The sequence below is a fragment of the Kryptolebias marmoratus genome, linkage group LG16 (genome assembly GCF_001649575.2).
Source record: "Kryptolebias marmoratus isolate JLee-2015 linkage group LG16, ASM164957v2, whole genome shotgun sequence".
Taxonomy (NCBI): Eukaryota; Metazoa; Chordata; class Actinopteri; order Cyprinodontiformes; family Rivulidae; genus Kryptolebias; species Kryptolebias marmoratus.
The window spans coordinates 11706844-11777861 of NC_051445.1; the positions used below are offsets into that span (position 1 = coordinate 11706844).

Consider the following 71018-nt stretch of genomic DNA (forward strand, 5'->3'; position numbering starts at 1 on the left):
TGCAATGAGTGCTTCAAACTCTACCACCCCTGGGGGACGCCTCGAGCTCAGCACGAACACATTCTCCCCACCAACAGCTTCAGGCCGAAGGTTTGTCCTGTCGTTCGCGGAGCTCGCAGCGAGCCACTCTCACGTTGTGCCTGAATCTTGTTTTGTGCTCTCAGGTCCTTACGTGCACGGAGCACGAGCAGGAGAGGCTGCAGTGGTACTGCCGCAACTGCCAACGGCTGCTGTGTCCGCTTTGTAAACTCCGCCGGGTGCACCACGGGCACAAGGTGTTACCCATAGCACAGGCCTACCAGGCCCTGAAGGTCAGCGTGCGCCACGCGTTTTCAGCGGTGGTGACAATCCTGCAGCGGTGCGGCACAGCGCAGCGTTCACGTCTGCTTTTCTTACAGGACAAGATCAACAAGGAGGTCGGCTTCATTCTGGCCAATCAGGAGACGATCCAGGGTCAGATCACTCAGCTGGAAGCTGCGATTAAACAGATGGAGGTGTGGAAACTTTCTCACCTTTTTCCTGCAAACTGCCATGAACCTTAATGTCACGAGGACAGCGATGCAGCCTGAAGTGTTCTAACTGATGACAACTAAACATTAATCTGCTTCTTTGCTTTAATAACAACTACAATTGAAAAGGCCAATTATTAATAGTGCATCCACTGATTGTTTTGTTTTTTGTTTGTTTTTTATGGCATGCAAAGGGTACCCCCACATATAAACGTTCTGTTAGTGTGGACATTTAAAAGAGCTTCAGGTGAACTAGAAAATTAGCGTTTTCTGCTGAGTGCTGAATGACTTTAATGAAGAACTTGAAATTGAGCCGTTAAGGCTAAAAGAAGCAGAACACTAGCTAAAAGTAGGAAAAGGTTAGAACAAAGCTAAAAGCACCAAAAGCTAAAAGTAACAAATGTGTAGTTAAAAGTAGCAAAAGCTAGCTAAAAGCTACAGTTGCAGGGAGGTAGCTAAAAGCTAATTGTGCCAAAAGGCTAGCTAAAAGTAGGAAAAGGCTAGCTTGATGCTAACAGTTGCACATAGCTAGCTAAAAGTAATAAAAGGTTAGCTAAAAGTAGCAGAATAGTCGTTAAATAAGCTTAAGAAGACAAAATTGGAGCAAGTTTTCTAAAGTCGATTTTGAAGAGAGCTATATTTTTGAAGGAAATTAACAGATGTTGATGTATTTCTATAGAGAAAATATTTGTAAATTAAATTAAATATTTCTAAAAGTATAAACCCTAAACAACATTATATCCAACGGCTAAAATAAGACAAAGTTTACAGAAGCAGTCAGACTGGACAGTGTGTGGTGTTGATGCTGAATCAGTATTCACATTATTCATGATCAGAACAAACATGGCTAAAGATGAGTTTCTTTTAAGTGTTTTATGAAACATTAACCCCTCATAACCCAGTATAATGAATAATTAAAAAAAACTTGAATTAGTTCCTCTTTTCATTTCTGTCTAAGTTTGTCGCCGAGCTTTAAAGAGCGATAAGGTTTGTTCGGTCCTTACGTCAGGAGGCTAAAGACGTCGTATCTGAACTTTTCTGGTGCCTCCCCTGCAGGCCAACAGTGCGGTGGCCCTGCAGCAGCTCACTCAGTGCGTCAGAGAGCTGGGAGCGGCCGTCGCCGAGCGCCAGGGGACTCTGGCCCTGGCCCTGGAGGGCTCCAGAAGCAAGAGAGAGGAGGCCCTGTCCACCCAGGTCTGTGAGAAGCAGGCTCTGCTGGAGCAGGCGGGCCTGATGGCGTACACGCAAGAGCTGCTCAAAGAGGCCGACGCCCCCTGCTTCGTTCAGGCTGCCAGGGCGACACACAGCAGGTGAGCGACACACTTAATAAGATTAACTGCACCTCTCGTTTCACCCGTCGCCATGAAAGCTCGTTTCATCGCCTGTGTCTGCGTGTCAGATCTGAATGAAACCTTCAGAACGTAGTGATTGGATACACAGCTGCAGCTGATTAACGTTTGGAGACAACCTGTTTCAAGATGGCCGTCACAAGTAATTGACCTTAGCAAACAAAACAACGCCTACAAATCAGTTACTGATGCAGATATTGATCTAAGTTTTGTAGTGGTAGTAGCTGAGAGTCCTCCCCAACACATACTCCAAGAGCTAACAGATTGCATGAGAGCTTTGTTTAAAACGTTAAAACGAGTCAACCCTGTCTGTCTGTTAGCAAAATATCTCCGGAACCACTGGGTGGATTTTAATAAAACCTTCGTAACGTCATGATTGGATACACAGCTACAGCTGATTAACTTTTAAAGTCAACTTGATTCAAGATGGCCGCCACAGCCAACTGGTCTTAGCAAACACAACAACGACTACAAATCAGTAACTGCTGCAGATATTGATCTAAGTTTTGTAGTGGTAGTAGCGGAGAGTCCTCCCCAACACATACTCCAAGAGCTAACGGATTGCATGGGAGCTTTGTTTAAAACGTTGGTATTAACCAATTGAGTCAAACCCTGTCTGTCTGTTAGCAAAATATCTCCAGAGCCACTGGGTGGATTTTAATGAATCCTTCAGAAAGTATTGATTGGATACACAGCTACAGCTGATTAACGTTTAGAGTCAACGTGATTCAAGATGGCCGCCACAGCCAACTGGTCTTAGCAAACATAAAGATGGTTTTAACTCGGTCAGCTTCACAGATATTGAGCTAAGATTTGGATGTTAGTAGCTGAGAGTCAGCCGTTGTTTAAAACTGTAGCATTCAAAATCTGCAAGCTCTTTTAAATTATTTAAACTGTCTTATGTTTCTCTTCCTTTCGATGCTGCCTCTCTGTCTGCAGGCTGGTCAAAGCCATAGATAACCTGCAGTGCTTCTCCGTTGCTGCTGATACCTCCTTCAGGCACTTTCACCTCGACGCATCCAAAGAAATCAAACTCATCAACAGCCTGCAGTTCATACAAGGTGAGCTCGTCCTCCTTCATGCAGCGTTTGGGAGACTTCTAGGAATCGGCGTGACCCGTGCTCGTTTTTTTTATTTCCTCCTTCCTCCTCGGCAGCTCCCCTGGCTCCGGTCATCGACACGCAGAAAACCCTAGCTTACGACCAGCTGTTCCTGTGCTGGCGCCTCCCTCAGGACTCGGCTCCGGCGTGGCACTTCTCCGTGGAGTACCAGCGCCGCGCCGGAGGAACCGGGGCGGCGTGGGGCGGCGCCGGCTCGCCCAGCTCCTCCACGCCGTGGCAGCGCCTGAACGAGGTGAAAGGGACCAGCTCGGTGATCGACCGGCTGCAGATGGACAGCGTGTACGTCCTCAGGGTGAGGGGCTGCAACAAGGCCGGCTTCGGGGAGTACAGCGAGGAGATTTACCTCCACACGCCGCCCGCACCAGGTAAGCGGCGCACACGCCATCAGTTATTTCGCACAAATCGGCATGAAATTCTGTCTTTCATGCCGCAGGTCTGTCTTTCTGCACTTCCACAAATCTGTGTTTGAGAATGATTTTAGGTTTTAAATAACCCGTTGTAGTGAAACAGTTGTTCTTGTTTTCTTCAGGTAAAATCATTTCTTTCAGCATTTCCATTTGATCCGCTGTCATCATTTGTTGCTTTGTTTTATTTATTTTTTTATTGTTGTGCGAACGCTGATTCAACATTCGCACTGTTTTCCTGTTTTTTTATTTTTCCGTACCCTTTCCGGAGTCGATCTACTCCTGCAGAGTTTGTGCTGTTTTATTCATTTATATATCAAAACGTTCGGCTGCTGAAGAGAATGAATAGATTTGTGGACATTTTGGGTAAAACTAATTCACTCTAATGAATTATTAAAGGGTATATTTAAGCTATCGCATTCAACATTTACATGAATATTGAAATCCACTGATATTATGACTTTATCAGTATTCAATAATAGGTAGCCTTTTGCTCCTTTTAGCTTTTAGCTCGTGTTCTGTTTCTTTAAGCTTCAACAACTCAGCTTCAGCTTCTTCAGTTTTCACTTCATTTTCATAGAAAATGCTTTTTTCTGTCTTTTCTCGTCTCCTCCTGTCCAAGCTTTTTGCGTCTAACTTCTCGTTCTTTCTGGATAATTTAGTTTACTTCTCTCCTCCTCTTTCTTCTCCCCCCCCCCCGGTTTGCCTCTTTTCCATCCTCCCAGTTTTGAGTTTCTCCCTGGACTCTCGCTGGGGTCTGCACGCCGACCGTCTGGCGTTGGGCAGAGGTCAGACCTACGCCCGCAGCGTGCCCGGTCTCTCCCTCCTCCAGGCTGCGGACCGCGCTCTCACCTCCTGCCACTTGACCTCTGACCTCCTGGTGGCGGACCTGGCCATCACTCAAGGCCGACACTACTGGGCGTGCTCCGTGGAGCCCGGGTCCTATTTGGTGAAGGTAAAGAGGACGTTTCTGGGTTGGTTTAACAGCAGGTGGAATGTTAGATGACCAAAGTTTTTCTGATTTATGTTTTTTCTTGGTTTGTCTCTTTGGTCGTCTCATTCGCAGGTGGGGGTTGGGCAGGAGGCCAAATTACAAGAGTGGTTCCATCTTCCTCAGGACGTGACGAGCCCTCGGTAACAAAAACTTACGCTGAAAACGAATGAACAAATACAAACGAGAATAGCACCTGTCAAATTTATAACTGATAATTTTGTTTACATGAGAATATTCAGGATCATACTTCCTGTTTGGAGGATCGTATGTCATTTAAGAGTTGCCATTTCTTACCAAAAAATCCAAAAAACCCATAAAAAAACCCAGATTCTTGTTTTGTTAATATACATTTTTGGCCACTAGAGGGCAGCATGACACAAAGCACAAAAACTAGAGTTGCTATTGTCTTCTGATGATTATTTGGTTGAATTAAATCCTCAGTTTTATTTATATAAAACCAATTTTTAATCAAATTAATAGCCTAGTACGCATCACCCACCTTCTTTCATGGCAGAGCTTTAGATTAAGATCATTTTATTTTGAGAAATGATGGAACTTGAACCTTGAAAATAACCTTATGTGCGTCCTCATAGATTTCACGAGGTGTTACCCTGAAAGTATGAGTTGTGAATGATCCCCAGCTACTACCACATTAAAGTTTAGTCAATAAAATGACTGAGTTGTAGTCATTTTTGTTGGTTGATGTTGATTAGCTGTGGCTGACATCTTGAACTGGATTTTTTCCAAAGGTTAGTCAGTTGGAGAATTTATTCCATGATGACATTCTGTACGTTTCATTCATATTGGTATTGAGCATACTGATGCTACAGTATCACTACATTATAAATATCTTGTAGGGTTTATTTTATGTTTTGGAAAATTCCCTAGTTTAGCCTGTCCTCTCGTCTCCCCCCTCCCAGCTGCGACCCGGACAGCGGCCATGACAGCGGGGCAGAAGACAGCCAGGACTCCCCTCCGTTTTGCTTCCTCACCGTGGGCACGGGGAAGATCCTCCTCCCGAAAGGCCACGGCCTGACGCCGAGCCAGTGCGACAGCCACAGCCAGCGAGGCCTGCACTCCCACGGCAGCCTGCCTCACCCACACACCGCCCCCCTCCCGCCCCGGCTAGGCGTGTGTCTGGACTGCGACAGGGGGCGGGTCACCTTCTACGACGCCCACTCCCTGCGCGTGCTGTGGGAGGGGCACGTGGACTGCTCCGCTCCCGTGTGTCCGGCGTTTTGTTTCATCGGCGGCGGGGCGCTGCAGCTGCAGGACCTCGTGGCCAATCGGATCATCGAGGAGCCGCCGCCGCGGAGGGTGACCATCAAGACGCGGGCGACCAGTGCGAGAAAATAAACACGGGAGGAAACACGAGATCTCTCTTTTGGTTCCGCTTATTTAGACGTCTCCTTAACTTTGTGGCTGAAGTGATATTAGACTATGCAGACTTCTGTTGACAGGGTGAGTCAAACCTTTTACAGCAGGCTAAGAATCTCTTTAAGAAAAGGACCGCAATATTAGACAAGCCCGCTGTCCTTTCACACAGATTGTATTTCATCTCAGAATCGCAGGCCAAGACAAGCTGCATGTGTGTGTAACAAATAGTTCACATGTTTGCTGAATTTAGTCTGTCACCTGCAGAAAACACCCGACGCACTGTTGTTCTAATTTTTAATCTCCTTTTTATTTTTAAACACAGCTTAAGAAATGTTCAGTGGGAAGTTCAGCTCTCTTGAAGTGGGGTTCTGTGGAGAGGATATGAACAGTTAATATCTTACCTGTTGTAGAAAGCGTCAGGTTGGAGAAAAAGAGCTGAATTCTGACCAGATTGACGGGCCAACAATTTCACATTTTCAACAATTTCGCTCTTATTTACATAGAATTTCATGGTTGGTTGCACGCTCAGTCAGGGCTGCAGCTAGCTGTAGCACTTCCTGTGCAGCCCAAGGCACATTGACAGCGTGATGAGAACTCCAGCAGCAGTATAAAATAGCGTTTGTATGAACTGCTGTGTGTTTTTTGAGATTGGAGTCGTTTTAAGGAGCAGTAATCCACGGTTGTGACTGTTGGCAACAAAAATCCAAACAGCATTCATGAGGGACTTTCCAGAATGTCTCAAAACCTTTGTGGGGTTGTCACTGTGTTTTGGATGTGTTTAAAAGCTTTGCGAGACTACGTTTCCTCTTAAAATAACCAAAGAGTCATCGCAGGAGTTTGGAGAACCATCACACCCAGGTTTCAGTTTAGTTTTTGTCATTTTAAACCAGGGGTCTCCAATCCTGGTCCTGGATCCACCATCCTGCATGTTTTCCTTGTTTCCCTGCTCCAACACACCTGATTCAGTGGTTAAATCACCTCTTCATGTCTTGCAGAAAACCTGTTTATCACCCATTGATTCAAATCAGGTGTGTTGGAGCAGAGGAACAAGGAAAACATGCAGGATGGTGGCCCTCCAGGACCAGGATTGGACACCCCGGATTAGACTTCTGGAGCTGGATTTTTTTTTTAGTCAGTATGTACGGAAACTCCAGGTGAATTTTGGCCCAGATTTTGTGAAAACGTGTCATGTTCGGAGTGATTGCAAGTGAAATTACGCATATTTTTCTCACAATTTTGTGTCTCCAGCTAACAGTCGCCGCCCAGTGAGACACTCCCCATAGAATAGGACCTACGCCGACTAGCCGTTAACTCATCAGTCTGGTCAGAATCAAACCCTTTTTTCTGTTATTTTTCCCCCCCAAACAAAAATCATTCAAAGCACCGTCTACAACAGGTAAGATATTAACTGTTCATAACCTTTCCACAAAGCCTCCCTTCAAAAGAGCCGAACTATCTCTGTTAAAACACGTTAATGTGAAAATAACTGAATTCGAGAATGTGAATATTGTCAGGAGAAACGTTGTTGTTTTTTGCCTCCGCTGGAACCACGTGGAACCAAGCAGCCGCGCGGCTTTCCAGTCGCTGTTTCGCGTTTTTAAAAAGAACTTGTGACGCCGCGTCGTTCTGCACACAGTTGCCTTTGTGTTTTCAGGTGGCAACGGAAACCCGATTGATGTTTTAAACTTTTCTATCGTGTTTGAGATTGCGCAGCGGAGTCATTTGCACACAAACGTTAACGATTGGCGACGCAAACCGAAGTACAAGACTCGTTTGTCGCGTTTTTGTCAACTTCTAGCAACCGACAGTAGAATTTATTTTTTTTAGTTGCTAATGAAGTGTTATTTGTTGTTACGTTTGGGGAATAAAAGAACCTTTCGGATGGGTTTGGCGTGTGTGTGTGAGCAGTGGCTGTAACCTCCATGTTTTCTGTGCCAACACACCCCGAACACTCGTCCCACTGAAGATTACAGAGCCCCCGATTTAAAAAGCAACATATCCTGCACCGTGCAGTTACAATTATGTATATGAGCGTTTGTATCATGAGGACTTCACACGTCCTGTTCTGAATAATGTGATTCTGATTTTGATGGTTTTGCATCTGTTGGGGTTTGTGTTTCGTACATTTTGCCTTTCTGTTCATTCCGTGTCTGTCTTTATGGTCATTTTCTTTACTTTATGAATGTTTATGTGTCATTTTTTGGTTGGTTTTGCACATCTTTTCCCCATTTATTTTGGTCCTTTTTGGTCATTTTACGCCCTTTTCTACCCATTTCTGTCCCTTTGAAGCCACATTCTGAAGAGTTCGTGTTTCATCGATTTGTAACTCGGTCTTTTTTATTTATTTTCTTATTTTGTTTGTTGTGCATCTGTCTCATGTTGCCAGTTAATGTGTGTGTGTATTTCTCATTTTGGCTGTTTTGTGTCTCTTCCTCGGACACGTTAATTTGGTAAAAGACCGAAGCCCCCACCAGACTCCCTTTATACCCTGAGCAAGTTCATTAATCTGTCTGTGTGTTTGGTGGTTTTGAACAACTCTCCTCTACTTTTGTGCCAGCACAACACTTGAATGGCTTCAGACTGTAGCATCTCTGAACTCAGAAGCTCCCTGTTTTAGAACTTGCCTTGCTGGAAGAATGCTTCCATCGTGTACTGAGGAAAAAATATATAATAAATTAAAAAAAAAAAAAACACTGAAAACTGTGACGTGGGATCACTTTTTGCAGCTGCATTATTCAAGTGGTGATGTTAACATCAATAAATTGTTCATTTTCTCTTCTCCTGAGGATCAAAATGGTTAGAAGACAAATAACAGCACATCAATAGTATTTTGAGACCTTAAAAACTTAATTTAGTGGGGTTCTGTGGAAAGGTTATGTGTAGTTAATATCTTACCTGTTGTAGATAGCTTTTTGCATGACCCCAGTTTGGAGAAAAAGAGTTAAATTCTGATCAGACTGACAATCTGATACCTAGATACAAGACCAAAGTGGACTGTTTTCACCTAAAAACAACCTCAATCTCCAAAAGTTCGTAATGATTCAAGCTAAAGCTGCTCTGTAAGCTTTTGCATCACCGTCAGGTTCACATCACGTCGGTATTTACAAAGACTTCTAAGGTTATTTGCTAGAGTACTGGTGTGGAGTGCAAGCCTGCGGCACTTCTAGCAGAAATATCATGATATTTAAGCCACAGTAATCATAAGGAACAGAAAACTGATGGCATGTAACTGTTTAAATATAAAGTTTGCAAGAAGCACTATAAAAGGTTTTGAGATGGGAGCTGTGAGAAGAGCAACAACCTTTACAGGAAATCCAACGAACATGTTAAAAACGTGCAAAACACTCAATTCACGTGTCAGTTTAACACCTTTTCACATGTAATTCACACAGATGGTTTTTCTGTCAGGGAGTCATGAGTTGGTGAGACTTAAACCTTTCGACAGAACCGCACCTCGTAAAGATCTGAACAATTCCCTCTTTGAATCTGATCACTTCTAGACTTTTTTAATTTTGTTTTGTGGTTCTGGAGGTTGTATGAACCAAGAAACAAACCTTTGGGGTGAGGGGTAAAACATCCACAGCAGGGGTCTCCAACCCTGGTCCTGGAGGGCCTCCATCCTGCATGTTTTCCTTGTTTCTCTGCTCCAACACACCTGATTCAGTGGTGAAATCACCTCTTCATGTTCTGCAGAAGCCTGTCAATCACCCATTGATTCAAATCAGGTGTGTTGGAGCAGAGGAACAAGTAAAACATGCAGGATAGTGGCCCTCCAGGACCAGGGTTGCCCACCCCTGATCTAGAGTAATGAAAAACATAGTCAAGTTTTAATTCATAATAAAAGAACTATGAGAATCTAGACACACGTTTTCATCACTAAATTGCCATAAAATAGGAGAGTTTGTATCTCAAAAATAACTGAAGGTTGCCGTTGTCCTATGAAAACTAAATCTAAAGAAATTGGTCAACTTGTTACCTGCGGCTTACAGTAAATTGCCTGCCTCTCGTGATTAACTGTAAATGACACAAACAGTACTCTTACGGGGAAATAAAAAAAAACAAAACAAAAAAACACCTCTTTCTTTATATGGTAATGGAAAGAAGTGACGTTGAGTGCGCTGCCTGCAAAGACAAGTCTTCATTTAATCATTCGCCTGAAGCTGTTTGAGCAGAAAGTGCCAGCGGGCTCAAAGTTAATCCACCTACTCCGCACAGAAGCAGGAAACACATTTGGTTCCCTGAAACCGGCAGAGAAAACAGGGGAGGTTGTTTAAGACCAAGTCAGCAGCTGTGTTTAACAGCTTTTAAGTGCTGGATCAGCAGAGGAGAGCTTGTCGAACAGGTAGTGAGGACGGTTGTTATTACCCAGACAGGGTGATGTACAGATCTGTTCTGCAAGCAGAGATAAATGGACATTTGTGCAACAACAAAACCATCCACGAACGTGACGGTTTAAAAACATAAAGGGTGATAAAGTTAGGCCAGGGGGGTCAAACTCCAGGCCTTGAGGCTCCGCTGTCCTGGGAGTTTTAGGTTTTTCTGCTCCAACACACCTGATTCAAATGGTTTAATCACCTCCTCACCAAATCATCAAGTTCTCCAGGAGCACGGCAACAAGTCGTCGCTTTAAACCAGGCGTTTTACAGCAGGAAAATGTTTAAGACACGCAGGAGAGCGGCCCCCGAGGAATGGAGTTTGACCCCCCCTGAGTTGGGCCAAAGCTTGGCAGCTCCTCTCCAGCACAAGCCTCCAGTAGAGGGCAGAATCGCTTTTGCCATGTGGGTAAAACTGGATTTCTGCTTCATGGAAAAACAAATTAAAAGCAGCAGGTGTGTCGTGTGCCACCTGGTCTGGGTACAAATCTGCGTTGACAGGTAAGACACTGCAAATAATAAAGGGACAGCCTACAGAAAACAATAGCATTTAATCATACGTGTACTTTAATCAGCCAAGAGTTTTATTCTTATTTGTTTGACTCGTCCTATTCACAAGAGCTTCACCTGTTAGAAAAGGCTGCATAATGCAGCAGAAAAACTAGAAAAATCAACGTTACCACCACGTTCCATACTTAAAGAGAGAGCTCAGATCTTTATAAGTGCGATTCTGTTGAAAGGTTGTGAATAATTCATATCTTTCCTGTTGCAGAAAGCTCTTCGAATGACCTCAGTTTGGAGAAACAGAGTTTAACTTTGACTGGACTGAAGAGCTAATGGCTAGTCCAAGTAGGAGAAAAAGACCTAAAGTGGATCGCTGCATCTTAAAGGACAAAATGATGTCTTTATTATTTCTAAGGAACCGGACTGGACGATGCCACAGCGCGTTTACTCACACCCCACTTGGACGTCCGGGTTCCCATAGCAGCTCTTCTTCTATGCTTTTGTTGACAGTACTTCTTTTCTCGTGTAGCTGCGGCATAAAAACGGATGAGGAAAGATTAAGTTTTGAGATATATGACCTCAAAACCTCATCATTATGAAGACAATGGCAGGAAAGACATTCCCTGGTGACCTGCTGGTCGAGACGTTGGTTATTTTTTATTATATTTTATTTTATTTTTTTTTAGTAGTTTAGCTACTATTATGAAGCTGATCTTTGTTGTCACAGCTCACTTCAGCTCGATGCATCCTATGTTTTAGTGCTGTTAACCAACGATGCACCGCTCCGTGGTGTTTCCAACATGTTTTTGGCTTCAAGCGACTCCAATTTTGATTCATGTAAACAATGTTTAAAAACGCTTTACAGTGCTGCCACTTTTACATCACATGGTCCCTTTTGGGAGAAATGTTATTGTATTACAGGTAGTGCTACAGCTAGCTGCCGCTGTCGCTAAATGCGCTTGCAAATATGAACTTGATTTAAAAAAAGATAAAAATAAAAAAATAGAGGTAATTTGAAAATGTTGATATGAGCTTATGAAACATCTTTAGGATTTAAGGATTTATGCTGACACTTTGTTAAATACAGCATGCATCCATGGCTTTATCCATCATAAAATTAGTTATTTTTGTGTCCAAAACACACACACACACACAAAACAAACAACTGACTCAGAGCACATCAATGCAGAAAATTAATATTTGTGAGCGTTTCGGGATTTTTAGTCTAATTTTGCAACAATTCCTTTGAACGAACTTCTAGTTTTAAATTGTTTGTCAATCAACACGCTGAAATAAAACACAGCAGCAACACGGAAAAACCTACAAGTTGCATGTAACGTTTGCCTGACGGGAAATGCTATTTATCAAAACACCATCAAGGTTCCGGGGTGCTGATTAGCATTTGAGGACAATAAAAAGCACAGCAGTCACTGAATTATTTCAGAATTTAACCAGAAACCATGAATTCACCGTTAGCATGATAACTCTCGAGAAGAAACTAAACTAACAGCAAAATGACAATGAATAAAGATTATTTTGCCTAAAAAAAAACTACGTGTATATTGGCAACATAGAAAAGCCATTAACACATTCCTCATATTTATCATATATGCTAATATTTTTTTTAAAAAATGCAATAAACCTTTATTTTCCTATATCCAGACATAGCGTGTATGTGGTAAATACATGGCAATATACTGTATATGATGTAGTGAATTTCCATAAGGGTGACCCATTGTTGTTCAAAGAGCTATCTACAACAGGTAAGATATTAATTGTTCATATTTTTTACAGACTCCCTCCTCAGCAGATGTAGCTCTTTAAGCACAGGACTGATTTTCTTTCCCTACATGGGCTGTTATACGTCATGTCTGATCGGCTTCGCTTACACAATCCTGTTCAGAGGAACTCTGTGAGTGTTTACATGCAGACATTTGATTTTTTACTGCCGGCGTAAGTCATCCTGAAGTCATAGATAGGTGAATCACGCTGCTGATGGTGTTATCGATCAGGAGATGAGTAACAAACCAAAGAGAGAGAGAGCCAGACAGGTGACTCAGCTCAGATTTCTTTTTAAACATTTCACATAAACATGATTCGAAAGTGATTCTTCATAATCACGAGCAGCGTGAAATACCTGCTCGAGCCAGGAAAGCTGTGTTTCCGATTTTAGAGCTGATTCCAGGAGCCGGTAACGAAGCCGACTAGGAGGCAGAATAATTTCCACACAAGATAAAATATGGTGACTTTTGAGTGTTTACTAATGCTGTCCCTCCTGTCTGCTAACACACACACACACACTTAACTAACACATTAGGAACTACAAGTTCCAACGGGTCTGAATTACCAAAACAAGGCGAGTTTGTGGAACCGTTGAACTCAACGCATCTCTGCCACTGCACTCAGAAACATTTATTTGTCTCTGGCATCGCACTAAGTCCCACATGCACTCCAGTTTCCCCCCCCGGCAAGGTTTCCTCTCAAACACACATCCAAAACCACACGACTACTGCTACACACATGCGCAAGTTCAGCCCAAGTGTTTGTTTCGGCCGGATGCCAAATGAGAAGGCGAGCTCAGACAGGACCGCCGCTCCTCAGGTTATGTGAGTATTTATGTCTGAGTGACATTTTTAGACTGGGGAAAACTTTAACCCGTCAGAGTAATTACTCTACCCGGTTTCTTTACGGTCTGAGCTGACTGGTTGCTCTTTTTGCTGCAGTTGAAGTTATTTTTGAAGTAAAAAAAATATATATATATTTTCAAAGTACTGATAGAGTTGAAAGACTCGCATCCTCTGAGGGAATGCATACCGCTCATCGTTTCATGTTGAGAAGAGGAGTTTAAGCCATTTTGGTTAAACCTTCAAAGTAACATAATGCACAATCCCATCCAATATTATAATACGTGCTGTGAATGACTCTCAGCTACTACCACACCAAACTTTAGTTCAGGATCTGTAAAATTCACTGAGCTACAGTCATGTTTGTGTTGGCTAAGGTGATTAGCTCTGGCAGCCATCTTGAATTGGGTTGACTCCAAAACTTTATTAGTTGTAGACGTACAGCCAATGATTACTTTCTGAGAGTTTCATTGAAATGCTCGATGAGATATTTTACTAACAAATAAACAAGGTTGCCTTCTACAGTTAATGCTAAGGTTTTAAGCAAAGATAATGCACAGTGTGTTGCGTTTAAAGTATGTTTTAGGGACATTACTCAGTTACTACCGTGCCAAATTTGAACTTCACTGGGTTATAGCCATATTTGTGTTTTCTAAGGTCAGTTGGCTGTGGCAGCCATCTTGAATTGAGTTGACTTCAGAATTTATTCATTTGTCGAAGAACACCAGATGATTGCCGTCTGAAGGTTTCATTAAAATCCATCCAGTGTTTTATGAGATATTTTGCTGACAAGCAGACAATGTTGAATCCAGTAATTGATGGTTTTAAAGGCAAATTTTGCACAATCAGATGGCGCCAAAACTATTTGCTGGGGATGACTCTCAGTCACTACCGCACCAAATTTGAGCTCAATATCTGGAAAACTGGCTCACTTACAGCCATTTTTGTGTTTGGTGAGGTTGCTTCGCTGTGGCGGCCATTTTGAATCAGATTAACTCAAAAAGTCGACGAGTCGCAGATGTACATCCAGTGATTACTTTCTGGGAGTTTCATTCAAGTCTATCCACTGGTTCGTGAGACATTTTGCAAACGGTAAAGCCAAACGCACACGGACAGGCAAAGACATTATTGCTCCTCCTTCTGTTTCGGCGGCGGGCGACAACAGTGGTGTGTTTGATTTCTGTGATTCCTCTGGGATCCAACGCTGTCAAACCCCAGCGAGTGGATCTCAGACATGTAGTGCTGGTAAAAACAGAGGGATACCTGACAGTTGATTTATATCTGAAGTGAAATGTGTACATTCGTCCCTGCCAGCAGAGTTTTGGTCCACAGGCTCTCCTCTGACAGCTTAATGACTAGCTGTCCACGTATCACTCCGCCCGCTGCCTCAGTTGTGAAGAGGCAAGAAAAGGGGAGGAAGGAGAAGGAAGCAAAACAATCTGGGAAGACTGACAGCGAACCAAAAGTCAAAGCCTTAAGACACTCTGGAGGTTCTGCCTGTTAATCTTTTTGTTTCCTTAGCAGCAGTGGGCTGTGGAGCAAAGGTCTTCAGGCAGGAGCTGGTGAAAGTGAAGGAGCTGAAGAGTCACAGTTTGGTTTGGGTTGTGTTGGAAAACCAACCTGGGACGCGTGCATCAAACTGTTCTGCAGCGCAACTTTAAGGCCCAGGAGAGAAAACGCTGCCATCAACCACAACTGCATGCACGCACATGTAGACCAATAAAAACCTGTGAAAAGAAGCCTCGGCATTAATGCTGATTGTGGCGCTTTAATGTTTTGCGTTCTGCCAATCAGTGCGATCTGAGCCGTGCAAAAGAGCCTGAAGTGTTTTATAAAATCTATATAAAACTTTTAGGGACTGACAGTTTTATGAGTCGGATCTGATTTTCACTGCTGGTTATCTGGATGTATAAAACATGACAGCTGTTTGACATTTTAATGCCCGTAAGAGCAAGACTGCACAGCCACAACATGAGTTTAGAGGATTAGATATCGAAGGAAAGAAGAATAGGAATATACGGATGTGTGTCTACCTGCTTGTTCTTGTTCGGGGGTCACAGGGAGCCTGGTGCTTAAGGCTGGGAACATAGGGCCACAGAGAGACATTCACTCACACCTATAGGGATGATTTGGAGTCTCAAATGAACCAAAACTGCATGTTTTTAGGCCGTGGGAGGAAACCGGAGGACCCACGCCTGCATCAAAAATCATGTAAACTCCACACAAAAAGGGCCCCAGCCAGGAGTCAAACCCGTGACCTTCTTGGTCAACAGTTCTGACCACCGGCTCCACTGTTCAGCCGCGTAAAGCTCGACATTAGATGAACACTAAGACGAGCACATCAGATTTCTGCAAACTGGTGAGTTTTTAAGGAAGTCGACAAAGACGAATAGAACATATTTCTGAGAATCTCAAGATTCGGCAAAACACAACAAAAGACAAAACACAAAAAAACCATTTAACAAATCAGAAAACAAACAGACGTGGATAAATTTGCTGGCACCTTTAGAGCTTATTCAAACAATCTCTCATTTCTTGTCAAAAGTGACCCAGTTAAAACCAACTGGAATGTATATCTGCGTGATTTTAGTGTGTGAGTAAACAAAAACTGTGAAAAGAAATTATTTGTTGTTTTTTAACAAAGATATGCTGAAACTGTATAGACAGATTTGTCCGTACCCTTAAAGAAATCTTTGCCTTATAGTCGTGTTTCAAACTAAGTTTTACCTAAACCTTAGTTTAATACCTTAGTACCTTCAAGCTTTTCATGAGACTAACACCCTGTTGAAAGGAAACACAAAGAAAAAGCAGTAAAAACAAAGGCGAGAAAGATTATAGGTATCTGTGTTAAAGCTAAAGGCTAAAGGACCATCATGTTCATGTTCCTCTGACCACAGCTGCCCATGGTATTAAAGAGCATAAGGTTCATGGGACTGTAGCCAACCGTCCAGGATGTGGGTGCAGGAGTAAATGCAACCCCGGATTAATCAGACAGGTAGTGCGTCTGGTAGAAAAAGAGCCAAGAAGACTGTCTGAAACCATTCGACCCGAACTCCAAGGCCAAGGTTTGTCATCTGATTGCACCTTCCGTCAAACTTTAATTCATAATGGGCCAGAGGGATTCACTATTGGCAGGAAAACTCCAAAACTCCAAGCAGAAATTCACCAAAACTCCTGCTGATAAACCCTAAAGTTTCTGGGACTGATGAGACAAAATGGATTTGTTGTTGCATTTTGTACCTCATAGCCACAGATAAGAGATAAGATCTGGGGTAAAAGACAAAACAACAGTCAAGGAAATAAAAGGAGAAAAAAAAAAAAAGAGAAATGATGGAGGAAGCGGAGGAAGAATACCCGACCATGGGAACAGAACGACAAATATGTCGAGGGTCGCAGAGGAAGCTGACAGGAAAACTGAGAGAAGCACATTCCATTTTATCCCCTGTTTTCTCCCAAACAGCAGCTGGGACAGGTGTGCCATTACTGATGTGCACAGGCTGCCAACTGCCTCCCAGTGTGCGCTCAGCGAGTCTGTGTTTATATGCTGAGTCTGCACGCTGTCTGCCATGTAAGCCTAGGCTTTGCTGTGTGTAATTTCTGCCCATAAGGACAGAAATAGACATCTAAATGCACATGTGGTGTTTGTGGGGGAAGCCTGTGGGAGTTTCTGGGAGAAACCGTACTGCACATATATAAAGAGGAAGGACGAGAGGGGGTGGCGTTTAAAGGGATCTGAGCAGAAGAGAAAGAGTCAGCTCGTGTGTGTTGTTTAAAGTCTCAGCATCAGGAAACAGAGGGATCCTGTTTGTGAGCTACTCATTGTTCAGCTGCTCTCCCACACACACACACACACACACACACACACACACACACACTAAACACAAAACACCAATCTCGTGTTACAAACTGGCCGCTGACCAAAGACGTGCACTGATCAGAGTAAAGACTGGACCCGACACTTAAAATATTGTCTCTTCACAACAAAGCTGCAGCCTCTAATGATGGGTGTGACTGAGCAGCCCATCTGACTCCACGCATTGTTCCTCCAACCTCACTGATGTCTATCTCTTTTCACCAGAATAACGAAGAACAATCGGCGCTCTTATCTTCCTCTCCGGGGCTCATCATTTCACCCCCTTTCCTTTTCCTGCTAAATGACTAACTTCTGTTCGGAGGATCCACATTCATTGCTTGACTCGGACTCACCCGTCTGCACCAACATGTCCTACTTTTTTTGTTGTTGTCCCCCGCTCTCAGCTTTAGTTGCGTCCAAACCCGTTTTACCAAACAAGTCCACATAACAGAGCATTATTATCTGGCTACCATGATACCACAGTGTTTTTACGGGTGGGGGCAATTTATCGTCTCTGGTATATAATCTCCTAAAACTACCAGATGAATTGTTGTCAATGAATGGTTCTCAGGAGATTAGGTTAGAAAAAGTTTCACTGGCCACATTTTTAGTGAATGTAGCACTTAGGAACCCCCTTTCTTTATGCCCTCTGACATAAAGTCCTCTTTCAAGTGACCGTTCTGTCTAAAAAGTTATTCTGCCCTGACTGATTCTTGGTATTGAGCTATACAGTCCGTATAAGCAAAAGTAATCTGTTCAGTATATTAGCATTAAAGGGATTTTGTCCAGCTTTTTTTTTTACAAAATCAATTCATTGAGGTCTGCAGGCAAATATTTATGCCACAAAATTTTAGTCAGGATGAGGAAATGTTTGCCTCAGCAGCTACAAGGTGCTCAGTCCAAAACAGGCCCAAATCATGACTCCTCTTCTGTCGTTCTTGACAGTTCACATGAGATATTGGTGCCGATATGTTGCGTTTGGTTTTCACCAAAGCCGATACGGACTAATGTCTCTGCTGCGGTCTACTCTTTCTAAAGTCGAGGTCTCCAGCCCTTGTCCAGCATGTTTGAAATGTTTCCCTGCTTCAACACACCTGATTAACAAGTTTCTGCAGAGCTTGGTGGCGTGAGGAGGAGGTAATTAAGTTGTTAGGCTCAAGTATGTTGAAACGAGGAAACATCTAAAACATGCGGGACGGTGGGCCCTGAGGACCAGAGTCGGGGACCTTTGCTCACAAACAAAGTCTTGTGGCTCGTTTAGATGTGAGCCTGCGTTATACTTTTTTTTTCTTTTCAAAGAGAAGACTTGACAATCTAACAAGATGTACTTGTTGAGTTGGTTTGTTCAGATTAATTGTACTGCCATGAATTTCAATTTTGAAGATGCTGTAGCATAAGTGTCCCCTTCATACTGGGTGACCACCCTGCACAAAAATCCCCCAGAATGTGGATGATCTTTGGTCCTCTGGTGTTTATTACGAACATAGTGGGCTCCCCATTATGTGTAACAGAGCATGATGGGTTTGTGATGGTTTTAAGCATGCACAAAACTTCTGTAGCAAGGTTGTGGGAGCGTATCAGGGTCCTGGGTAGATCGTGGGGGACGCTGACCTCATGCCTAAGCTATGACTCTGATTATGAGAGAGTCGTAGAAACAACCCATCATAGGCCTGATTCATGGCGTCATATATGTGTGGCAGAATATTCCAGCATGTAGCTGCACCATGATGAGGTCTGACAGAATCAGGGACGGGGGGATGCATGAAATTTCAGGAAAAGACTGATATTTGGCGATAGGAGTGCTGCTGTGTCACGATTAACTTCACACTGAAGGAGGTATCCCAAATTTGCTGCAATCCAGCCACGTTTTAACAGGTCGTGCAGATCACGGAGAACGTGGCAGGGTCCTCATCCAGTGTGAGGGCGGACCATAGATGACTTTGCGATTAACGTGTCTTGAGTGTTTTTCAGATTGGCTGCAACCTTTCCCAGCTTTAAAGGCAGCAACAACTGGTTCCTATGGTTATTGTTAGTGTCTCACACCAGCCAATGGCTAGTTAATCAAATCAAATGGCAACTGTTACACTGTTATTAGCTATGGCAGCAGTAAAGGCTTACTTAGTCTCATGCCCAATATTTTTGCGTTTTAGCTTTGGTTATGTTGAATGCAAATTGATGATACAGAATATGTGATGTTATTCATTATTTTTTCACCATAATTGTATCAGCCTGATTAATTATTGATAAATACGGTCAAATTATTCTTCTGAAATTCGTTCTTTTACTTCACGGCAACAATATTACGGTGTGTGCGTGCAGTTCAAAGGCTGTAAACACAGTAGTACATGAGAGAAGCCCAAACTGATTTCATCAATAGAGTTGCTCTCTTTTGTTCTTTTAGTTGTAGTTCATTTATCCTCCAGCTCCTCTTCGCTTAGATTCCCCACAACACTCCATTCCAGCACAATGCCGTGTTATCTGTGTGTGTTTTCTGTCTGAGGCAGGTTCTTTGAGCTCAGGACGAGAGGCCACCGTACTACACACACACACACACACAGGCAGGATGAGAACCTCTGGTGTGGCCTTTCCCACCACTGGCCTCTCTGTATCAACACACTGACACAAACAAGCTCACTGCGCTGCTGCACTATCAAAGGGGGCTTTGTCTCGGCTGTACACCCACCTCAGCAACGCAAACACTTATCTCCTCACATCTGCCTGAACGCTCATTACTGCGACCAAAACAAAAAAAAACTCCAAATGAAAGCGCGGATCTTCAAAGGCCAAGTGCAACTTTCACAGGAGGGGGATAAAAACACGGCTTCATAGTAATAGTAAGAATAATGTTGACAGTACAACAAGCAAGCAGCTAATGACGACCTGTATCACTTCTGATAACCTTTTGAACACTTTTAAAACTATAAAACCATGTAGAAAAGATGCAGAAATGTCCAAATTCTGTTTATTTAAAGGTCCGACATCCCCTGAAGGAACACGAATCTCCCCCTGCCGCCTTTCCTGCCAGAGTTTGGAAGTACTCTCAGCTAATACCACGCCATATTATGGCTTTAATACCTGTAATACTTACAGTTACAGCCATTTTTACCTTGGCGGTGGTTGGTGAGCTGCGGTGGCCATCTTGAATTGGACTGACTCCAAACGTCAGTCAGCCGTAGATTTCTTTCTGAGAGTGTCATATAAACCCGTCCAGTGGTTCATGAGATGTTTTGCTAACAGACAAACAGGGTTAACTCCCAGCGGTTAATGTAAACGTTTTAAACGCAGACTGTGCGCAACGTGTATTGCTCTGAGGACGACTCTCAGCTACTACCACACCAGATCTTAGCTCAAAAGCTGTAAAACTGTCCGAGTTGGAGCCATTTTTGTGTTTGCTAAAGTCAGCTGGCTGCGGGGATCATTTTTAACTGCATCGACTCCGGAAGTTCATCAACTTTAGATGTACATCCAGTGATTACTTTCTGAAAGTTTCATAACAATCCATCCAGTGGTTCATGAGATTTTTTGCTAACAGACAAACTTTCACCTTTTGGCAGCTGGAAATAATGATGAAACAAAAACAAACAAACAAAAAAAAAGATTTCTTTGTTTTTTTTTATTCAAATTTAAATACAAATCCCAAAAATAAACCATGAAAAATAGATAAACACCAAATATGGTCAATATTTGAGCTCAGTAAGTCTGTATAAATAGGTTCAGACCAAAAATATTTAGAAAACAGTCTTTGAAAATAATTTTTTGTCACTGTTAATGATATATATATAATCTGTACCCACGGTTACATAAAGGCATGACTACCAACTCTGAAGAGCTGAAGTGATCATCAAAAAAACACATTTAACCACGTTTCATAGACGAGTACCAGGGAACAAAGTAATATACGTATCCATACACACACAAACAGCCGACGATAAGCTATAACTCCACGAAAAATCTTTGGCTAGTACGCAGAGACACTGACTGGGAACAGATTTTTCCTGACGGGACAGCAGGTCGGTGAACGCCGCAGGGCGAAGTCGACCTGACCGAAGGCACTTGGAGGGGTTTGACACAAAGAGCAGGAGAACAACAGCGTACCTGCATTTAAACACAACAGAGCTGTCCGTAAACGCAAATCACAGCGGTGTTCCTCGTCCAACAGGTTTTGAAGTCTGTTAAAATTCGCACCCTTTCGTCTTCAGAGCCGCAACACCTTATAGTGGGGCAGGCTCTGATCGCTGGATGCGAACTTCCAGAACAGATAAAACCTGACCAGGCTGGTGACGATCCCAGGGGTGTTCGGCACCTGCGGCGAAACAATCCAAACCGTGGCGTTACGTTCCCGGTTAAAAGCTCGCACGGACGTTCGCGGGACGCTTTCTTCTTACCATGATGTAGTAGTCATTGAGCTGGAGGCCGTAAAGGACCCAGGAGGTCGAAGTGAAGAAGGTGGCGACCGTCAGGGGGAAGGACAAACACTGGACGTTACCGCTGCGAACGATCTCCGCCTGCGAGGGAAGCAAACAGAATTTGAAATTTATTATTCAGAGTGTGCAACATGAAAGCTGTTGTTTGTTTAAAAAAAGTCCTCTGAGCATTTCAGATCCATTTTCTCCACTGTTCTCCCAAACACAACAGTGTCAGGTTTTTTTTTTTTTGTTATAAAGACGCTCAGATTTTGATTATTTTGGGAGAGTTTTATCAAGCTGCATGAACTGCCTGCACCCAAAACTATTCAAACTATTTGGCCTTCTGACTTTGTTAGTCGACACAATGTGAACCATTATTTGGTGAAACCGTTTGGTTTTCTAAAGAAACTGGGACCAAAATCATAAGTTGTGTTTATTTCCGACAAAGTAAAGAGAAACGTGTCGAGAAAAAGGAGCAAACAGATAAGAGCCTCTCAGCGGTAAAGTAACGAAGTCTAAATTAAACATCTTCAAATTTATGGAACCACCATTCCTCTCAGCTTTATTTAATCTTTTCAAATAGTTTAAATGCCTTTAAAGATTTGTTTAAAACTTACATAACTGTTGGTCAGATTGTTTGGATCCCTGATCACATCGGCCCAAATCTGAGTAACTGGTTCCAGAAGAATTCCTCACATTACTGACAGCGAAAATGTATTAAAACCAAGGCGTTTACTTTATTTAATGTCTACTTCCTTTATATAAAAGGGCTATCGTGTTAAGAAAACAGACGTTTGAGTTTACAGAACTGCATCGTGCCAACTTCACGTTCTGTAAACTGTACAGAAGAAAAAAAAAATATAATAATAAAATGATTGTAACTAAGGGGACGAGGAACAAACAGACAAGAGTCTCAGAATAACAGGAAGGCGGAAGAATAAATGGGCGGCAGGAAGCTGAGCGGGGGGGTCAGAGTCAGATGGAGAGAAGGAGACAAACAGGATGAGGGATCGGACCAACGAGATGATATGAAGCGGCGAAGCAGGAAATCCAGCAAACAGGAGACGGATTCCTTCACCGGAGCTGATGAGAAGAGCTGTTGCTGCCTGGTGTTTCCACAAAATGTGCTGCTGTTGTTCACACAGATTACATTCTGTTTCTGTAAATAGATTTGAATCCTTCTAACCCGGGCTCAAGTTGAGCACATCTTTAAAAAAAAAGAAGCTTTTAGCCAACATAACTCCTATGATTTGACTTCAAGTGTTTAATTACTTTACAAGGTAAAAATCAAGTTCTGATTTCCCGTCTTTTACAAATGAATAAAACTGCTCTTTTGTTCGTAACTTCCCATTTTTAGTTTTGAATGTTAACGAGCATTTTTTATTTGTTTATATTGTCTTTTGTTGGAGATCTGTATAATGTTAAAGCCGAACTTTGAAGTCAGGTCAGCTCTCGTTTCGGTGCTTTTCACTCTTTTACAGGCAGAAAAGAAGGCAGGACAGGTGGCCACTCACACTTGACACAAATATTAAATTAGTGAATCTAAAAAAACAAGAAGAACTTAAGCCATGACTGAAGGAGAAAATGACTATGAGTGCAGAATGACTTGAAGCAGCTGAAACGGAGTTAGCAAAGCTAAAAGGAGGCAGAACACTAGCTAAAAGTTAAAAAAGCTGATAAATAGATTGTACAAATCGAATGTTTCTTATGTAAAACTACAAAACAATTCAGGTTAAATTCTTTAATCTGATGTTATGCATACAAAGAGGAAAAAAAAATATCTAAAATTGTTTGTTTTAGTAAAGAGACCAAAGCATTTTTTCTTTCACCAAAGACTCCAGGACGCTCCTTTTTTATTTGGAGCCTGTAAAGATATAATATTTATGCCTGTATGTCTGACTCGATGTGTCTTTAGGATGATGTTCTTCCTATTTAATCTCCAGAAAAGGGACAAGATCACTAATATCTTTAACCCGACTTATTAACATAAATAACATTTGAATTTTGTGCACAAAATACTACTATGTCCTGTGAATTACTTCAGTACAAGTTAACCTGACTTCATGAGTTTTTCCATCATATTTACAATAAATTTTCTTTTAAAGAATGTGGGGGGATTCAGGTGAAGTCAGGTGCTGTGCTAGTGATTCTCTTCCTGCTCCCTGTGTGTGTGTGTGATATACCAGGTCGATGAGCGGCGATAGGTACATGCTGATGGTGACCACGCTGCAGGTGAGGCCGAGCTGGCTGAGCCGAGACTCTCCCTCTGTGAGAAAAGTAGCGAAGTACAACCAGCCGAGCACCAACACCGCTCCTGCAGCGAGAGTCTGGCTCATCACAAGCCTCTGGAAGGAACAACACAGAGAGAGACAGGGTGGGTGGGAGGAGAGTCAGGTGTGATCAGGTGAGTTACCTGCAGCTCATCACTCCACTCCAGGTTTACCTTGTGGTTTGTATACAGGAAGTACATGACGATGTAGAGGATCTGGAGAAGGGCGCCAATGGTGTTGACCAGGATGATCGTCTGATCCCCCTTCAGGGTCCCATAATACAACCAGCCTAGGTTACTATGGAAACAGGAGGAGGGTTAGGTGTGCAGCGGCCATCATGTCAACAAGGGCTGCAGCCTGAGCTGAATTATTACGAGAATAAAAAGTTACTTTAGACATGTGGTGAGGAAGGGGAGAAACTGGATGTTTTCTGTACTCTTGGACTCTCGCATTTTCTTCAGGTCGGTTCTAGAAACACACAGTTAGGAGAAAAAGATGAGAAACACACACCAAAACAGACTAAATTAATAAACAAAATAAAAAAAGTTAATTTGTTTCTTTTCTGTTCATAAAAAGGTGGTTGTTATCGTAGCTGATTTAAGTTCAGACCACGAGGAGCAAACACTTGAGCAAACCTAAAACAACAATAACAACAAAGCACAAACAAACAATCCAATTAAACGTCATGTAAAAACTTACAGTCCAGTCGAGAACATCCCGACCGTGAACACGATGCAGGCCCATGACAGAAGTTGTACTAAATCCATATAGCGAAAAAAAAACCAGAAAAAGCACTTTCCGCTTATAGGTTGGGGCGTTATATCTTTACTTATAAACACAAATTCTCAAACTACAAGAAGGAAAACGCTGCAGGACAACTACGAAGATGCACTCACTGTATTTCCGTATTTGCAATCAGTGTGCTTAGCGTTCCTGCCCTCTGATTGGCTACTATGCAAAGTAGGCGGGGTAGATTGACCACTGAGATGTTGAAACGATGCAAAACGTCATGTGTGACGTCACCTCGTTGGGAAATAAATTGAAAGGGCTTGTCAGCAGACGAGTGGAGCTTGACTCCTGTGCTGAGGACAGGCACGGGAATCAAAGCCTTGTTTAAACTCTCTTAAACTAATTACAGAGAATGAAAGCCGATTTTAATAAGGTCATGTGCAAGTAAATGTTTTTTACTAGCAAAACTAGCAAAGATTGAAAAAACAAACAGGTTTTCAAAGTGAACAGGAGCTGTTTTTAACATTATAAACATGTTTCTTTGGTCTAAAATCAAATAGTACTGTGCAAAAGTCTCAAGACATCACTTCTTTCTTTTTAATTTCCTTCCAAAGAGTCAGACGTTCTTGTAATCTTATAAAGCGGTCTGGTTTAGTAGTTTTTCAGGTGTTCTGAACGTTTTTCAAAGTTTGTTTTTGGACTTTGGCTGCTTTTTCACTTATTTTCAATCCAGTACCTGACCCTTTTCCAGAGCAATGTTTGACCTATGAGTTATTCAGGTAAAAAAAAGTATCTTAAACCGCCGTTTAATAAATTTTCAAAAGTCCAAACATAACAACAAATGAGAAATTTGATAGCTTTCGTAAAAAAAAGTATATGATTATATTTTAGCTTGATGTCAGCGACATGAGGAAAAAGAAAAAGTGAGGGTATTTGGGTTGGTTTACAAAATGGAAAAAATTTGTGGTTAGTTTGAGTTTTAACAGGTGAGTAACAAAGACTCTGGTAAAGTTTGCAGGAGCAGCAGATTCTTTCTTGCTTCACAAATCGATAAAAAGAGATCTAGATCTGTGCTAAATTTTCCCCTCACAATCATTTTTATTTTTTTATTTTTTTTTTTGCCTAAACTGAAAATAATCAGAAAAAAAAAACTGCAGAGATTACACCACAACTGTTTGATGAAGGAACAATCTCAGAATGCTGTTTGTCATCTCAAAATTAAAAAAAAAGTCATTTGATCATCAAAAATGTTCTGATTGTGACTGTGTGGGTTTTTAATCAGAGGTGCACCCATGTTTTTAACAAGCCAAATAACGGCACACTAATGGATAAACTGAGCTGGAGACAAGCTACTGCAGCAACACAAACAGCTTCCTGCAGAAAGAACTTTTGACTAACACAACTTTTCTTTTGTTTATTTGACTGTACTTTTTGTAGCAGGACTGAAAAAGAGCCACTATCTGTCATGCAGTCATGTAAAATCAGTCTATCCGATCTTTTTTTCCCCCCCATTTCCCAATTTCCTCATGCCTAGCTTCCTCAATGAAATTTAATGCGTGTAAGAGTGTTGTTTTCCCATCAATACCAGTCAGTGCCAATAAATACTAAGTGTCAAATGACTACTGCAGAGTCATTCGACACTGAAGCTGAATAAACACTTTCCTGTTGCATTCCAAGAAAAGTAAGGCGTTGGCAGATTTTTATTTTTTTATTTTTTGACAGGTGAGAAAAAAAGCCTTGAGATAGATATTATGAAATTATTTAAAAGCTATTGCTGGAGAACACCGTCTGCTCCAACTGGCACTCCATTGTGTAAAAAAAATGTCAAAAAACAAAAACGGGATTCAGACAAGCGGCTGAAATGAGCTTCCAGGACAGCCGGTATCAGCCTTAGAGATAAGCTCCATCATCCGGGGGGAGCTCGGAGTAGAGCCACTGCTCCTCCACATCGAAAGGAGCCAGCTGAGGTGGTTCAGGCATCTGATTAGGCCTCCCTATGGAAGTTTTTCACAGGGGGAAGAGACCTCGGAGCAGACCCAGAACTCCCTGGAGGGATTATGTTTCCTCTCTGGCCTGGAAACGCCTCGGGATCCTCCTAGAGGAGCTGGAGAGAGTCTCTGGGGAGAGGGAGGTCTGGGTTTCCCTCCTGGACCTGTTGATAAGCAGTAGAAGATGGATTGGTGGACGATTCAGACATGCAGCTGCCTTCTCTGGGCTTAACTGTATTAAACACAGACTGAGGTGAAGATTTTTTTAAATTTTGTTTGGAAACCGTGGACGCTGCCTCCTCCAAAGTAATTCAGGCTGGTTACCAGGGAGGAGTTTAGGATTGTGGAGAAGTTTAGGGCGTGTATGGACACTCTTCATTTCTACTGTAATCGTGTTTGTTCATTTATTTTTTATAGCTGTTAGTTTATCTTATGTGACCTGCTAAGTGCAGAGTTTGCATGTTCTCTTTAAGCATGCTTGGGTCTTCTCTGGGTACTCCATTTTTGTAGTCCAACAACATGCACACTGAGTCTAAATTAACCCTGTGTGTGTGTGTGTGTGTGTGCATGGTTGTATATACTTGTGTTGGCCCTGTGATGAACCTCTCCGGGCTCTGACTGCTGCAGATAGGAACCAGGAAAGGTTTTGCACCTGTTTGACATTTTCAGTTGATATTTTGTGGTTCTCTTTATTTTTCTTCTGAGCATTTCCAAAGCAAAGCATTTTAAAGCATCACTATTTAGGTGCTTTTTTTTTTTTTTTTTAGCATGAAATGCATTTTTCACATAACCAAGTAATACTTCTGGACATGTAAAAAGTTTGACAAAAATCTGAAAAACATTTTATAGCCTTATTATAAAAGATTGCAAAAGTTTAAACACAAATCTGGTACAAAATATGACAAGTTTTTGAAGATTTTTTGGGTCAACTGTTAAACTGTTTTACTGATTGTTGAGTGAGAAAGATAAAAAAAAAAAAGTGAAAGTTAAACTTTTATGTTAACAGTGACTTTGGGGCTCCTGTGTTTACACTAAATGTGTTTACCAGGACTAAGATAACTTTTCAAAACCTTTAATAATTGTTTGGTGCTTGTGGAACTGAGGCATGAAAACAGACTCTTCCACGTTTGTTCTGTCCCTTTGCCTGTTGACCCGCTGAGCACACCGGCGCTGCATCACACACACACGACTTTTGAGGCTGCAGTCGATGTAAGCCATGACGTTAGCGTGGAAAAACAAACAGCTCTGTTTTATGAACTGGGCTCGAGGCTGTGTGCTGTGCGGTTTTACGAGGAATGGCGATTTTTGACAGTTTTCAGTGAGCTCCGAGGTTTGCAGGCAGGAGCGTTTGTGCGCCTCCTCGTCCTGACACGCAGCTGTGTGGGAGGATGTGAGGCGGACCAAAGAGGAGTGGAAGAGTGAGAGCGAGGACACAAAAGTGACATTTTCTCACAGAATTATCAGTTTGCCCGTGGGGGCCCCCCCTCTTCGTTCTCGTGTTTGGTTTTGAGACGTGAAATGTGAAGTCGGGTCACGCCGTCCGCCGTGAGATGAAAGAGGAGACAGGATGAGAAAACTGGGGTCGGCAAAGACCGAAGGGTGGAAACTCGGGAGAGGGCTGCTGCGATTTCATCAGGCGAAACGGGGCGACCATCCATCAACATCTTCACGATCTCACCGGGCTTTTAAAAAACCCAAGGATGCTTATCGTGACGGGAGGGAAATTTCACAACAGCTGATAAAAAAAAAAAAACCCTGACACATCTTTGTCAATTTCATAACACAAAGTTTTATTTTTTTCACATCTTAAAACAGTGCCTTATAGTTTTCTTTATGTACAAGTTTACAAAACGAGTCAAGCATGTTGGAGGAGAAAACAAACAGACGGATGGTGGGAAGCCCCGTTATTTCTGAGGATGATTTCTGCAAACGTCAACCGGTGTACCATCGAACCATCAGGACAGTGGAGATGAGTGAATGAGATGAAGCTCAGCTCCTGACCCCCCCCGTTGGATCTGACCTCTTTAATTCTTCTCAACCCTTCTGATGAAGGAATTTAAAAAAAATCCAAACATTTCAACTTTTAATTGCATTACCACATCAAAATAAAATCACCATTTAGTTTTAATTTAGATTCATTTAGACTGAATTTGATGTTTTTCCACTATCTGGAGGAGATCTAACCAGGAGCTGAGTGCTACACATGACAAATATCCTACATTAGCTTTACCACTTTTACCAACGAAACACACACACACACACAAAAAAACAACAATAATTTCTCTACATGTAGAGGAAGAAAAACGAGTGTTTGGTGATACAATGCACAGCTGTACCACTGATACGAACGTGTGAAAACAGGTTGGGGGGTGTTGCTTTCGTTCCTTACTTCCTGTTGCTCGGAGTTTCTGTTCACAATGACCGAAAAAAAAAAAAAAAAAAAAGAGTGCATCTTAAATAGTTTAAAAAAATGAGAACTTTCATCCTCAAAATTATAGACAGAAAGTTAGAAAAAAAAAACATCTTTGAGGTCCTCTTCTTTTTTTCTTTTTTGGAGCGATCCACGCTCCACATTCACACCAACACAACAAACACACTGAACAACACAAACCGGTCCATGCTCATTTTTATATATATATATATATATATATATATATATATATATATATATATAAAAGAGTCTTATAAAAAAATTGTGTCCCAATAACCAGCATTGGTTTAGAAATGTCTCTGTTTTGGTGTCTTGTAGGGTTTCAGTGCAACATCGTGGCTAATAAAACTGGGATGATGGTAAATAAGAAGGACAGGGACACCAGCTGCACTGCAGAGCTGCCGATAATCATCTGGACGTCTGGCTGCATCGCGGCAGGATCGTCTGAGAGAAGAAATGGAGATGGACAGTCAGCGCTCGAGCTCATCACTCAGGAACGATAAACACACCCAGCTGAGCCTGGCTCAGATTCTAACTGTTCTGGATGTGTCTGATATCTTTTACTTGAAAAAAAGAAAAAAAAAGAAAAAAGGAAATCCTTACCTGCTGGGAGTCGAATCGAGGGGTTGTGAACTCCACCAGCAGCAGCAATAAACGTCACTTTTCGTTCTTTTTTTTCGGCCTCCTCTGCCTTGGGTTTCTCTGAGCGGGACGCTGCGGAGCCTTTATGTCCAACAACGTCCACTCTCAGCCTCAGACAATCCTTCCCATGATGATGCATTGGTTTGGCTGAAAAATGTTTAAAAAAAAATAAAAAGTTAAAATCTCAATTCGCAGACAACTTCAAAGACCACAGAAGATTGCTGGGAAAGAAGCTGGTGTTTTCCGTGACACTTACAGATGTAGTAATAGCTCTCGCCCTGTCTGAACTCTTTTCCCAGGGTGAAGGGCGTGAAGCGCTGGAACTTCTCGGAGAATTTCTCCGGCGCGTGCGGAGCGAAGGGGCGGGAGCACTCCCAGCGGAGCTGATCGAAGGAGTGAGGCTTGCACACCTCGTAGTCCTCCCTCTCCACCATGTACAGCACGTAGCGCTCGGCCGAGTGCGACGGCACCTCTCCGTGGGCGTAGTGGGGGCACACGATGTCCAGGTAGTCGTTGATGCGCACTTCCACCCGGTAGTCGTCCTCCTGGAAGCTGGAGGCGGGAGGGGAAACGGGGAGGTTAGTGACAGATGACCACATCCACAGCGGAAGATTTTAAACTCTCTGAATATGAGAAGCTTCTGTTTCTAACTGTGCGACATATAGATGACTAAAAAACAAAACGACAAAACAAATTTCAGGATGCTCGGGTTTCGATACGCCTGTGACAACTCATCTTTGGAACAGAATCAGAAAGAGCCCGATCAGGCTCGACTTGTTTCTGTTTTGAACAGAGAAGAGCTGAATCTTCTCGATACCCTCCACCATCACGCTCTCACGCCTATCTTGCTCCTTTTTCCCCTCACGCAGGGAGTTACTTTATACCTGCTATCAGGTAGATGAGAATGTAGATGACAGCTCAGCTCACGCAAACAAAATAATCTTCTCGATCTGTGCGTCTCAGTGACTTTTTTTCTCCCTCTCATTTTAGACTATTTTCTAGTTGCTTTCAGATTAGTTTCCTCCCCTAGATGTCTGGCAGGCTGATTTGAAACCCTCATTTGCAGCTTTTGGGGCCGATTTGCTCCTTACACGTCTGATTTCATCAAAGACGTGGACAACAGAGGTGGGGACACTCAGACTTCAGCGTCCTTCTTTTCATCTTTAGTTTTATTGCTCTTTTCCAGCCTTCCTGTCTCCTCTTTTGCTCACTTCCTGTCCTTCCCCTGGTCTTATAATAAAGTATGGACAGATCAGCACAAATCTCATGCATATTTGAAATAGTGGTGGTTGTTTGAAAGAGTAATCGGTTTTCGCCATGGGAACAGATTTACAGCAAGAAACATAATTTAGGAGTCAAAAAAAAATAACAAACTTTCCAGTGTTCTAGCCCTTATAATAAACGGGATGCAGGCGAGGCCATGAATGTAATGTGCCTGACGTGTGTTTTTTGTTTTTTTTCTTCTTCTGTAGGATCTGCCAAAAGCCAGGAGGTGAAGAAAGAGTTTTTTATTTGTGTCTCTCTTCCATTACGTCCTCGGGGGCAACGTGTTCTAATCCACAAATCAAATCAGGACTTGAGCAGCTCAGAGGCTGCTTCTGGATGCTTGTTTAACATGTTGTTAGAGAAAGTGACAAGAAAACAGCTCCTGTGCGTCTGCTGCTGTTTATCTAGTCGGTGTGTGCCGAGCTGTCATCAAAGCCTGAGACGTGCTGGCTCTGAACCCCCCCACCCACCGCTCTGCCACCCTCCCCCTTCCTTAGCGTCCTGTTGTTGTGGCTCCCGTCCGGACCCCCTGACCAAGTCACAGACACACAGGCTCCGTGTAAAGACCTCTAACCCCCCCTTCCTTCCTCCTCCTCCTCCTTATTGGTTAGTGCTATCCTACCTGTCAAAACACGCTTTGTTAGCGCTTATTATCCAGGGCTAATAAGCTGATCGCTCTGCTTCTAATCACTGCTTTCTCTCTACCAAAGGGTCCTGATTGGTGTGTTTTGCTTCTGCACAGGTGTGTGCAAATATGTGGGTGCTTCTGCGAGAAAAGGGACGCATCTGTAGCAGCTTAATTGGCCAAATAATCTCTTATTCCGTCTCGTTTCCCCTTCACCGCTTTCTTCCGTCCAGACTCTAATAACGGGGTTGGAGCGGACGAGACGCTCCGAGCTCTCAAGTGGTTCCCTCAGAAGTGAAGAATAGGCTTAAATTGTGTGGGAGACACCTTTTTCTTTCCCACACTGCGCTTTTGTTAGTGGTCTTGGCCTACACGCTACATGAAAACACAGGCTTGTCAGAAGCCAACAACACACTGAGACTCTGTTGCTAATTTCATTCACGGCTCGCACTTTTAAGAAAACTGCCCTTTTATCCTTCTCCTCTCCCCTCCTCCTCCTCCTCCTCCTCCGATGGGTCTGGCTAATTAAAAGCTGTTAGGGGTCTGGGGCCAATGCGTTTGGTGGAAAAGGAGGGGAGGTGGAATGAATAGGGTGTAATTATACCCTTTGCCTCCCCAAAGACAGAAAGCCTGAAGGCTACAGGGCCCCTTCAACCCCTCTGCCTAAACCCCCACAGAGCTCTCACTACCTTGACTAATGTGTGAAGGTGTTCAGTGGTTAAACAGCCTCATCCCACTTTGTCTTTGCTGTGATTGTATTCTCTTGAAGCAATAGTTTGGATCCTTTAAAGCGGGTCATGAATAGTTAGTATCTTACATGCTGTAGATAGTGTATTTTGACTGGATTGATGAGCTATTGCCTGAGCAGGGTGGAAAACCAAAGTGGATTGTTGCCGTCTTAAATTAATTCTATTCCCAAAAATTTAATGCAAACACTTTTTCGTAACATCGCCGTCTGTTTCTTACCTCATCTAAAAACGGGTAAGATAATAAATGTTCATAACCTTTCCTCAAATATGCTTTCGCTGTGACAGTAAGTGAAGGAAGGTGGGCAATCTCCACTCCTCTTCCTCGTACTTCTCCTGCGCTCTCCACTCTTGCACGCCCCTGCTTCTGTGCTCACCTCTGACTGACATTTCTCAGGACAGTGAGAGTCACATAAATGTGATAGCTATGTCCTTTGTGAGATCGGGAGGCAGGCGTGCAAGCCGTTGCCAACCTACTTTACACACAGCTTCCTCTTCCTATGCGCTAGTTTCTGCATGTGTGTGTGTGTGTGTGCTTGCATGAGATTCTCTGAAGACCTTAATCCAGGGCGTCTTGTGCCCCGGGCTTATGAACATCTGCTTGTCAGGGCCCCCGTAGAGTCTCTTGTGAGTTGTTGTGTGTGTGTGTGTGTGTGTTCGTATGATAAAGGTGTGGGTAAACAGCGAGGGCGGGAGGCTGTTGTCTTTGTTCCCCTCTGCAGGTCATCTCTCACTACGGACAACTCTAGTTTTGTGTCAGCGGGCCGAGTGTGTATCTGTGAGGTTAGGGGCGCTGATGGTTATTACAGGAGGCGACATTTTCAACACTTGCCTGTCTTCACTGGATGCTTTGAATTCTCGGCATTGTCCCTTTCCTCTCATCCCTCTCTCCTCTCTTTCTGCTCCTCCACCTATTTGCCTCGCTGAGCTCAAGGTGCTTTTGGTCAAACAGCTGACGCAGGGAGGGACGTCTGTTTTTTTTTTACTGTCTCTCGAGGGGGGGCTTTCAGAACTGGCAGTCGGGTCAAGAGGTCGGAGTTCAGCGTTGCAACTGCTCAGAGACGCTAGAATCCGAGTCACCGCCAATGACAAATGATACACAACACACATGCGAGGAGCGAGTCAGCGCCACCGAAACACCAAAACAAAAGCCTCCCCCACCCCCCAACCTTCGTCCTCCTCCATTTGTCGTGCAGGTAATCAGAGGAAAGTGTGCCCGCTCTGGAATGTCACAACAGACACAGGGGGGGCTGCGGTTTGGATGGCTCTCACAAAGCGCACTCATCGGATTTCTTATCCCCCCCCCCAACCCCACTTCATCACACTTTTTACTGCAAGGTTTAAACTTAATATCCTATTAATTTGCCGCGGTGTGACAGATTCACACCTCCTCTCACACGGGCCGAGGAGCTGACAGAAGGTCTAATGGGTTTAGCCGCTCACATAATAGCCAGTCTAATATACTCCGAAGTCTTTCTTTATTAGCTTTCAGTGGACTCTAACAAAGGGGAATTCTGCCTCCACCTCTGCAACGAGCTGCTACCATTGTTATTGAAAATCCAAATCATAATTCCGCAGCTTCGGACTGACACAGCGAAAAAAAACACTCAAGATGAGACCCTTAGCAACTGTCAATAAAAAGTGTTTCAATTCTGAACTTCTTCCCTGCATTTATCCCTTCATCCATCACTGTCCTCCCTCTCCTCCCTCAGTCTGCCTCGCTTTTATTAGTCCACGACCAGCCCACCCCCGCTCTGGCTCCTGTTTTGTCCCGTCTCTTCAGGCTGACATAATAAACTGCAGCTCTTCATCCAGGCTAATTTCTCAATGCAAACGTCTTTCTTCACCCCACCCTTGTCCCATGCACCCCGTACCCAGGCCGCTCCTCCTCCTCCTCCTCCTCAGTGCTCCCCAAAACCTTTTCACCCATTCCCCTTTCTGGAGCCTCCTATTCTGTGTGCAACAAATAGAAAAAAGGAATAAAAAAGGCCAAATGGTATCAAGTTTTGTTTAGTAGGCTGCAAGGGTGGTCGCAGGGAGTTAGTCTGCTTGTCTAACTGAGGCCAGTGGAAGATATTTAAATAAACCTAAATGTAACTTTAATTTAAAACACGGTTTCATCCGTTCCCACTATTGCCTTCAGGGGGCGACGTGGAGCTGCTAGTGGACATCAAATCCCCAAGTATGCATGAAATGTTATGAATGAGCAGTGTACACACTCTCACTCGCTCGCGCACTTTGAGAGCGGCAGGGTAAAAAAAAAAAAAAAAAAAGGCCTCCCCGATGTTAGCGGAGTCCAGTTATCCTCGGGTGGAAAACTACCGAGGCAAAAACAGAGAGAGGTCTGTGAGAAAGAAAGGGGAGCTGATGGAGAGAGAGCGTGACGGGGTGAGGAGGGGAAAGGAAGTCTGGACCTGAGATAACGAGGCGGGAGGAAGAGCGGATACAAACAAGAGGTGCTTGGATACCTTGATGAGGGACAGTGTTGTCCACGGACCAGAAATAATTTCTAATGACCACCCCCCCCTTTCCCCCTCAGGTGTAGACAGGCATGAATGATGGGTAAATCCAGAGAGGACAGTTATATCAGCAGGGGACACTAAAATAAAGCCCTCTGATTATGATTGGGAAAGCTAAATGTAGCTGTCATTGATTATTCTGATGGAGTCCATCAGAGATTTTACCTGCTGCTGACAGAACCGTGGTTACATCACAAAAAGATTAGATCGTCGATACGGCGAGGGCAGCAGAGCGATAGTTTTGTGTCTGTGGGTCAGATTACAAACTGACTGTAATCTGCCTCCTAGTACGTGTGTGCATGTGTGTTATCATTCTAGTGAGATTTAGGGAACTACAGCTAGACACTGGCTGGAGAAGGGAATATAAATAATAATAATAATAATAATAAAAAGAAATACATAGAGCAGGAACAAGATGTGCAAAATGTATGACAGGTGGGACTGATGTCGACCACCTTCACGTCAGACTTATCCTCGGGGGTAACAAACATGTAGAGGCAGGCACCGGCTGCTTGACATAAGCAGAATCTTATATTACACCCAACTCCTGATTAAAGATGTCTGCTCACATGCTGGAGGCCCGGGACGTACACCCAGGCCACCGATGATGGATGAAGGCAGCGTTATAACAGAGATAAGGCGAAGGGGTGTTAATAGCATCCAAGGATGAGATCTTGGCTGAATTAATAAGAAAAAAGACAAAGTGCCGAGGGCCCGAGGTCAGTCTGGGAGGAGACCCAGCTGCTCGGAGAGACGGGGAGAGGAACAGACAGGTACAGAGGGAGGAGCACACTCCTGCATGCACAGCTGACAGAGTTGAGTATAGTAACAGTAGGGAGGAATGCTGTCTGTAGCTAATATTAACACCCCAGCGCTCCCTCAAGCCCTCCCGCCCCCCAGAGCGCGTAAGTGTGAGTCACACATTTATCATGTCTCCGTACGGCTGTCTACGGTAACAACCACTCCCTGTTCAAAACTGTGACGTTAAAACACACACAATCGGAGACACGCTCACGTGCCCGCTAGGTCCAAAACAAAAATAAGAAAGTTAAAGACCAGTTCGGGCAGCACAAGTTCAACCTCACCCTAATAAAACGCTAATAAAGCCGCGCACACGCCTAGACACGCAATGGAAAAACAAGACGGGACCAGACTCCACCTGTCACGAAAGAAAGCGGCACACAAAAACGCTACCGGAGCGCCGAATCTGCCCGCAGGATTAAGTCACAATCGGCGAGCGACCCCGGCGAGGTGGCAACCGGTGGATGGCCCTTTAAAAGACACAACCCCACACCGCCAAACATGAATGAGCAGACTGCTGCCATCTGGTCACTGTCCTCCTCCTGGAAGATAAATCACCGCAGGTCCACGACCAGACCGAGAATCTATTAGCATTGATTATCCACGGAGGCTAGAGAGTCATCCATGTAATCCACTGAAACCGACAAAAGAGATGCAAGGACAGGAAGCGAAGGTGAGAAGAGAACAATTACACCAATCGGGTGGCACGTGGAGGTCAGCCAAAAAAAGAGGCTTCTTGGTTTCAAGACGTTAAAACCGCCTCGACCGGCTTTGTTGTGTGCAAAAGTTAATAATGTGTTGATGTTTATGTTTGTCTATATGTGTCGGGGTCTATACTTAGCCATGCGGTACAAGGGATTAGAGTTATTCTATGATTTTTCTTTTGGTTACGCAACTCCCATTTGACAGCAGAAATAGTCCAGGGTCGGATTAGAGACAGCCCATAAGATCTGGCTTTCTGCCGCTCTCCTCCCTTTTCCTTATCTGCCTGCCTCGCAGCTCCAGTTTCTCTCTGAACGTGCTTTGTAGTCTCACCTGAGCCAGACCTCCCCCCCCCTCCCTGTCTGTGGTGACTCAGGTGTACAACTCAGGTGTTTGAACCGCACATGGCCTCGCTAAGGACACAAACGCTGCTCGCAAAGTTAGGGTTTTCTGCTAGACTTCGCATCCAATTATCACGGCTATTGTTTTCTCTTTTTAACCCCTCGTCTTATTGTCATTGGTTAAAGGGCAATTAAGAGGGCCAGTAATGTAATCAAGACATAAGACTAAAAGTCCATAATGGCTTTGCCCTTTTGCTGCCACCGGGTGACAGGTTTTAATCGACCAGAAAGAAACGCACGGAGACCATCTTTCTGTTACAGCTCGATTTCAAAAATAATAGTCGCTGAAATGACACCCCCTCCTCCTCATTCCCTTCCCCCACCCTTACACACATGCACACTAAAAGCTCAATAAATCGTGCTGCGATATGTCAAGCTCGATCGATCCCACTGAGTGGCCGGATAGCATTACATTTCTGACCTCAAAACTAAATCATCAGCACTGCGTGGCCCCTGTCTCTGTGACTCACCCTCCCCTCGGGCTATCTGTTCCCCCTGATGGAAACGCATTAAGCAATTACTGGCTAATAGCACGCACCTTTATTATGACGCACCCGCAGGTGCAGACCCCGCGGAGAGACTGGGCCAAGTTCATACTTGTCGGTCTATTTTCTACTACTAGAATATGTTGTGTGTGCGCGCGTGCTCGTGAGTGTGTGCGTTGCGGTTAAATATAGTGACGAATCCGTCCATCTGTCAGGCATCCCCTCACAATCTAACACAGTGGTTCCCAAACTTCCCGCAAAATAACAGTGACAGAGGCTTCTGGTCCTGAAAATGACTGGTTTAAATGTGCAAACTTCACTAATAGCACTTTTAAACTAGAACATAATGACGATATGAACAACTAGGACACTATTTTTATTAACTTATGAACACTGTGTTTATGCTTTGTAGTAATCATGATGACAATACATCATTAGAGCTCCTTTTTTGAAACATTTATTCAATTTCTTGACATCATCCTGGGACCCTTTAATTGATGTTTCCTGACCCACAGCTGGGTGCCGACCCCAACATTGGAAACCTCTGCTCTAACTCCGATGTCAAAGGTGTAAAGTCGGCTTAAATGGACTCCAAACAATCCTGACTCTTCTCCTCGCATGACTTTTAAGCTTAATATAAATGCGACAACAAAAAGTGCTAGCTTACGTGTGTGTGTGTGGGTAAAAAACAGGCATGAATGGAAGTTTGGAGCTCTGGTGACGAAGGAGCATCCTGACCGACCCACTCGCGCGTTTAAATAACTTTTTAAGGCTGCAGTGACTTTAAGAAGTGGAATTAAAACGGAAACAGAGCAGTTCTTACTTGGGGTTTGAGCCGTTCCAGTAGACGCTGTGTCTCTCCGCGGAGGCGAACCACGCTCCGACTGTCAGCGACAAACACACCAGAAACACCACATCCATGGCTTCGTTTCTCCAACCGAACCGCTGAAGTCAATCTGGGAAGCGGTGAGTTACGAAAAAAAAAAAGAATTTAAAAAGAAAAAAAACTACTTCCTTTGTGGCGCTTTAACAGACGCTAAAAAAGCAGTTGTAAGATTTCGTTATTTTGCTCTTGATATTGCCAGTTAGTAGCTCCAGCACTGAATCGGGTCTGCCTCGCACGAGCGCATCTCGAGTATTTGTTCCCCTACTAGCTCCGCCCACCAAAACCAGCCGCCAACCAATGGGAGCGCATCTCCTCTCGGCTGTTGCCGCCCACGGCTGCTCCGGGAATCGCGCCACCCTCCCCCGACTGCTGCCACTACTCAAGCGATACAACTGACTACAAAGAGAGCTCCACAAAAGATAAAATCACATTTCTTTTAAGCAAAGAAATACAAAAATATGCGACAAAGTGTAACAAAACAAAACTTGAGAGTAATTCTGTTCAGTCAGCAGCAAATTATAAGATATAAAAGCTGTCTGAATGATACAAAAGTTACATATTGTAGAAAAAAATATACTTAAATTCTACAATGAAGTTGAACAAAAAGACTTAGAACAAAGTGTACGATCAGTGACAGCGCAATATGAAAAACAGCCCCTCTCCGTGTTACGTTACGACATTGTGTGGATCATAATTATCCCTGTCAAAACATGTAATCATTAGTTTCATGTTGTACCTGCTTGTAGTTAGCTGCCTATCTATAATAGTGCAAAACTCATTATAAATCTTATCTGTGATAAGTCACATGCGAAACATTGTTGTAAAAGGCAGGTATTAGTAAGCTGGACAAAAATGCACATAATAATAATAAAATCCTGATCAAAGTTTATACAGTAACGTGCTCAAGTGCATGAAAATCACATTTAGAGTACAAATCAGGTGTCGCACTTAACGGAATATTATTGATTCTTTTTTACTGAATTATACAGGAAACAGTTTGCGTGAACTGACAGATTTTATTCTGCCCTGATGTTGTCCTCTTGATTGTTTGAGTATGTTGTTGTGTTGTAATACCTAAAAGTTGCTTGAGGGCTTTGCTGCTTGTCTTCGTGACGCACTTTATGTTGCAATTAATTGCATTCTGTGCAGTTGCTATTGTCTGTTGTACTATAACAGTTTGTTGACTTGTATTTTCTTACTCAACTAAAAATTACTGCTTGTGCTCCTTTTTGTTGTGCACGTTTGAAACTGAGCAGTAAAACGTTGCACTGATGCACTCTGTTTGACTCATTTCTGATTGCTATAGTTCTTTAGGATTCTTTAAGACTTTTCAGGTTGTTGTTGTTGCTGTTCAGGCACGCTGGCGTGCAGATTACCTTTAGTCAGATAATGGAGAATTATAACTGTCTTATCAGTTAGTCTAATCTCGTAGTCTCCACTTTGTTGTGTCATCAGACAGGTTACTGCAGAACACAACCTCACAGATGGAGAGGATAAAAAGTCCAGGCCGGCCGAGTGTTTGAGGAACCGTGGCCTCAGCAGGAGGGGGCTCCCCTCAGGCAGGGATGGACACATGCCAGGGCGATCTGGTTCAGAGCTCCAGAGCTTAAGGAACAAGAGAGGGAGGCATGTGTGTTCGTGTGTGTGTGTGTTTCAAGAGTCTGACTGTCCCAAGACTTGGTTGGGCAAGCACACACACGCCTCAGCATTCTGATACACAGACCCACATGATCTCTGTAGCTGCTGCAGGGAGTGGAGGGTTACTTGCTGCTTGGGATTTCTACTCCTCACCTAAAAAGAAGAGCCAACACATAGTAATATATCATCATAATTTTCATTTAGTGGTAAAAACTGATTTTCATTACTATGTAAAATTGCCCTAGTCTGTGTTACGTTAAGACATCGAATTTGATTTCTGGACATCATCTGGGGACCCTTACTTGATGTTTCATGACCCACAGCGGGGTGCCGACCCCAACTTTGGAAACCTCTTAAAGCGAGAGTTCAGGTCTTTTGATGTGGGGTTCTTTGGAAGGGCTATGAACAATACTAGAGAGCTGTTTAAATGACCTCACTTTGGAGAAATTATGTTTAATTCCGACGGGACTGACGAGCTAAATTGAGAGGAGCCGATACCAAAGCAGACTGCTGCCATCCAATCTCAAACGTTTCATAGCGGTTTATGCAAATGTTACTTTATATACATTTACACTCCCACCAATTTTGCATTACATTGTTATTCCAGCAGAAATATTGCAGTATTCTTGCAGAGGGTGTCCCAGTCTGCACTAGAGGTGCCACAACTAGCAATTCTGTATGCAAATGAAGTTAACCGTAAAATTCTATGTAAATAAGCATCCATTCATCCATTTTCTTTACCCGCTTCTCCTTTCTGGGTCACAGGGAGCTGGTGCCTATCTCCAGCAGCTGTAAATATGCATGTAATGCAAAATTAATAGAAATGTAAAAGTTTAGCAAAAGAGCATTTGCACGAACCACTACAACAGTTTTTGTGTGGAGTTGTATTAGGATGGTAGCAGTCCAATCTGCTCAAGGCCTCGCTCAGACTAATCTTTACCCTGTCAGTCTGGTCAGAATTAAACTTTTCTTCTCCAAACCGTGTTTGTTCAAAAGAGCTGTCTACAACAGGTAATGCACTATTTGTTCATAACCTGTCTTCAAAAGCTCTGAATGGTAGCTTGAAGTCCTCGCCATCAGAAGCTACTACCACCTTCTGTATTCATTTCCTTGACGGAATGACAGAAATGAAAATACCGCCTCAGCAGCTCCAAAACTAGCCTGTGATTCACTGACCTCAGACTACCAGCAACACGATCCCAGTTCTCACTTCAGACACAACACTCGGAGCGACTGCTGAGCGTCCCTTGTTGCCAGCAGACTTCCGCTGCTCATACATGGGAGCCCGTCACGATGCACTCATCCAATGCCTCGACGGTGCAGCAAGACGGAAACACCGGGAAATTCGCACATTCACCTCCTCCCTGCTGCAGCAGCCAGCTGCCTGGGATCTGCCGTCCTGCCCGTACGCGTACTACATTCACATTATAGATGTACACAAACATATAAGTCCTGTGTGTCTGCTGGGTTGTTTGTCAGCAGAGAGTAGAGAGATGACACCCAGAGTGAGACTCAGTCCTCCCACAGCCCAAACAGGCACACAAAGGCAGCAAGATCAGGGTTTCATCACAGACAAAAGCTGGAGAGAGAGAGAGAGAGAGAAAAAAATCATTTGTGAAGATGGAAAACTTGACAGTTCTAAAAGTGGATTAAAGGAAGTGGCGGGAAGATCTGACAGCCTTCACAAATCATTCGGCGGGCCTAAAGCCGGCTTGTTTATTTCCAAGTGGACTGGTCTCCAGGCGTCACAGTATCTGCCACAAGTTATTTAGGGCGATGTGGAAACTCCACTATTGCATAACTTGTTTAATTAGGAAAGAAAGCCGGCGGTGCTACCTGCTCCAGGTGATGCTTAATTGTTTCTTTTCTTTCAACCGCAACTCGTAAAAATCGTTTTCGTGAAAGGGAAACAACCAGCAGAGTTATTTTTGTGGGAGTGGAGGGATAAAAAAAACAACCAAAAAACCATGATGTCACAGGAAGATGATCGAAAAATAAATCGAATACATTTTTTTTAATTCGTGGGGTTAGGAGACATGGGAGACTTCTGCGTAAAAGAAAAGAAAAGACAGATTTACCCCTTCAGCGTAGCAGTCTATTAAATTTTCATTCTTGCTCCTCTTCCCTCCTTTTCCACTCGTGTCTTGTCGGCCCCAGGCAGGGATCAGAGCCGGCCAGGGACCTCTGTCGAAGGATTTGAAGGGTTTTCTTCAGACACACACACAGGCTCTGAAATATTACGTGTAGGAGGGCTTAATAGTGAGGAAAAAGAAAAAAAATCAATCAGAATGAGGTAGAGTGAAACTTGGAGGAGAGCACAGTGATGGAGGAGTGTTGCTGAAAGGACGGAGACGGGAACACAGGAACGTAACAAAGAAGCTGCTCAGTGTTTGTTTAAACACAGGCACGGATAAATCCACAAAAACACACTTACACAGGTTGTTAAAGCAGTTTAAAGATGTGTAGGAGTTTTGACTCTGGCCGGTGTTGCATTAGTGAGATGTCAACCAATAAATCGCATGTCTGATGTCCTTTTTTCTCTTTTTTTAGCCACAAATGTATCTCATCAAGCCTCTGAGGTACAAATGTGTTTGTGCCTTTCCTCTTTGGCCTGCGCAGTGGAGAAGAGGAACAAAAATATGGCAATATCAGACAATACAGCAATAAAACAGGAAGCAATAATTCACAAAACACTGCATTTTAGGAAGCAGAAAGATCATTAAAAGAACATTTCAAACACACGATTGGAGCAAAATGTGAAAAGCTCTTTGCTTTGTTACTGTCTCCTGAAACGAGACTGTTTTCTCCGAAATGTGTCATTTTTGGACTTATTGTTGTTTTGTAAGATGACTTTTTGTTTCTTTGTGATGTTTTTTCTTATCTTAGTGCTTATTTGACATTGTTGATAAACTGTTGCTTTTGTTGATGAGTTTTGCAAAATGTTGCAGTTCCTTTTTCCATTTCAGCATAGTTATTTTTTTTTTCCTTATTTGTTCTTTATTCGTGGTTTGATTGAATTGAAATATGTTTGTGATTTAAAAATATTTATGGGTTTTATTTGTTTGTTTTTTACATTTTCATGCATTTATTTATTTAATGGTAATATTTACTTTAAATTAAATTTTATCATTGGCTTTGTTTTTTGTTTTGGTTTGTTTTTTTTATAATATTTTAAACCTCCCTATCACTGCACCTAACTGTTTAAAATTAAAAGCATTTTGCAGAACAATAAAAGGTCATTTGGAAAGGTCCACATTTGGAACAATAACTCAGGTCTTAATGGCCAAATCAGTGCAATATGCCCTTTATCGGCTCTAAGTGACAACAGATTGTTCTTCACATAGCAGCATGTTGTTCATCCATCTTCTGTCATTACTCCTTCTTTAAGATTGTTAACACTCAGCTTTGTTTCATCGACATTTGGACAGCTTGTCGCCCTGCTGCCCTCTGTCCCTTTTACCTCCCTCTGGCTCATAGCGGCACACTTCAACAAGCCGCTCCTTCTCTGGCACCACAAAAAGACATGACTCCTGGTTCTATTCAGCCCCCATTCATCTGCATACAGGTGGTCCTCCATTCAACCACCCCCACTCCCTGACCACACTTTCGGCTACGGCGCGTTTCTAGATTTATCCGGGCAAATGCTCATCCTGACGCTGTCAGGCTCATTACAGGGTGGTGTTTCGGCTCCGAACATCCCCTGGAAAGTTGCCATGGAAGCCGAGCTGCTTCCAAATGTGCAGCACAATAAGCAATCAAAACAAGACACACACAAACAAACTGAGACGGCGTTGCATGTGCGCACCAGCGGGGGGTAAATGAGCCACCTCCCTCCTTCCTGGACTCAGTATTCAGACCACAGGAATCATTAACTCTCCCAGTCAGTCAACAGGCACACTCCACTTGTTCACTCGCTCTGTCCTCCTTTCTGCCTCCATGGGTCTCACACACACACACACACACACACAGACACAAACAAGCCCCAGTGAAATATTTAACCACACCATTCAGCTGGCAGTGTCTCTGCCATCATTTGTTATACTGTATCTTCTCGTCTGTCTCCCTGTTTGTTCTCTCGGCTCATCTGTTGTCTCTGCTGTCTTCCCTTCCTTCTCTTTCTTCTGTTCATCTGTTCAGTTATTTCCATAAAGCTCTCATCTGCCCCTGGCGAGAACAAGTGCAGCTTCTTTCCCTCGCTTTATTTTTTTACATTCCCTTGCTTGTTAGCAATTTTCCTTTCCTTCCTTTCTTCCTCTCTTCCTCCCCCTCCCCTCCTCCTCCCCTCAGCTTGCTGAAGTCTAGCTGCCTGCACCCTTCCCTTACTCCTTCCTTACCACCGTCTCTTCCCCACAAGTATTCCAAACAGTGCATTTGTTAGAAGAGAATCCATTATCCTCCTGCATCCTCCCACCCTCTGTCCTCTTTCTCCAGCTCTGTTTTCTTGTTTCCTCACAGGCTCCCGGCCCCGGCCCTATATTCATTAACATAGCGTTAATGATCCCAGATGGACTGACATGTACTCGACGGGGGCGAAGTGTGACTGCCTTCTTCCAAGGGTTCCAAGGATGCGAGTGGGCGTTTGCGTGTGTTTGTGTGTTGGCATGCATGGCTGCTGGGTACATGTGTGCACAATCGTGTCTACATTTGAGTATGATTTTGATACATGTGTTCAAAGGGAGATTGGCTGATTTTTCCTTTTCTTTTCTTTTTTTTTTTTTCTTTCCTGGCAGCAGATTGCTCTGTTATGATGTTTTGCATATCTCATGGCCTGCTTTTTTTTGAACACCAAAGTTGGTAAGACTTCAGTCTGGAAAGCATACAGAGGAATTTGTACAACAGGTGAACTACGACCCAGTTGTGTTTTACCAGAAGTCTTTAAAATGATCATTTAAAGTGAGGTTCTTTGGTAAAGTTTGCCTGATGCAGATAGCTAAAAAGAACCATTTAAGAAAAAGAAAAGTTCAATTCTGACTGGACTGGGGAGCTAATCAGTTCAAGTGGGGCCAAGATCACTAAAACAGCTCTGATCTCAAAAATGCCATCGCAGTTCACATCAGGACTCATTTTTAATTTCACGTAATGTGATTATTCCTGCAGAAATATTATGATATTCCTGCTGGACGTGCACCAGACTACAGTAGTAGTGCAGCAAGCTAGCTGCTGCTTATGCTGTTTGGGTTTCCAAATAGGAATATATTTCCAAGCAAACAGCCATGTAAAATGAAAATGATGAAGATGGAAAGGCTTATGAAATAGTGCTTGCATGAACCAATATAAAATTGTTGAGATTCCTATTCTTTTAAGCTGCCCATTTTGGTCTTGGTGCCACTCGGACTAGCTGTTTGCGCTTCATTCTGGGAAGAATTAAACTCTGTTTCTCCAAACTGAGGTCATTCAAAAGCTGTTTATAACAGTTAAGGTTTGTAACTTTTTCACAAAAATATACATTTTGACAAATTGTTTAATGTGTCATTATTGTTCCGGTTAGCAGCTCTTTACACTGAATCATGTGCTGCTTTTAAGAAATATTTTACTCTTTACGCCATAATCTTACAGATGAACCAGACCGTAACAGTGTCTGCATCTAAAACTCAACAAAACTCTACTTAGATACTGTCAAACCAGGCAGTGTTGTTCTCCTAAACTGCTTCTTCGAGAGCTCCTCGAATATTTTTTTAAAATAAAATACCCAAAAGTTTCTAATGATGTTGCATGTTGACTGATGAAATTACACAATTAGTCAGCCAAGTGTAGATTCCCCATCGGCTGTGTTTGCGTCGACATGTTTTGGAGCATCTTCTCTCTCTGAGCCCGAATCAAAGGGATGATGGCAGCAGTTCATTTCCAGCCAGAGTGTCTCGTACTTTTTTCTCCCTGTGATTATTCTCGTTGTCATCTGTGATTCTTTTCTGGTTTTAAGGCCCAGGAGGGTAGTTGTCGTATCAGTCTGCTGATGTATGAGAAACAAAACTTTGAAGTCTTTGGTCCTTAAAAGCCACGGCTCAGTGCGTCTCTAGTTCTCACATGTTTTTTTATTTTGAAAATCTGCACTGGATAAAATAATGGAAATCCAAAGGAAAAAGGAAAAATTGCTTTAATGTGTTGAAAAGATAGCTGATGTTCAGTTGCATGATAACAATCTGTAAAATATGGAAGGCAATTGTTCTAAATGATTGAAACCAGTATCATTTACCATAACAAAAGCAAAAAAACAAAAGTAGTGATTAACAGTAACAGCAATGTTCAGAATATTGATCAAAATATTGATATTAATAATGAGAGTAACCATAACTAGAACAACCCAGAAGAACAAAGGGCACCACAGCAGCTATTTTCTCCATTTGCCTTTTTATATATGACAAATACAATATTTGTGGTTTAGTTTTTGTGTTTTTCTCTCAAAGGTTTGTCTCCAGTTAGGAACAACTACAGGCTTTATCAGTGTTTCTTTTACTGCCACACTGAAAGCACCACCCAGCCTTGCTTATTACTACCAACTGGATTAAAACCCAGCTAAATTGAAGCTATTAAACAGAAAAAGACAGTGAACAACTGACGCATCAGTTCATCTGTATTCATATAAATTTTGAACACGAGTTACTCTCCTGCATGATTTTGCAGAGGTTTATTTGTTGTGAATCAATGTAAAAAAAACAGAAATTACAAAGGCTTCAGGAGGGTTAAAGCTGTTTTCTTCATTGTTGCTGCAGAAATTATAGAGCCGATGTTCAAAACTAAGGTTCCTTATTTCGAGCAGTAATTCTACTGTTATATAAGAGATAAGAGTGGCACCAAACATCTTATCCAGCACTAACCAGAGAAGTTATTTCTGCAGTGTTTGAGGCCTGATCAACATCTAAAGGTGGTATCTCACCGGGCTGCGACTACTTGTAGTCTTCTGATTGCCTTATGATGTTCACAAGGTTTCCTTGCTGGAGTCACGTAGACATGCAGTCCTGCTGCTTGATTTTTGAACATTCATCCATTTTCTTTATCAGCTCCTCCTTTCACGGGGAGCTGGTGTCTCCAGCAGTCACTGTGCGAGAGGCGGGGGGACACCATGGACAGGTCGCAAGTCCATCACAGGGACACACAGAGACAAACGACCAATCATTCTTACACTCACACCAATTTTTTTAGAGTTACCAATTAACCTAACGTGCATGTTTTTGGTCTGTAGGAGGAAACCCACATGTGCACAGGGGAGAATATGTAAACTCCACCCAGAAAGGCCGCAGGCTGGGATGTGATCCTGCAACCTTTTCTACCACTACGCCGCTGTGCCACCCTGAGTTTTAAACATGTTCACTGAATTGAAGTGGCCAATTCTGGCCCAAAATAGTCACAGAGTTGATATGAGCATCTCCAACCTGTCTCAAACCCAACTGAGTTGTGTCGTGGACATCTCCAACTCTGTCTCCAGAGCTCTGGAGTTGTGTTTTGACACATCATAAACGTGTGGCGGCTGCCAAGGTGGACACAAAATAAGAAGAAGTAGGCAACAAAAAAAAAAAGTGCACATTGGCAAAAATGCAGTTTTAAAAGCTGTGCATACAAAAATTGGCTGTGATGTTTTTCAAAAACCTGGCCTCACTGCTCTAAGGCTGCAAACACTAAGAATTCAGTGAGACTGTGACGGAAAATTTGCATATCGCAATTTTGAGTCGCCAGCTAGTCTCCCACAGCCGCAGCCCGATGGGACGCAACCTTAATCCCGTACAGAGCTGACGCTTTGGCAAATTGGTGAACATTTTCAGTAAGGCCTTTATTAAAACAATGCTTCTATGCACAAAGTGAAAAGTGGAAGGACAAGGTCCATCGTGTAATGTTTAAACAAGTCCGTTGTGTAAGAACCTGACCTGCGTGCTCAGAGTCTTGATCTCACATTTTATATCCTGGCTGTCGCTAACATGAACTGGAGCGAAAGGTGGTTTAAACAACCCAACACTAATGTTCCTGTGACTGAACTGGAGCAAATCTCCGTAACTAAGTTTGCAAAATCTTTAAGAAAATCACCAAAAGTTTACATATAGGTTGTTTTGTTTTGTATTCAGATGCTTTATGGCTTGTATAACAAGTCGTTAGCTTTTTGTGCGTGAAGTGACTCTTACACTCAAAGCTATGCAGGCTATGCTAAATGTTGCGTGGACATTCCACAGGGATCAGCAAGTTAGAGTAGCCTAGAAGTTAAAACCCTGCTGCTGACCCAAGTTTAGGTGCAGGTGCTTCTCATCGACACAAACAAATGCAAGGACACACACATACTGTCTGCTCAAGCTGCAGTGTTACAGGTGCGAGGGCAAAGTGCACACAAGGCATGGATAAGCTGGCATTCTTTACATGCATTCACACATTCCCTGACCCCCCCCCCTTTAAATATAGTTTATTACTTTTTCACTTTTTGTACTTTGTAAATCCTGCTTCCACTCCAAAAAAAAAAGAAGAAGAAGCTAACTTCCATTCTGTTTCAGCCAACACGTAGGCACAGTTTTATATTTAAATTCTTATCCGCTCACAACTTTTCTCTCCCTTTTTTTTTTCTTGGTAAATTTTCCAGCCTTGTCACGCTGTCCTCTCTGCCTCCTGTTCTGTCTCTCTCTCTCTCTCTCTCTCTCTCTCTCTCTCTCTGTTTCTCTGTTCTTTCTTTGTCCATCACTGGCATGGTCACGATCGTTGCATAATTGCACAGTCGCTTAATTATCAAGAACTCTCTGTCTAGCACTTATCATGTCAGGAGCCTGATTCCGTTCTACATGAGGATGCACAACACAGGCACTCTCTCTCTCACACACACACACACACACACACGGTCCTCTTCTGAACAGTCGTCTCTGCATCTGTTGTTTCGTTCTCTTGAAAAGAAGTGCGGCACAAAGTTAACGTGCTGCTGCAAAAGCACCTGCAATTAGGTGAACGGCTGTCCAACGTAACAAAACCAAGATTCACCCACATGCAGCCACTCAGTCACACACTAGCAATCATTATGCTCTTATATGTGACGTGTAGGGTATTTGCACAATTTTGCAAAGAACACTACAATCAAATTATGCAAACAGTGGTTGTGATAAACAGGAATCAGATGTGGTCTTGAGGAGATGTCTAATGAGGGACTGGAAATCAATTTGGAGAGCAAAGCCTCTTAATAATTGATGCACTCTCTAGTCAAATGGAAGGTTTTTATGTGTGAGTTATTGTCTGCAGCTCTGGGCAAAGAATGGTCACCATGGTGATCCCTGAAACCAGGGTCGTTTAAACGACACAAGTGGGTGGCAAAATCTTGTCAAGCGATCAGACTTTCACAAACATGTTTAGAGAAACACATTGGCTTTTATAATCTATTAAGGACTTTGTTTTGACAGTGGAAAGCTTTTTAAGGCATTAGTGCCCATCAGTTTGAGACTGGAGCAACAATACAGCTGGAAATGTATTAAACCAATTCAATTTACATGCAACTGGTAACGCCACAGCACAGCGATGCAGTGGTTAGATCTGTCGCTTCCCAGCAAAGAGGTTGCAGACTTGGAGCCTTTCCAGATGGAGCTTGTACCTTCTCCCTGTGCACACGTGGGCTTACTCTAGGTACTCCAGTTTTCTCCCACAGACCGAAAAGATGCATGTTAGGTTAATTGGTAACTCTTAAATTGTCCTTAGATGTGAGTGAGCGCATGAATGGTTGTCTCATTTGTCTCTATATGTCCCTGTGATGGACTTGCAACCTGTCCAGGGTGTCCCCCGCCTCTCACACAGTGACTGGTGGACATAGGCACCAGCTGCTCCACAACCCAGAAAGGAGAAAGTGGGTAAAGAAAATGGATGGATGGGTACCACCACCATGAAATACTGGCAATCATCAAATTTCCTATGTGTGACTGAAAACAAAATATCCTACGTACCAGAAAGTAATCACTTGACGTCCATCTACAACTAATTAACTTTTGAAGTCAACCCAATTCAAGATGGCCACCACAGCTAACTCAGTTAACTGCACAGATATTGAGCAAAAATGGGTTGTGGAAGTAGCTGAGAGTCATCCTCAACACATACTCTAAGAACTAACTGATCTCTGCTTAAAACGTTGCCATTAACTGTTCTAGTCAACCCAGTTTCTCTGTTACAAAAATATTTCATGAACCAGTGGATAGATTTGAACAAAACTCTCAGAAAGTGGTTACTGGGTGTACATCTACAGCTGATTAACTTCTGGAATCAAACCCATTCAGGATGGCTGCCACAGCCAACTGATCTTAGTAAACACAACAATTGGTATAAGTCAGTCAATTTGGCAGATATTGCGATAAAGTTTGGTGTGGTTGTAGCTAAGAGTCATCCCCAACACATACTCTGAGTGCTAACAGATCACACATGAGCTTTGTATAAAAATTTAGGATACAAGGCGGCAAGCGATATGAATTCCTTGTAAAAATGCCAGTTTTAATGTTAAATCTCTTTAAAATTTGCAGCATGACAATACAAGTCACAGAACGGCTTAGAAATGTAACCACAAATATTGTTTCCTTTAACTATACAAACTGTGTAAATCTACAAACCCTTCCTGAGCCACTGGCTCAGCACAGTACAGTGCTTAAATTAGTAGGTTGAGTCAGAAATGTCCTCATTAGATCTGCAAGAAGTCCTCACAAGTGCACCGGAGCTTAGGCAGACCACACACGAACTCACAAACACACATGCAAGGAGGTTTGCATGGTTTATCCTTGGCAGATGGATACAAGCACAACATGTTCCTGTGGGATTCCCTCCCCCCCAGAACCACCAAACCTGAGCGGCGGAGGGTCATTCATGCACAAAGATAGCCATACTTAACTTGAGTGATTTATTGACACACAAGGACTGGAATGGTGCAAATTTGAAAGCGTGGACAGGTTGTGGGTCCGGTTTTGTGGTGATAGAAGCTTTGATGGATGGTCAGGTCACATTTTGGAGGTTGAAGCGAAGGGGTGGTGGTCTCTTCTCAAACTCTTAACGGTGAACAGATGGTGTCCTTTACCAGAATAAAACTTCCCAGATTCAGTTGGAAAGACGCACAAACACATCGATTCTGGCAGGGAAGAGGCTCACTGGGATTTAAGAAATGTTGATGACACAATTTAAGTTTGTGCAAAAAAAGGGAGGTTCCTTTTTAAGAAGCCTTTTTGTCAAAAATTCAACTCAGTCATACAGTAATTATGTTTTCTGATGCGCGTATTCTTTAGGAATGTCAAAGCGTTTGAATCACTGTTGTGTTGCACACACTCAGCACAGCCTCAAAGATGAATCACAAGTTTTGTAATAAAACAGGTTTTCTAATCATATTTGATCTTGTCAGAGACATTCAAGATGTAAGTCTACATTAAACAAGATACAAATGGGATTGGTGTGATTAAGAATAATGAAGACTTTGTGATCATATTTGGCTTTGATCACTGCCATCTGTACAGGCTTACAGGCCAGATCTGTTAAAATTTGGTTTCACTCATGGAATTAAAAGTCTCTTAGATTTGGTCTTTTAGGTCTTTAGAGTTACATTTTAAACTTCCATACTCATGTTCCCTATTATTTCCTTATTAAATCAATAGTTCAGATCTTTTCAAGTTAGATTTTGTGGGAATATGATGAACAATTAATAAATTTCCTGCCGTAGATAGCTCTTTGAATGACCTCAGCTTGGAAAAATAAAGTTTAATTTGAACTGAATTGACATGCCAACTGTGCCAAAACTAAAATGGACTGGTGCCATTTTGAAACAACACCAATTTCAAATATTTCACAGCGATTCAGGTCAGCACTATTTCATAAACCATACATCATCATATTTTGCTTTTTAAAGTTAAATTGCAAAAGGTTATGATATTCCTTCAGGTTGCACCGAAAGTGCTACAGCTAGCTGCTGCTATTTGCTCTTATGAATAACCATAGATCTGCACGCAGGGAACTGTTTATTGCAATTCTGCTTTTATGTAAATCTCTATGACATTTTTGAGACTGGAGTTGTTTTAAAATAGCAACAATTCACTTTAATGTTAGCTACGTCAGACGTTAGCTCATTAATCTGCTTAGATTAAATTCTGTTTCTCCAAACTACGACAGGTAAGACATCAGTTGTTTATAACACTTCCACATAACCACTTCAAAAGACCTGAACTGTTGCTTACAACCTTTTTTTTTAATTTGATAAAAGTCCTTTGTGAAACCTTCATTTTTTTTCCCATCCATGCTCAACAATAGCTTTGCCGTAGAGGCTTGCAACCTATTACAACTCATAAACCAGAGGTCAGATTAGCGTACAACTTTAGTGTATAATGAGCAGTCAAAAAACAGCCCCTGGCAGGATTACAAAGTTCTCGGAAGTCTGTATTATTACACGATTAAAACCAATCACATTACTGTGCCCATGTCTATAAAAGGCAGATAATGAATGAAAAGAAGGCACTCTAAGTCCAATCATAACAAGCTTATGGTTAAAGGCTATGAGCTTTGAATCACCACGGATTATTGTTGTTAACTCCTTGTATTTGTCCTCTAATCTGTACACCTTACCTGTACAAAGATGAAAAAGTAGAGTATTATAATGAATTCTGCAATGTTTCTAAGAAATGATTTTGTGGCTGTTTGAATACATATGAGGCTCCACCTATCCCTCCCCCTCTGCGCTCCATCAGTAAAATAATAGACTAATCCCATTATTGGGTATTATATGAAAGTCTGTGAATGTCATTGGCTATGCCTATCACTGTCACAGTGTGTGTGTGTGTGTGTGTGTGTACACTTGGTTTTTGCTGGCTTTTTAGAACCTTTTTCTGGTATTATCACCTACATTGGCAGGACCAGTAGTCCTTATGGGGACCAAAAGCCTGTCCTAATACGAAATTTTTTATACTTTTAGGTTCTAGTTTTAGGGCTAAGGTGTTCATTTAATTTAGTTCAGGTTAGTGTTAGGCATGTATTGGTAATGGTTAGAGTAAGGCTACATAAATGAATGAAAGTCAATAAAATGTTCTGTTTAGGATTGGGAATATTAACTTGTGTGTGTGTGTGTGTGTGTGTGTGTGTGTTTGTGGACTTGGTTTTTGCTACTATTTTAGGACCTTTTCTGGTATAATCGCTTACCTTACAGGGCCAGTAGTCCTTTTGGAGACTGAAGCACGGTCCTAATATGGTGGAGTTTCATTTTTGGGTTAGAGGTTTGTTTTAGGGCTAAGGTGTTTAAAGTTATGGTTAGGTGTATAGTGGTAATGGTTAGGTTTAGGGTTAGGGTCAGGATTAGGCTACAGAAATGAATGGAATCAATACAATGTTCTAATAATCATAGAAATACACCTTTATTATAACATAGCTACTTTAACCTTGTTGGTCTTCCATGGCAATGCAGCTCTTCAACCTTGCTGCCCTGTCTATTCATTTTAGCACATGTAGATTAGTTTCCACAATTCCAACTTCACTAAAATTAAACTCAGTCAGACATAGGATCTGTAGGACACAAAGTAACTGTTTTACATTCTTCTTTTAAATATTTAGGACTAATAAACAATAATAATAAATATTCTTAATACACTGATTTAATTTAATGACAAATACCACCTTGCAGACACTGACACTGGAACAGAAAGGAAGGATATGCACATGTGGTATTCAACGCTCCAGATTCATTCTGGTTGGACTTTGAAGCAATTTTAGACCTTCCCATGATAAAAACGAAGTGGAGGAAAGGCAAGAGCTAATCCACCAGGATGTGTGCACAGAGGTGGAAGAAGCTCAATACGTAGAGTAACCGTGTGAGCAGCACCAAGTCCAAGTTATTATTTTTTTCATTTTATGTAAAGCCAGTTTACAACAGAAGTAATTTTTGGGAATATTTTTTTTTTTAAAAAGCAAACAAGTTTTGAGCCCAGTCAGTGTATGAGTTTCTTTCAGGTTCTTTCAACTAGTTCGATTGAAGCTTGATGGACCTAAAGCTATCGAAGATGATGGTACAGATGGGTCTAAAACCATGTTCTGCTTGCAGTAACATACTGTACATCATCAGCTTTGGCATCTGCTACAGAAATTATTAACACCCATCGGTGCACCATCGTGAATGATACAGGATGGGGAAAAGGCTCAGCCGAAACTGCACGCCTTGGGAGAAATGCTTACAAAACTTAAAGGCTAATTAAGTAACGACACAACAAATCAAGCAGAGCGTTTGATTCCATGTCTCGAGGGCTGAATGTTACAGGAAGGGCTTGTTGGGCTGCTGCCTTTTCACCAAACCGGAGATTCTTGGGGATTTGCGTCCTGGAGAGAGGAAGTGTGGTGATTTGGCTTTTTTCTGGGTTTTGTTTTTGTTTTATTTTGATTTTAGTTCTTTGGTTTTTGTTTTGTTTCTTTTGTGTTATTTGGTTGTACTTTTCATTTTTGTCTCATGTTCATGTTCATTTTCACTCTCCCCCAGTCATTCACTTCTCTGTCAGACACGCCCATCTTCACCTGTCCCGACTCAGCAATCATTCCACCTGTTCCCACTCACCTCGTTATCCCCAGTCTTTGAAGCCCGGTCATTTCTCTCCATACCTCGCTTGTCCATTATCTAAGGTTTGTCTGATGTTGTTAGTTTCTGTCCTGCCCGTTCCTGTTTCTTGTTCCTGTTTATGCTCCTGTGTTTGCTCCTGTTTTGGTTGGTTTTTGATTTAGTTTTTATCTTATTAATTTGCTGCCTCGACAGCTTTTGTTTTCATTTTTGTCATTAGTTTAATAAATTAGTTTCTTTTCTAATATGAGTCTGCATTCTGGGTTCGCCTCCGTCTTCACCACCGATCCTGACAGGAAGAGCTTTTAGAAGAAATCTAAGAAGCTGCTATAAAAGGCTTGCGAGTGACAAATAGTGTTGTAGTGCAGGGTATATAGGCAGGTATATAGAGTATTATTTTCAATCAGAACAGACTATTTATGTCTCCAAGTACTGTATACTGTACATCAAATTCAGTAATGCATTTTTTTTCTTTCACTTAGGAAAGCAAAATGTGTGACTTTCCATCATGGTTTTCATCAGTCGTCTTCTCAGAATAAGTTGGTAACATTTAAATGTTAGGGCTATAATATCGTAGTGATACTTAACCCCTGATGATAAGCGGAAGAAAATTTGACAATGTGCAGATACCGCTGGACCACTTTGAGTTGAACTGAGAATGTTGAGTTTGTCTCAAGAATATTTAAGAGCTTTCCTTCTTCTAGAGCCATCTCTACACCCCGACTTGAAGTCAGAGGCCGTTTGAATTTACTGGATCTCTGGTCAGGATTTGATCAAAGGCCGTCAGGTGAGGGCATCTAATGTTACTGTTAATGTTATATTAGATTACAAAGAAATCTGGGTGCTTGGAGGCCAAAAATAAAGAATTTAGAACCTATTGCAATGTGCATTCATACGCTCACACAGCCCTCTTTGTTTTCCACACAAAAAAACAGCATGAGACCAGCCCCTGTAGTTCTGAATCACCTCCTTACCGACCTTTGCGTCATCGTAACTAGACTGGGCGCCCTCACCGTGAATAGCTGCCAACAGGGTTTGCTGGTTCAATTCCCACCAGCTCTTTGTCTTGTTGGTCTCAGCAGAAGCAGGGTGGTGAAACAGCCAAAGACACACAATGAGTTAGCTCTGACATTTGTAATTACAGAACAGGATGTAGTGGAGTGAGGGCTGTTAATGCACTACGGTCTGTTCAGACTGACCGCTATAATTACAAGCAGCCTGGACTCAGCCCGGCATAGACAGGCTCTGTCTACGGGGCCGAGGTGTGAAACCACCCGTGGCTCTCATTAGAGGACATGAGCTAATGAGTGCAGTCCAACACACACACGCTCTGGGAACACACCGAAACACATTCACATCATGTCCGGAGCTCACTCTGCTTTTACTACACTCTGCCAAGCCTAATTTCACACTTTTGCCTCTGGTGACACACACACGTGACTATACCCTGAGATGGGTGTGATTTTAAATGGTGCCATTATGAATGGAGCTGGAAAAGGCCAATTATGAGTGCATGATTCTGATTATTTCATCTACTTTACAGTGTGCCAGTTCAGGAAATGACCACGAGAGAGACATTTATTGAAGAAATAAAATGCTGGAAGTGTAGATGGTGGGGAGGAAGTTTTTCCAGAGATACAAGAAACTGGAGAGATTAAAAAAAAAAAATGTTAGAGGTGGTGACCCAGAGAAAAGGGGAGCAAGGCGGCGTGAAAGGGTGAGGAGAGAAACACGATCCCTGTCTTGATAAAGCCAAATTTATCTTAGGGGACAACAGAAACAGCTCCGTGTCGCTGTGCAGATCTGCAAAGAAACAAACCAGTCCGCTGTTGAGGAAGAGACAGTCTGAATCCGATTGGACAGATCGGAAATGAAAAGTGAGTTGATTACAGCAGAAAAAGTGATGGGGGAGAAGAAGAGGAAGGAAATAAATTAATGCAAGGCTAAGAAAGTTTCCTGGCTCATATAAAGAAACGGATGAAAAGCTCTTGCACACGAAACCGGAATGACTGAGGTCATGAACACTGATGCTGTGCTGAGCAGCGGTTGTTTAAAAAGCTGGACTCTGAAGAGAAATCACAGATCCATGTCCAAGCTGGTGATATCATTTCAAAATCTCAAGTAAGTGAAATCACAGTTTGCTCATATCGCCGTGAATGAGTCTCTGGGGCTTGGGCGGTGGGTTTCAAAGTGTTTTGGGTGGGGTACGTGCCATTTCTGCACTGAGCTTCGTCTGTTTTCCTTGTTGCCTTTGTCAGTGTTTTATTGCTGCAGCTGTTGACTTTTCTGGGGTGGACGGCTGAATGCGGAAATGTGCAGCACTCTAAACAAGACCAGCGTCGCTCAGATTGTCCGTCTGACCCATTAAAGAAGAGAGTGGATTAAACACAAGAGCGGGCACATTCAACTTAGCAGTGTTCATCCGAATAAACTGCCTTGACCTACATCTTAACATCCGTAAGTATCAGACAGATAACAGTAGGCCAAATCCTACTTATGCATATCTTTGCAGACACCTACTGTGGATTAAAGACTCTTGTTCTGCTGCCAGTGTTAATACAGCTGTTAAAAAAAAAAAAGGTTGCACATTTGCTTTGTGGATAAGCAAAAGGACGGTCAGAGTACAAACTGTATTTAGGGCTGTTTTTCTAGACATTCAGTCCTGATCTTTGTGTCCTTAATAAAAAGAGACGAGTCCATTAGATTCTTTACAAAAAGGCCTGGTTATTATAGTCAGACCTGGATTGGGTTGTGTGGTCTGTCGAGGTCATGAGGATCAGATGGATTTAGACAGACTACACTTAATTGACAGATGCCAGGGAGACAGTGAGTACTGCCTCACATATCGATGTAAAAGCAGCGTTTTCTTGTTTCTGTCGAGCTGAGAACTGAAGAGCTGAAAGGATGGGAGAGGTTCATGTAGAGAGAAAAGAGATGGATGTAGGAATGGAAACAGGGGACCAAGCAGACGGGGGTAAATTGTAATTAGGTCCTGCTTCCTATTGGTCAGTCAGCTTGGGTTACCTTGGCAACAACAGGCACAGACGGGGGTGGTAATGTAAGAGTAAAAAACTGGTATTTTCTTCTTATAGCACTGGCTGCCAGTACATAACCACTCATTAAAACAACCAAACCATGCAAATCAACAGCTTGTAATATTGCAATAAAGACAGCGCAGACGTGACGTTTCCCTCGCTGCACACTGATCTTACGTGATGCGGGTAGCATTGTCATGCTCAGTCACGAGCATAGGTGTACGTGCGTCGGGTCAGCTGCACGCTAAGAGAAAACACTGAAGAAGGTGTGTGAAAGTGCACCTTGCTCCAGAGCAGATAAGGAAGTTGTGGAGAAGGACGTGTAAAACAACAACCTGAAAGGTTGTACCTGTAATGGTTATCGTAATTTGATATAACTTTTATGGCACAGGAGCAAAGTCCAGCTCTGGTTCTGAGGAGCAGACTGTGAGAGCTGAGCTGTTTTAGTCAAATGATGCGAAATGTAAACTCAGCTCTGAAGCCTTCCTTTCTGTGCGACTCTGGAATACATTAAAGTCCCACAGAGACAGGCACGGCAACGCTCACAAGGCTTACACAGGAGCTATTGTGCCTTCATCAGACCACCATTGTTTCTGTTTGCGCATGCATTCACAGACTGCATCTGACTGGGAAAGGTACAAGCCCGTGGATTTATGCATGCACGCATGAGGATATGCTTTGGGAAGGGGAGTCAATGAACTTTGATAAGAAAGAAACTCCTGTGGCACTTTGTCTTATCGCACATTTAGCAAGGTGACATCATGACTGCCAGTAAGGTGGACCACTGATACTACACTGTTTACATCACCAGAAACACTAGCCGTGTTTACCTCACCAGCTGCTCCATATTCCCTCACATGACTCAACCATTAATGTGCTGCGTTGTCCTCTCCTGTTTGATGCCACGATGCGCTCAGCTCAATTCCAAGCCGTGAAACCCGAAACCCCATACTTAGTGTTGCCGGTTAAGGATTTTCACTCTATAATGCATAATTGTTGCTCGTCTCTTCTTCTTGTTTGCTCAGACGTTGTTACTGTACACTTGATTTGGTTTCAGGAGACAAGCAGACTGAGAAAAGCAAACAGTTCAGTTCAGTAAATAAGTGAGGAATTGTCAGCCTTTGAGATTCTTGTAAAGAAGTGACAATTTTAGTTGTTATACTGCTCTGTTTTGTCATTCTGCACAAGGTTACTGTAATATGTTGCTGATTTTTAACCATAGAAAGTCGGTTTGTGACAAACACAAAAGTATTCACTGTGTTTTGCATAAATAGCGACAAGTTTGACATTTAGGGAATAAAACAAAACCAATTATTGAACAAGTTGATTGGTTATTATTGTAACAACACAGGCCAGGCAGAGGCTTGAGGACCCAAATGCAGACACAAAGAGGAAACTTACTGATTATAATTTGTTTTTTCCTGTGTTCAAAACCAACACATCTCAGGAAAATACAGGACTGCAGCATAGACCATGACAACACAAAAACACTGACAAATGGACAAAGAAAAGTTGGAGTTATAAATGAACAGAGGGTTGATGAACATGAGAAACAGGTGTGCTGATTACAACACCAGAACAGGTGTGCTAAAAACACTTACACTGCAAAATAAACAGGAAGTAATGGTGCCAACCCCTTGCAGGAATCCAGCATGAACTTCACATGTGGAAATGGTAAACAGCCTCCATTTGTATATCAGCGTCTGTGGCTCAGAAGGAAGTGCAGCTGTCTGCCAATCAAAGGGTTGGTGGTTTGATCCCTTCTTAATCTGCCACGTCTTAGCGTCCTCGGGCAAAACACTAAACACTGTTGAGAAGCCATGACTTTATTCCTTTCAGAGGAATCTCACCTTACCACTTCGTTTCTCTCACCGGAACTTTGATGTTGCAGAAAAGACGGACACACAAAAGAGTCTCAGACCAGAGGTTCAATTATCAATCATACATTTATTTAAGCATTCAGCCGAATGGAGACAGACAACTCACCAAGCCCGGAGAACCCCACCACACACACCAAAAATGTCTGAGATGATTCCCCTTTCACCTTCTTTTTATACTATAAACCGCGCCCAAGAGCAGGGTTTCTGCACACAAACAGCTGCAGCAGCTTGTTTTTCCGTCTCAAAGATGACTACCTTATCTCACTCGCCCATGTCATGATGTCCTGGAGCCTTCGGCCTCCCTCACCCCACTTACCCAGCTTTTCATTTGTGATTCTGCCCCATTCGCTCCTTTCAGTTAATTAAGCACATATGTTTTATTTTAATAATTAGTTTGTACGTTTTATCTGATCATAAGCTAAGCGTACCATCATTTTAGCAATCAAAGTATCAAAGTTTGATTATACTTCACAACACCTAGGCTGTGCTCTGCATGTGAATGGGTAAATACAGGCACTTGCATGAAGCTGTCTCTGGACATTCATAAATCTGTAACTGAGCCACCCACGTCCAGCACAGACATGAGCTTTCAGAAATCAAAAGAGGTGTGTAGCAGAGCTGAGCTGCAGTGATGCGGAGCACTACATGTTAAATGTGTGGTGGACGTCTCCCTCAGATCATTTTCAAAAACATGATGAATGTGATTCTCTTTGTGGTTAACCCAATTATTTTTTTTAATTATGAAGTTACTGTGCATCATCATCAATCTCCTCTGAAATAAATCTATTTATTGTTGTTTAGGCTTTGAAATCATACAGTCTGGTCGTCACACATATGTCACTACATTACACTCTTAAGTTGATTACTTTTTCACACCTCGATCGTTACAGTTCTGTTTCTACCTCTCTTGGTGGCTCAAAGGCGCAACAAGGCCTCGGCCTTTTAAGAAATCACACAAAGATGGCAGCTAGAAGGTGTCTAAGTCCCAGCTTGAACTGTTTGAAAGCTCTTTCTCTTAAATTGACTTGAGTTTATTTATATAGCTCACAGCAAAAGTCATCTAAAGACATTGTACGAAAGAATTCACAGTATAAAATGCCAATTAGTAAAAGTTATCTAAGGGAGCCAGCAGATTGCGTGAAAACTTCATTTTGTCACAATCTCTCATCCCGAGCGACATGTTGGCGACAGTGGAAAGGAACAATTCCCTTCGAGTGGTTAGTAAAGCTAGAAAAGTGCTATATAAGTCTATTCCCCACGTGGTCATCGCATTTTAACTTGTCAAAACATGTTAAATTAATTTGTGGCATATGTGAAACTCATGTTCGAACACAGTCCACTGCAGCATGTTTCATGTCCAACGCCGTCCTGCAAAACAAACTGTGACTAAAGTAACTATCTGATCCAAAAACAAACACTGTGTTTGCTTGAAATGCTTGAAATGTTTTAAGATTTGAGTTGTTTTTAAAGGTGTAAATTTGCTCTTCAATGGGTCCTTTTCTAAGAAGCTATTACCTTGATTCCACCATCAGAATGTCTCACTGATTCTCCAAACTGAAATCCCTCAGACTGCTGTCTACTGCAGGTAAAATGCTGATCATTCAGACGTATTATATAACCTGAACTTACTCGTAAATGCACTTATTATGTCATCTTTCTTCTGTCTTTGTTTTACATGTACAAGAAAATGTGCTCTACAGACGTAAAGGAACCACTCTGGCCCAACTTTCTTCTGTTTCAGGGCAAATCAAAGTTTCACTTTTTGTCCTCTGAATCATTTCAAGCGTCCGACAGTCTCTGTTAGGTTTCGTTGTACCACAGAGCTCACTGTGACTGTCAAAAATCTGTTTGTTTCTGCTCGGTGATGGATCTAAAAAAGAATTCTGTTTTTGTCCAAGGGGAAACAATTAGAGCAGTGTGTGCTTTGAGTTGGTGGGTGTTATGTACCGTCGTGGGAAGAGCAGCCGTTCAAGGCTGTCTCTGAACAAACTCATTAACTGACCATTTGTTAGGCCTGAGACGGATCCAAACAAACTGAAGAGAAAAGAGGCAAATAGGAAGAATTTAGAAGGATTAGTGAAGGAGAAGAAAGAGAACGGAACTCAAAAAGAGAAATGTGTTTAATGATTATGTAATGTTTGCTAATTGTTTCTGTCCATCTGAAAGGCCCCGTCTTTTGAGTCAGACTAAGCAATCAACGTTAAAACACATTGAACTCAGACACTTTTAATAGTTTCCTTTAAAAATAATCGCTCAAAACAAGCAAAAAAAAAAAGGAAAAAAAGGATAAAACAAAGTTTAGATTTGGTCATGACTCAGTAACACCTTGTCTGAAAGTTCTCGCAGCTTGTTTAACACTTTCAAAAGTGTCAGTGACCCCAATTTGCTTGGTGCATGAATGGGAATAAAAAGAGCTGCATTTATAGAGTCAAATATATATAAAAGGAAGCTCTGTATGAGGGTGAATAAAACGATTCTTTGAGGTGCTTTAGCCATCTTGCTCACACTGATATGCAGAGGTTTATGTATGTTTTTAACAATGTTAACATCAAGGAAAGGGAAAAAAAAACTTTCATCTTACAACACATGGCATAGTCCCTCCTAGATCTGAAGTCAACAGAATATTTATACTGGTAAGTAAATCAGAAGCTTGGATGTCCACATTTTTGGATTTGAACTGAAAAAGTTCCTAGAAAGAGAAGCAAAGCATCTTCAAATATTGGTTTAATCAGTTGCCTTGATTGCACTTACAAGGGATCATGGGACAAGGGATCAAAAATGGCTACAACTCTGTCAGTTCTACAGATAATGAGCTGAAATTTGATGTGGTAGTAGATGAGAGCCGTTCACAACACATACTCCAATCTGGTTGCATGAGATCTTGAGATCTCACCATTTTACATGTGATACAGCATTACGGTATTTTCAAAGTTTGACCAAAACAATGGTAACGCTGTTATTTCTCAAGATAAAACGATCTCAGTTTAAAAATAGTATAAAAAAGTAGCATTTATTCAAGAAATGCTAGATATTAGCTTTCACCCTTGAGGAAAATAACACATAAACATCATGTTAATTTAATTCAGGTGATTCTCTCTTGTTAAAGACATTTTCTGGACATGTCTCCTGTCTGAATTTGGAACAAAAAAAACACACAAACTTCACATGTGGAAAATCACAGGTGAAACACGGGTTCAGCACATGTTATCTGTGGGATCCTGAAACATTTTAACACATTAATCTCATCACATGTGATCACATGTTTTACCTGTGGGCTTACATGTGGAAAAACATGTTAAGTTCATGTGGTTTTGGATAATTTTTTTAAAATAAAAATTTGCCCTTAGTGTTTATATATTTTATAATTTAACACCAACATAAATTCACTTTGCTGACAATCTTTGGTCAGATATTCGCTGGCCATAAATCAAAGTATTTGGATTAAAATTCTTTCGAGTCAAAGTAACAATGACTGATGATAGTTTACAATAAATTTAGGATGACGGATTATAGCATCAGAAGCAAACAACAACAACAAAAACCAAGGATTAGATGCAGGTGAAGAAGAGTCTTATTTAAGTCAAAACAGTTTGATGAGAAACGGTTGATTATTTACTTATTTAAGTTAACTATTACTTGCAACCTGTCCAGGATGACCGCTGGACATAGGCCCCAGCGCCCCACGACCCGGAAAGGAGAAGCAGGTAAAGAAAAAAAAGGATGGATGGTAGTTAACTATCTCCAATAATTTCATTTCTCTTTGGTGTTTTCTTAAGGTTTTCAGAAACTCTTTTATTTGAGTTCAAATCAATTAAAGACACAAAAGCCTGAGACAAAGATGAAAACGAAACAAAAAACACAATGAAACAAAAAGACTTCATATCGTGCAACGCAGTGTGTGGGAGGCACAATTTATTAGCAGAACAAACACAACAAGCAGAACCTACTGTGAAGTATTCACCAAATTAAACAGAAAATAGGCGTGAAGCGCACAGAAATGCAAAACTACGAGTATACTGAAATGAAATAAAGCCAAACACACACGGCATTTTGCTTTCTAATTTACTGCTGGTCTCCTGCAGTAATAAGTCACAGACCATAAAGCAGAGCTGTGGTTAGTGAGGCTAAAGTGCTGAAGTGGCCATTAACCGTCTCTATCACCTTCCATCAGGAGGATCGTGCACGAATGCAGCAACACGACCGCTCCAAAATACTGACGTTGGCATTACTGACTCCAGATTAAGTTGACTTCTGTTTATGGTTATTGATTTTAACAGCGTGTGATTCAACACTCCTGCAAAATCACTTTACGAGAAACACTTCTCCGACCAAAACATAAAAAACATACTTTTCATTCTTTGAGGGCGCACTCGCATTAGAGATGGCCTCGTTCTGTTCGAGTGTGTCATACAGAAGGACAGTTTGAAAGGTATTTAGCAAATGTAATTAGTACTGGGATCCTGTAAATGTGTTTTATGGTTCATGGCCACAGTCTCCAGTCTCGGAGCAGAAGGTAACTTTTTGTTACAACGTGGCAGGAAACCATTTCTGTGAAACATGGGTTTAAAAGAAAACAGCAAAAATATGATCACTGGAAGACTTTAAATTCAAATAACATTTCAAAGCTGCTTTAGTGCTAAATGTGTTAACTGTAGCATTGCTGGACTTTTAACATGTGGTTCTTTGGGACATAGGTAAAGTTAAACAGCCCAGGATAAATTTTCATTGTTTTGCTGACGATAGTTATATTTTGCATGAAACCTGATAAAATCTAATCCGCTATTTAGATTACAAGCATGTCTTAAAGACAAACAAACCTGGATGATGCTTCATTTTCTGCTTTTTAACTCAGACAAGTCACAGATAGTGGTTTTTGGACCTGAGCCTCTTAGGACAAAATTTTGCCGCCTCTCGCTTCCTCTGGATGGTATTAATCTTGACATAAACCAGGATTTGTCTTAGGAGTGAGACTGGAAACCAGCCACGGAGACAGAATAAAAAGTGGTTTTATTTACAGATTTACAAAAATGTGCAAAGTGACAGGAGGCCAGGTGGATCTGAAACGGCAGGAAGGGAGCAAGGTGAGTCTCAGGTACAGATTCAGGTTTTTGCGAATTGAGCGTAGTTAATCGTTTCTTGTGTCTCTTTCTTACAGGTGAGGTGAGAAGTGCGACGTGGAGATGGTGAAGTCCAGGAAGTGAGTTCAAGAAGCGGTTCCAGGTATCCAGTGACAGGTAAGTCCAAACAGGTATGTTCATCCGTAGATCCAGACAGGCAGGTATTTACAAAGTTCAGAAACAGCCGTTCCTGAGGCAGAGAGCAAGTGAAAGAAAATACAAAAGGTTAGCGTAGGAAAAACTTTCTCTTATAAACACAGTCATCTAAGGCTGAGTCTCTAACCCAAAAGGCTCGATGCTCCAGCAAAGGTCTGAGTTCAGCCGCAGGCTTAAATGCTGGCTGAGCTCATCAGGGAGATAGGCAGCAGCTGTGGAGGAAGAGTAACAGGCACCGCCCGCAGGGCGGGGACAAAACTCTGAATCCTCACAAGTCTGGCCTCCAGTTCTAATGTAAAGGATCTTGATGTTATTTTTCATCATGATATGTCTTTTAACCCCCACATTAAAAAAATGTTACCAGGACAGCTTTCCTCTATCTACATAATATCACTAAACTTGGAAACATCTTGTCTCAAAATGATAAAGAAACACTGGTCCATGCATTTAACATGTCTAGGTTGGACAATTGTAGTTCTTTATTATCTGGTTGTCAAAAAAAGTCCTTAGTTGATCCTAAATGCTGCTGCCAGAGTTCTAATGTCTCATTAGACCTCTGGCAGCACCATTTAGGATCAACTAAGGACTGTTTTTTTAGAAGGGAAGATCATATTTCTCCAGTTTAAGCTTCTCTCCGTCGCCACCCTGTCAAATCCAGAACAGCATCTAACATCCAAAGCTCTCAACCACCAAGCTCCATCTTATATTTAAGATTTTATTGTTCCATATTTTCCTAACAGAGCACTTCGCTCTCAACTGCAGGTTTACTTGTGGTTCCTAGAGTTTCTACAGTGGGAGGCAAAGGTTTCAGTTCTCAGCCTCCTCTCTTGTTGAACCAACTTCCAGTTTCTGTCTGTGAGGCCGACAGCCTGTCTACTTTTAAGTCTTTCCTTTTTGATCAGTCCTATAGTTAGGGCTGGCTTTGGTTTCCTGAGCTATCCTTTAGTTCTGCTGCTACAGGCTTAGACTGCTGGAGGACAAACCGACCACATTTCTCCACAATGCTGCTGCCTTTACTCGCTCTGCTCTCCACGGTGAATGTTGCCTCAGCTTCGCCTCACAAGCCCTGCTGGCAATCAGTTCTTTTACCCACAGCTGAGCAGGATCTGCCAGGAGAGGCAGCTCGGCCCAGCATGAGAAAACACTCTCACCATCTCAACCTGGAAAACAAACTCGACAGAAAAAACCCAGAACCCTCGCACTTCAGCTTTCATCCACGGACGCTTACCGTCCCTGTTGTCATGGCGATCTTAGCAAGCGCTGCCGCACCTGCGTGTGAACAGCGGTTTGTTTGACTCGGCCGCGTTTGAGAACAGTGAAAGTAGTTACAGGACGCTCAGAAGCCCGATTAGTGGGGGTTGTTGTATAACAAGTCAGGTAAAACATGCACAAGACAGAAGCATCAGCTGGAACAATATGTCGTGTTCTAAGGACGGGATGTACCAAAATAATGATTTTAGGTCACATTTTTGATTCTTTATGTGATTATAAAAAAGGGAACAAATGTTTTTTTTTTATTGTAAGATACCACCTCTGAGACAGGACGTCCAGATGTTCCCAGATTATTTCTCCATCATCTGTCATCCCCTCCCCTTCAGTGTCATCCCACAGACTTACTGCTGTTGATATATGTAATCCCCTCTTTTATCTCCTTTTTCTCTTCCTCCCTTGGCTATGTCATCGTTATGTATTTGTCTGTCCATCACTTCATTTTTAATCTCTTCAAGTGATATTTTTGGACTTGTCTTCTATCACCATTCTGAAATGGACACAAATGTATTTCTGGCCAATTATTTAGAATCCAAGACTATTTTTACCCCTCAGTGGACACGTGTGTTAATATGCTGTTAATGCTAAACTAAATAAAAGGCATCCTTTATGGCAGTAGTGGCCAATCCTGGTCCTGGAGAGCCACCATCCTGCATGTTTTCCTTGTTTCTCTGCTCCAACACACCTGATTCAGTGGTTAAATCACCTCTTCATGTTCTGCAGAAGCCTGTTAATCACCCATTGATTCAGATCAGGTGTGTTGGAGCAGAGGAACAAGTAAAACATGCAGGATGGTGGCCCTTGAGGACCAGGATTGGCCACCCCTGCTTTATGGGGTGTGTTAATGAAGTACTTGAATTCACTATATCATACAGTCAGTTTGTCTGTACATCCTTAAAGTGTTGTTTCAGCTGATTGTTTTACTTGTGCTTGGACAAATGTGATCATCCTGAACACAGACCCTGAAAACCTGGGATCAAATTGTCTCGAGTGATTACATCACAGCAAGTTGGGCTGTGTAGATATATAAAACCTTTTTTTCCCCACTATTTAGAGCCCAAAATAGACCATTTCAAATTGTCATCCCATGTCTGAGATAAGATTAGTATAAAAACTTTAGGGACGAACGTGGATATTCACAAGCAGACATTATACGATTTTAATTTAAGGAACATTTCTACAGGATGATTAAAAACTACAGATTGAAACTGCTATGAAACTTTTAAAATTGCAGTTAGTTTGTTAATCCAGTCAACATCAAACTCTGTTTCATTGACCTAAAAGCTATGTGGAACAGGTATGATAATAATTGTGCATAACTTTGAGTGCTCCATTTCAAAATATCTGAATCATTGCAGAAGATTAGTGGAAATCTGCACCCCGGTGTAAAAGTCCCTGAAAGCCAAAGTTTAGCGGGATTACAGAAGGCTGGGATGACTGGGTCCGCTGGAAACCACTTCAGCTAATTTGTTCTGTGCTTTTTGAAGGCGTTCACTGGATGAAACGAGTGCAGCTTCGCGGAACAAATCACCGGTTACTGATTGGAGGTGAACGTTTGCCATTCAGCATCTGTCTTTTGCATAGACTTCAGTTTTTACCTGATACAATGCCTGTAGATAAAAATCAATGAAAGAATTGCCTCGAGTGCTGCCTGAGAACCGCTGCTGAACACCGTTTTCAGTTCTAACAGACAAGTGCCTGATTTTAAACAGTAAATACACATATTTGTGAATTTTTGACTTTCTAGTTTTTCTTCATGTCAAGCGGTGAAATATATGAACCATCTGAGAAGGAAAATAAATGTCTAAAACGTGTTTGCTGATGGTATTGCGATATGTTTGTGCACACATACGTACCTGGGATTCGGGCAAAAAACGTGCGCCATTTTTGGAAGAAGGTCGCTGTATTTAACTTCTGACCTTCCTGCAAAACGAGGAACTTCTATCTTCTTCTGTCTAACAGACAGATAGCTGCTTCTTCTGAGCTCGTTGTGAGCTGTGAGCATGTTTTAAAAAGTTTAAAGACAAAAGTGGGAAACATTCACACTAAAAAATACAGATTCAGCCGCAAAAATGACTCTGATCTAGGCAGAGAATATTTTACAATCAATTTAATGAGCAACCATTAGGAACCATTATGTAAAATGGGTTGAGGTTGAGCTGAGACACTGTCTGGATTCAGTGCAGTGATTATATTTGATAGATTATCAAGCATTAGATAACATAATTGTGAATTAGATAACACATGACTGTGATGCCCAGGCCATTATACCAACAAATGTTTCCACAAAAACATCTCCCCGAACACATTTGCCCTCAGAGTTAGTGGGTTTATATTGCAGTGTGTTGTTTTAATGGACCACCACTGATGATATAACGAAACGACTCAATTTATATTATCATTATTATTATGAAGGATCTGCAATCTGAGCGCTCAAACTGTGGAGCCTATGTCTACTGAGAATTAGCACAGTAATAGCGATAACGGTGTTACACAATCGACATCATAATGCTCGAGTTCTCGTTGTCATTATCAAAACAGTTGGTGTACGTTTGACATCAGATGGATGTGGAGGTCAGAGGTCAGGTTCATATCCGGGCAGTGCGGCGGGAAAAAAAAAAAAAGCCCAACGGACTTTTTGGTTATGAAACCGCAGCAGATAATGAGCCAAAGGCATCAATGAACTCTCATTACGAAGAACGAGCTTGCATCAGCATATCCAGGCAGATTGAATAAAAGAATGCGTGAAAGTGCCTGCAAAACTCCGAGAAATGATCAATAACCCATGAATATTAAATCTGCTTTTTTAGGATTTTACCATCTGGTATTTATCCTCAGATGGTAATGATGACAGAATGATGCACTCATTTTACAAACTTTGGCTGCTGCCTCTCAGGGTATCAAGGCCACGTTCGCCTCGTTCCTCCATGTGCTGACATCTACACGTGTAATTAGGCACAGACGAACCCCCAAAAGCGTGCTCACTTCCACGTGTAGTGACACTTTGACAGAGACGCTTTTTGCTGTTTCGGTTCCCGTCACCTAAATCCACAATAACCTGCATCGTGACAATGCAGAGCGCAGCCTGGGAGATCTGTGTCCAAGCGACGCCTTTAACTACGGATTTGATTATTCAAGCGTCATCGCTGCAGGGATGATTGGGAAGCCAAGATTGTCTTGTTAAAAATGAGCAGATTTTTGGGGGTTTTTTTCATAAAAGAAATCACGGCAACGTCGTTCAATCAAAACAGAAATGTCAAACCCATGAGTCTGTGAAGGTTCAGCGTTTTCAGTTTGTATTTATTGAAACAGGAGCAGGAAGATTTCAACCTTACACTTGAGGAAAACAACCAGGGCACCTGCTTGATTTAATAAAACAGAAATATGTTTGCATATATATCGAGTTTAAGTTTGTTAAATGATTCATTCATGTTGAATGCATATAAATTTAACAGTTGCTAAATAACGTACTGAATGAAAAAAATACACAGAACAGTGTTTGATACGTTCATATTATTTCTGTCAGGATTACTCATTTATGTTGTTTTAAAGCATCTTTTATTATTTTTATGTAGTTATTCTCCAGATCACTGTTCATCTCACAATAACCTCACTAGTTTCATCTCGTTGTCTTGAGAAACCTGTTTTCTCAGGACAATAAGGTGATTTTTCTTCTTCTTTTTTAGCTGTTTCATTCTGCAGAGAGCGAACTCGCATGAAAGATTTGGCAATTGCTTCGAACCTCAGGATTATGAAACCACGGCACTGACCATGGAGCTACCACAGCAACAAGACAATTAAACGATTATAGTGTAAAAATGAGCAGTTCTTGTGTTAACCACGAGTTTCACCAATCAGTATTGCTGTCATGACACATGGAGATGCTCTGTAACAGTAATATGTTGATCAATGCTGCATATTTCTTTTTATGACCAAATGAGCTTTGTTCTCTCAGGATAATAGCAAGAAATTAAATTTCTGACCGTGTCCTCTGTCAGCTTCGGTACAACTCAACCCGGTTGGTTGAACCAGTTTTAAATGACTCGAATGAATCAATATATCTTCTGTCATGTTTAATAATATCAGTCCCGTTGCTCAGTTTGATTGATTTTCCTTCATTCAGGAGGATCGGCACAAGATATACAAGAAGATTCATTTTTGTTTCACTGAAATGCAATATATTGCCAAAAGTTTTCGCTCGTCTCCCGTCACACACATGTGAACTTGAGTGACATCCCGTTCTTAATTCATCCTTTGCAGCAATAACAGCTTCAACTCTTCTGGGAAGGATTTCCACAAGGTTTAGGAGTGTTTACGGGAAATTTTGGACCATTCTTCCAGAAGCACATATGTGACGTCAGACACTGATGATGGATAGAAGGCCTGGCTCACAGTCTCTGCTCTAATTCTGAGGTCAGGACTCTGTGCAGACCAGTCAAGTTCTTCCACAGCAAACTCTCTTATCTATGTCTTTATGGACCTTGCTTTGTGCACTGGTGTGCAGTCATGTTGGAACAGGAAGGACCTGAAGGACAGAAGTACTTCAGTCAAAGGAATTAGATTATGGAATAATCTGGATACTGATTATAAAAATACCGTTTCAATTAATTCGCTCAAAAGAATGATAAAAGTTAACTTGTTAAAGAAATATGAAATTGTATAATTTGTATTTGCAAGTGTTAATGTTTGAGGAGTTGAAAGTTTTTTTTTCTCTCTTTATTTTTTTTGTTTGTTTGTTTTTATTACTGTTGAAATTAATATTATTTTTGAAAAAGGGGCAGACATTATAAGATTTTTTACTTCTTCTGCTACCTTTCATTTTATTTAATTTAAATTGTACTTTACTTTATTTGTATTTTTTTTTGTTTGTTTTTTTGTAAATGAAATGAATAAACTGAACTAAACTAAACAAACTAAAATTAAACTAAAGGAACCATCCCCAAACTGTTTCCAGAAAGTTCAGGGAACGAAATTGTTCTAAAAGTCTTGGTACGGTGACGCATTAAGAGTTCCTTTTACTGGAACTAAGCGGCCCAACTCCTGAAAAACAATCCCACACCATAATCCTCCCTCCACCAAACTTTACACTTGGCACAATGCAGTCAGACAGGAGCTGTTCTCTTGGCAGCAGCCAAACCCAGACTCGTCCATCAGATTGCCAGGTAGAGAAGCGTAATTCATCCCTTCAGAGGACATGTCTCCACTGCTCTATAGTCCATTGTGGCAGCGTGCTTCACACCACTGCATCCGACGCTTTAGGTTACACTTGGTGATATAAGGCTTGGATGCAGCTTCTCGGCCATGGAAACCCATTCCATGAAGCTCTCTATACTCTGTTCCTGAGCTAATCTGACGGCCACATGAAGCTTGGAGGTCTGCAGCCATTGACATTGCAGAATGTTGACGGCCATTTTA

At 42.2% G+C, this 71018-nt stretch overlaps 3 protein-coding genes and 3 long non-coding RNA genes across 7 annotated transcripts in view; 3 read left to right on the forward strand and 3 right to left on the reverse strand.

The window, feature by feature from the left end:
• The window catches only part of trim46a (tripartite motif containing 46a), a 9660-nt gene extending 2938 nt beyond the window's left edge, over window positions 1-6722 (forward strand). Inside the window, exons 4-12 of the mRNA XM_017424946.3 lie at window positions 1-90; window positions 165-311; window positions 399-494; window positions 1566-1819; window positions 2798-2919; window positions 3015-3344; window positions 4109-4338; window positions 4450-4517; window positions 5298-6722. The exon at window positions 1-90 is cut by the window's left edge and continues 109 nt beyond it. Coding sequence (XP_017280435.1) covers window positions 1-90; window positions 165-311; window positions 399-494; window positions 1566-1819; window positions 2798-2919; window positions 3015-3344; window positions 4109-4338; window positions 4450-4517; window positions 5298-5733 — 1773 coding nt within the window. The 3' untranslated portion in view covers window positions 5734-6722. The remainder of the gene's footprint in view (window positions 91-164; window positions 312-398; window positions 495-1565; window positions 1820-2797; window positions 2920-3014; window positions 3345-4108; window positions 4339-4449; window positions 4518-5297) is intronic.
• A 13980-nt stretch (window positions 6723-20702) lies between these two features.
• On the reverse strand, window positions 20703-24703 carry slc50a1 (solute carrier family 50 member 1). The gene is made up of 6 exons (XM_017424970.3): window positions 24484-24703; window positions 24175-24252; window positions 23958-24081; window positions 23698-23859; window positions 21494-21613; window positions 20703-21411 (listed from the first exon to the last, which is right to left on the reverse strand). The coding sequence occupies exons 1-6, from the start codon at window positions 24549-24551 to the stop codon at window positions 21304-21306; spliced, it is 660 nt and encodes a 219-aa protein (XP_017280459.1). The 5' UTR covers window positions 24552-24703; the 3' UTR covers window positions 20703-21303.
• Window positions 24704-29242: 4539 nt separating this feature from the next.
• efna1b (ephrin-A1b) lies at window positions 29243-38235 on the reverse strand. The gene is made up of 4 exons (XM_017424916.3): window positions 37943-38235; window positions 29831-30126; window positions 29536-29721; window positions 29243-29376 (listed from the first exon to the last, which is right to left on the reverse strand). Exons 1-4 carry the CDS (start codon window positions 38038-38040, stop codon window positions 29255-29257), a joined length of 702 nt encoding a protein of 233 aa, XP_017280405.1. The 5' UTR covers window positions 38041-38235; the 3' UTR covers window positions 29243-29254.
• A 17645-nt stretch (window positions 38236-55880) lies between these two features.
• Window positions 55881-61242, forward strand: LOC119617750. 2 transcript variants are annotated; one of them, XR_005234147.1, is made up of 4 exons: window positions 55881-56267; window positions 56405-56603; window positions 60594-60646; window positions 60746-61242. It is a non-coding gene; the product is annotated as an uncharacterized LOC119617750 (long non-coding RNA). The 2 variants fall into 2 exon arrangements; XR_005234146.1 differs by having other exon boundaries at window positions 60594-61242.
• A 106-nt stretch (window positions 61243-61348) lies between these two features.
• The window catches only part of LOC119617749, a 10028-nt gene continuing 358 nt past the window's right edge, over window positions 61349-71018 (forward strand). Inside the window, exons 1-3 of the long non-coding RNA XR_005234145.1 lie at window positions 61349-64142; window positions 64217-64295; window positions 69290-71018. The exon at window positions 69290-71018 is cut by the window's right edge and continues 358 nt beyond it. This is a non-coding gene — a long non-coding RNA (uncharacterized LOC119617749). The remainder of the gene's footprint in view (window positions 64143-64216; window positions 64296-69289) is intronic.
• LOC112450793 lies at window positions 64050-64690 on the reverse strand. The gene is made up of 3 exons (XR_003039489.2): window positions 64462-64690; window positions 64215-64368; window positions 64050-64118 (listed from the first exon to the last, which is right to left on the reverse strand). It is a non-coding gene; the product is annotated as an uncharacterized LOC112450793 (long non-coding RNA).

What these genes read in the sequence shown, in the direction of transcription:
- slc50a1 (XM_017424970.3), bottom strand. Translation starts at nt 24,551, where the DNA reads ATGGATTTAGTACAACTTCTGTCATGGGCCTGCATCGTGTTCACGGTC. An exon ending in TTCCTCACCACATGTCTAAA is followed by an intron (nt 24,082 to 24,174) that starts GTAACTTTTTAT and finishes CTGTTTCCATAG; the next exon opens with TAACCTAGGCTGGTTGTATT. An exon ending in TCCTGTATACAAACCACAAG is followed by an intron (nt 23,860 to 23,957) that starts GTAAACCTGGAG and finishes TGTTCCTTCCAG; the next exon opens with AGGCTTGTGATGAGCCAGAC.
- efna1b (XM_017424916.3), bottom strand. Translation starts at nt 38,040, where the DNA reads ATGGATGTGGTGTTTCTGGTGTGTTTGTCGCTGACAGTCGGAGCGTGG. An exon ending in TGGAACGGCTCAAACCCCAA is followed by an intron (nt 30,127 to 37,942) that starts GTAAGAACTGCT and finishes TCCCGCCTCCAG; the next exon opens with CTTCCAGGAGGACGACTACC. An exon ending in CGAGAGCTATTACTACATCT is followed by an intron (nt 29,722 to 29,830) that starts GTAAGTGTCACG and finishes AACATTTTTCAG; the next exon opens with CCAAACCAATGCATCATCAT.